The following is a 72,089-nucleotide window of genomic DNA, read 5'->3' as shown; positions in this document are numbered from 1 at the left end:
AACTTAATTAAAAAAAGTCATTTAAGCCTTTTCACAGTGAGATCTATGCGATATGGCCGAGAAATGTAATTTTGATGTTAACTCCCAAACCGCTGCGCAGAAGTCAACCAAACTTCACCCAATAGTGTATATTTTCACAATCTAGTAGTTACATTTGGAAATTTAGTTCTAGGACATTTGGTTTGAGCGCAATCATCAAACTTAGGTCAAAAAAGCCATTTAAGCCTTTTCACAGTGAGATCTATGCGATATGGCCGAGAAATGTAATTTTGATGTTAACTCCCAAACCGCTGCGCAGAAGTCAACCAAACTTCACCCAATAGTGTATTGTATCACAATCTAGTAGTTACATGTGAAAATTTGGTTCTAGGACATTTGATTTGAGCGCAATTCTCAAATTTAGGTCAAAAAAGCCATTTAAGCCTTTTCACAGTGAGATCTATGCGATATGGCCGAGAAATGTAATTTTGATGTTAACTCCCAAACCGCTGCGCAGAAGTCAACCAAACTTCACCCAATAGTGTATTTTATCACAATCTAGTAGTTACATTTGGAAATTTAGTTTTAGGACATTTGGTTTGAGCGCAATTTTCAAACTTAATTAAAAAAAGTCATTTAAGCCTTTTCACAGTGAGATCTATGCGATATGGCCGAGAAATGTAATTTTGATGTTCACTCCCAAACCGCTGCGCAGAAGTCAACCAAACTTCACCCATTAGTGTATTGTATCACAATCTAGTAGTTACATGTGGAAATTTGGTTCTAGGACATTTGATTTGAGCGCAATCCTCAAACTTAGGTCAAAAAAGCCATTTAAGCCTTTTCACAGTGAGATCTATGCGATATGGCCGAGAAATGTAATTTTGATGTTAACTCCCAAACCGCTGCGCAGAAGTCAACCAAACTTCACCCAATAGTGTATTTTATCACAATCTAGTAGTTACATTTGGAAATTTAGTTCTAGGACATTTGGTTTGAGCGCAATCATCAAACTTAGGTCAAAAAAGCCATTTAAGCCTTTTCACAGTGAGATCTATGCGATATGGCCGAGAAATGTAATTTTGATGTTAACTCCCAAACCGCTGCGCAGAAGTCAACCAAACTTCACCCAATAGTGTATTGTATCACAATTTAGTAGTTACATGTGGAAATTTGGTTCTAGGACATTTGATTTGAGCGCAATTCTCAAACTTAGGTCAAAAAAGCCATTTAAGCCTTTTCACAGTGAGATCTATGCGATATGGCCGAGAAATGTAATTTTGATGTTAACTCCCAAACCGCTGCGCAGAAGTCAACCAAACTTCACCCAATAGTGTATTTTATCACAATCTAGTAGTTACATTTGGAAATTTAGTTTTAGGACATTTGGTTTGAGCGCAATTTTCAAACTTAATTAAAAAAAGTCATTTAAGCCTTTTCACAGTGAGATCTATGCGATATGGCCGAGAAATGTAATTTTGATGTTCACTCCCAAACCGCTGCGCAGAAGTCAACCAAACTTCACCCATTAGTGTATTGTATCACAATCTAGTAGTTACATGTGGAAATTTGGTTTTAGGACATTTGATTTGAGCGCAATCCTCAAACTTAGGTCAAAAAAGCCATTTAAGCCTTTTCACAGTGAGATCTATGCGATATGGCCGAGAAATGTAATTTTGATGTTAACTCCCAAACCGCTGCGCAGAAGTCAACCAAACTTCACCCAATAGTGTATTTTATCACAATCTAGTAGTTACATTTGGTAATTTAGTTTTAGGGCATTTGGTTTGAGCGCATTCTTCAAACTTAATTAAAAAAAGTCATTTAAGCCTTTTCACAGTGAGATCTATGCGATATGGCCGAGAAATGTAATTTTGATGTTCACTCCCAAACCGCTGCGGAGAAGTCAACCAAACTTCACCCATTAGTGTATTGTATCACAATCTAGTAGTTACATGTGGAAATTTGGTTTTAGGACATTTGATTTGAGCGCAATCCTCAAACTTAGGTCAAAAAAGCCATTTAAGCCTTTTCACAGTGAGATCTATGCGATATGGCCGAGAAATGTAATTTTGATGTTAACTCCCAAACCGCTGCGCAGAAGTCAACCAAACTTCACCCAGTAGTGTATTTTATCACAATCTAGTAGTTACATTTGGTAATTTAGTTTTAGGACATTTGGTTTGAGCGCATTCTTCAAACTTAATTAAAAAAAGTCATTTAAGCCTTTTCACAGTGAGATCTATGCGATATGGCCGAGAAATGTAATTTTGATGTTCACTCCCAAACCGCTGCGGAGAAGTCAACCAAACTTCACCCATTAGTGTATTGTATCACAATCTAGTAGTTACATGTGGAAATTTGGGTCTAGGACATTTGATTTGAGCGCAATCCTCAAACTTAGGTCAAAAAAGCCATTTAAGCATTTTCACAGTGAGATCTATGCTATATGGCCGAGAAATGTAATTTTGATTTTAACTCCCAAACCGCTGCGCAAAAGTCAACCAAACTTCACCCAATAGTGTATTTTATCATAATCTAGTAGTTACATTTGGAAATTTAGTTCTAGGACATTTGGTTTGAGCGCAATCTTCAAACTTAATTAAAAAAAGTCATTTAAGCCTTTTCACAGTGAGATCTATGCGATATGGCCGAGAAATGTAATTTTGATGTTAACTCCCAAACCGCTGCGCAGAAGTCAACCAAACTTCACCCATTAGTGTATTGTATCACAATCTAGTAGTTACATGTGGAAATTTGGTTCTAGGACATTTGATTTGAGCGCAATTCTCAAACTTAGGTCAAAAAAGCCATTTAAGCCTTTTCACAGTGAGATCTATGCGATATGGCCGAGAAATGTAATTTTGATGTTAACTCCCAAACCGCTGCGCAGAAGTAAACCAAACTTCACCCAATAGTGTATTGTATCACAATCTAGTAGTTACATGTGGAAATTTGGTTCTAGGACATTTGATTTGAGCGCAATCCTCAAACTTAGGTCAAAAAAGCCATTTAAGCCTTTTCACAGTGAGATCTATGCGATATGGCCGAGAAATGTAATTTTGATGTTAACTCCCAAACCGCTGCGCAGAAGTCAACCAAACTTCACCCAATAGTGTATTGTATCACAATCTAGTAGTTACATGTGGAAATTTGGTTCTAGGACATTTGATTTGAGCGCAATCCTCAAACTTAGGTCAAAAAAGCCATTTAAGCCTTTTCACAGTGAGATCTATGCGATATGGCCGAGAAATGTAATTTTGATGTTAACTCCCAAACCGCTGCGCAGAAGTCAACCAAACTTCACCCAATAGTGTATTTTATCACAATCTAGTAGTTACATTTGGAAATTTAGTTTTAGGACATTTGGTTTGAGCGCATTCTTCAAACTTAATTAAAAAAAGTCATTTAAGCCTTTTCACAGTGAGATCTATGCGATATGGCCGAGAAATGTAATTTTGATGTTAACTCCCAAACCGCTGCGCAGAAGTCAACCAAACTTCAACCATTAGTGTATTGTATCACAATCTTGTAGTTACATGTGGAAATTTGGTTCTAGGACATTTGATTTGAGCGCAATCCTCAAACTTAGGTCAGAAAAGCCATTTAAGCCTTTTCACAGTGAGATCTATGCGATATGGCCGAGAAATGTAATTTTGATGTTAACTCCCAAACCGCTGCGCAGAAGTCAACCAAACTTCACCCAATAGTGTATTTTATCACAATCTAGTAGTTACATTTGGAAATTTAGTTCTAGGACATTTGGTTTGAGCGCAATTTTCAAACTTAATTAAAAAAAGTCATTTAAGCCTTTTCACAGTGAGATCTATGCGATATGGCCGAGAAATGTAATTTTGATGTTAACTCCCAAACCGCTGCGCAGAAGTCAACCAAACTTCACCCAATAGTGTATTTTTTCACAATCTAGTAGTTACATTTGGAAATTTAGTTCTAGGACATTTGGTTTGAGCGCAATCATCAAACTTAGGTCAAAAAAGCCATTTAAGCCTTTTCACAGTGAGATCTATGCGATATGGCCGAGAAATGTAATTTTGATGTTAACTCCCAAACCGCTGCGCAGAAGTCAACCAAACTTCACCCAATAGTGTATTGTATCACAATCTAGTAGTTACATGTGAAAATTTGGTTCTAGGACATTTGATTTGAGCGCAATTCTCAAATTTAGGTCAAAAAAGCCATTTAAGCCTTTTCACAGTGAGATCTATGCGATATGGCCGAGAAATGTAATTTTGATGTTAACTCCCAAACCGCTGCGCAGAAGTCAACCAAACTTCACCCAGTAGTGTATTTTATCACAATCTAGTAGTTACATTTGGTAATTTAGTTTTAGGACATTTGGTTTGAGCGCATTCTTCAAACTTAATTAAAAAAAGTCATTTAAGCCTTTTCACAGTGAGATCTATGCGATATGGCCGAGAAATGTAATTTTGATGTTCACTCCCAAACCGCTGCGGAGAAGTCAACCAAACTTCACCCATTAGTGTATTGTATCACAATCTAGTAGTTACATGTGGAAATTTGGGTCTAGGACATTTGATTTGAGCGCAATCCTCAAACTTAGGTCAAAAAAGCCATTTAAGCATTTTCACAGTGAGATCTATGCTATATGGCCGAGAAATGTAATTTTGATTTTAACTCCCAAACCGCTGCGCAAAAGTCAACCAAACTTCACCCAATAGTGTATTTTATCATAATCTAGTAGTTACATTTGGAAATTTAGTTCTAGGACATTTGGTTTGAGCGCAATCTTCAAACTTAATTAAAAAAAGTCATTTAAGCCTTTTCACAGTGAGATCTATGCGATATGGCCGAGAAATGTAATTTTGATGTTAACTCCCAAACCGCTGCGCAGAAGTCAACCAAACTTCACCCATTAGTGTATTGTATCACAATCTAGTAGTTACATGTGGAAATTTGGTTCTAGGACATTTGATTTGAGCGCAATTCTCAAACTTAGGTCAAAAAAGCCATTTAAGCCTTTTCACAGTGAGATCTATGCGATATGGCCGAGAAATGTAATTTTGATGTTAACTCCCAAACCGCTGCGCAGAAGTAAACCAAACTTCACCCAATAGTGTATTGTATCACAATCTAGTAGTTACATGTGGAAATTTGGTTCTAGGACATTTGATTTGAGCGCAATCCTCAAACTTAGGTCAAAAAAGCCATTTAAGCCTTTTCACAGTGAGATCTATGCGATATGGCCGAGAAATGTAATTTTGATGTTAACTCCCAAACCGCTGCGCAGAAGTAAACCAAACTTCACCCAATAGTGTATTGTATCACAATCTAGTAGTTACATGTGGAAATTTGGTTCTAGGACATTTGATTTGAGCGCAATCCTCAAACTTAGGTCAAAAAAGCCATTTAAGCCTTTTCACAGTGAGATCTATGCGATATGGCCGAGAAATGTAATTTTGATGTTAACTCCCAAACCGCTGCGCAGAAGTCAACCAAACTTCACCCAATAGTGTATTTTATCACAATCTAGTAGTTACATTTGGAAATTTAGTTTTAGGACATTTGGTTTGAGCGCATTCTTCAAACTTAATTAAAAAAAGTCATTTAAGCCTTTTCACAGTGAGATCTATGCGATATGGCCGAGAAATGTAATTTTGATGTTAACTCCCAAACCGCTGCGCAGAAGTCAACCAAACTTCACCCAATAGTGTATTTTATCACAATCTAGTAGTTACATTTGGAAATTTAGTTCTAGGACATTTGGTTTGAGCGCAATCATCAAACTTAGGTCAAAAAAGCCATTTAAGCCTTTTCACAGTGAGATCTATGCGATATGGCCGAGAAATGTAATTTTGATGTTAACTCCCAAACCGCTGCGCAGAAGTCAACCAAACTTCACCCAATAGTGTATTTTATCACAATCTAGTAGTTACATTTGGAAATTTAGTTCTAGGACATTTGGTTTGAGCGCAATCATCAAACTTAATTAAAAAAAGTCATTTAAGCCTTTTCACAGTGAGATCTATGCGATATGGCCGAGAAATGTAATTTTGATGTTAACTCCCAAACCGCTGCGCAGAAGTCAACCAAACTTCACCCAATAGTGTATTGTATCACAATCTAGTAGTTACATGTGGAAATTTGGTTCTAGGACATTTGATTTGAGCGCAATTCTCAAACTTAGGTCAAAAAAGCCATTTAAGCCTTTTCACAGTGAGATCTATGCGATATGGCTGAGAAATGTAATTTTGATGTTAACTCCCAAACCGCTGCGCAGAAGTCAACCAAACTTCACCCAATAGTGTATTTTATCACAATCTAGTAGTTACATTTGGAAATTTAGTTTTAGGACATTTGGTTTGAGCGCAATTTTCAAACTTAATTAAAAAAAGTCATTTAAGCCTTTTCACAGTGAGATCTATGCGATATGGCCGAGAAATGTAATTTTGATGTTCACTCCCAAACCGCTGCGCAGAAGTCAACCAAACTTCACCCATTAGTGTATTGTATCACAATCTAGTAGTTACATGTGGAAATTTGGTTTTAGGACATTTGATTTGAGCGCAATCCTCAAACTTAGGTCAAAAAAGCCATTTAAGCCTTTTCACAGTGAGATCTATGCGATATGGCCGAGAAATGTAATTTTGATGTTAACTCCCAAACCGCTGCGCAGAAGTCAACCAAACTTCACCCAATAGTGTATTTTATCACAATCTAGTAGTTACATTTGGTAATTTAGTTTTAGGACATTTGGTTTGAGCGCATTCTTCAAACTTAATTAAAAAAAGTCATTTAAGCCTTTTCACAGTGAGATCTATGCGATATGGCCGAGAAATGTAATTTTGATGTTCACTCCCAAACCGCTACGGAGAAGTCAACCAAACTTCACCCAATAGTGTATTGTATCACAATCTAGTAGTTACATGTGGAAATTTGGGTCTAGGACATTTGATTTGAGCGCAATCCTCAAACTTAGGTCAAAAAAGCCATTTAAGCCTTTTCACAGTGAGATCTATGCTATATGGCCGAGAAATGTAATTTTGATTTTAACTCCCAAACCGCTGCGCAAAAGTCAACCAAACTTCACCCAATAGTGTATTTTATCATAATCTAGTAGTTACATTTGGAAATTTAGTTCTAGGACATTTGGTTTGAGCGCAATCTTCAAACTTAATTAAAAAAAGTCATTTAAGCCTTTTCACAGTGAGATCTATGCGATATGGCCGAGAAATGTAATTTTGATGTTAACTCCCAAACCGCTGCGCAGAAGTCAACCAAACTTCACCCATTAGTGTATTGTATCACAATCTAGTAGTTACATGTGGAAATTTTGTTCTAGGACATTTGATTTGAGCGCAATTCTCAAACTTAGGTCAAAAAAGCCATTTAAGCCTTTTCACAGTGAGATCTATGCGATATGGCCGAGAAATGTAATTTTGATGTTAACTCCCAAACCGCTGCGCAGAGGTCAACCAAACTTCACCGAATAGTGTATTTTATCACAATCTAGTAGTTACATTTGGAAATTTAGTTCTAGGACATTTGGTTTGAGCGCAATCATCAAACTTAGGTCAAAAAAGCCATTTAAGCCTTTTCACAGTGAGATCTATGCGATATGGCCGAGAAATGTAATTTTGATGTTAACTCCCAAACCGCTGCGCAGAAGTAAACCAAACTTCACCCAATAGTGTATTGTATCACAATCTAGTAGTTACATGTGGAAATTTGGTTCTAGGACATTTGATTTGAGCGCAATCCTCAAACTTAGGTCAAAAAAGCCATTTAAGCCTTTTCACAGTGAGATCTATGCGATATGGCCGAGAAATGTAATTTTGATGTTAACTCCCAAACCGCTGCGCAGAAGTCAACCAAACTTCACCCAATAGTGTATTTTATCACAATCTAGTAGTTACATTTGGAAATTTAGTTTTAGGACATTTGGTTTGAGCGCAATTTTCAAACTTAATTAAAAAAAGTCATTTAAGCCTTTTCACAGTGAGATCTATGCGATATGGCCGAGAAATGTAATTTTGATGTTAACTCCCAAACCGCTGCGCAGAAGTCAACCAAACTTCACCCAATAGTGTATTTTATCACAATCTAGTAGTTACATTTGGAAATTTAGTTCTAGGACATTTGGTTTGAGCGCAATCATCAAACTTAGGTCAGAAAAGCCATTTAAGCCTTTTCACAGTGAGATCTATGCGATATGGCCGAGAAATGTAATTTTGATGTTAACTCCCAAACCGCTGCGCAGAAGTCAACCAAACTTCACCCAATAGTGTATTTTATCACAATCTAGTAGTTACATTTGGAAATTTAGTTCTAGGACATTTGGTTTGAGCGCAATTTTCAAACTTAATTAAAAAAAGTCATTTAAGCCTTTTCACAGTGAGATCTATGCGATATGGCCGAGAAATGTAATTTTGATGTTAACTCCCAAACCGCTGCGCAGAAGTCAACCAAACTTCACCCAATAGTGTATTTTTTCACAATCTAGTAGTTACATTTGGAAATTTAGTTCTAGGACATTTGGTTTGAGCGCAATCATCAAACTTAGGTCAAAAAAGCCATTTAAGCCTTTTCACAGTGAGATCTATGCGATATGGCCAAGAAATGTAATTTTGATGTTAACTCCCAAACCGCTGCGCAGAAGTCAACCAAACTTCACCCAATAGTGTATTGTATCACAATCTAGTAGTTACATGTGAAAATTTGGTTCTAGGACATTTGATTTGAGCGCAATTCTCAAATTTAGGTCAAAAAAGCCATTTAAGCCTTTTCACAGTGAGATCTATGCGATATGGCCGAGAAATGTAATTTTGATGTTAACTCCCAAACCGCTGCGCAGAAGTCAACCAAACTTCACCCAATAGTGTATTTTATCACAATCTAGTAGTTACATTTGGAAATTTAGTTTTAGGACATTTGGTTTGAGCGCATTCTTCAAACTTAATTAAAAAAAGTCATTTAAGCCTTTTCACAGTGAGATCTATGCGATATGGCCGAGAAATGTAATTTTGATGTTAACTCCCAAACCGCTGCGCAGAAGTCAACCAAACTTCAACCATTAGTGTATTGTATCACAATCTTGTAGTTACATGTGGAAATTTGGTTCTAGGACATTTGATTTGAGCGCAATCCTCAAACTTAGGTCAGAAAAGCCATTTAAGCCTTTTCACAGTGAGATCTATGCGATATGGCCGAGAAATGTAATTTTGATGTTAACTCCCAAACCGCTGCGCAGAAGTCAACCAAACTTCACCCAATAGTGTATTTTATCACAATCTAGTAGTTACATTTGGAAATTTAGTTCTAGGACATTTGGTTTGAGCGCAATTTTCAAACTTAATTAAAAAAAGTCATTTAAGCCTTTTCACAGTGAGATCTATGCGATATGGCCGAGAAATGTAATTTTGATGTTAACTCCCAAACCGCTGCGCAGAAGTCAACCAAACTTCACCCAATAGTGTATTTTTTCACAATCTAGTAGTTACATTTGGAAATTTAGTTCTAGGACATTTGGTTTGAGCGCAATCATCAAACTTAGGTCAAAAAAGCCATTTAAGCCTTTTCACAGTGAGATCTATGCGATATGGCCGAGAAATGTAATTTTGATGTTAACTCCCAAACCGCTGCGCAGAAGTCAACCAAACTTCACCCAATAGTGTATTGTATCACAATCTAGTAGTTACATGTGAAAATTTGGTTCTAGGACATTTGATTTGAGCGCAATTCTCAAATTTAGGTCAAAAAAGCCATTTAAGCCTTTTCACAGTGAGATCTATGCGATATGGCCGAGAAATGTAATTTTGATGTTAACTCCCAAACCGCTGCGCAGAAGTCAACCAAACTTCACCCAATAGTGTATTTTATCACAATCTAGTAGTTACATTTGGAAATTTAGTTTTAGGACATTTGGTTTGAGCGCAATTTTCAAACTTAATTAAAAAAAGTCATTTAAGCCTTTTCACAGTGAGATCTATGCGATATGGCCGAGAAATGTAATTTTGATGTTCACTCCCAAACCGCTGCGCAGAAGTCAACCAAACTTCACCCATTAGTGTATTGTATCACAATCTAGTAGTTACATGTGGAAATTTGGTTCTAGGACATTTGATTTGAGCGCAATCCTCAAACTTAGGTCAAAAAAGCCATTTAAGCCTTTTCACAGTGAGATCTATGCGATATGGCCGAGAAATGTAATTTTGATGTTAACTCCCAAACCGCTGCGCAGAAGTCAACCAAACTTCACCCAATAGTGTTTTTTATCACAATCTAGTAGTTACATTTGGAAATTTAGTTCTAGGACATTTGGTTTGAGCGCAATCATCAAACTTAGGTCAAAAAAGCCATTTAAGCCTTTTCACAGTGAGATCTATGCGATATGGCCGAGAAATGTAATTTTGATGTTAACTCCCAAACCGCTGCGCAGAAGTCAACCAAACTTCACCCAATAGTGTATTGTATCACAATTTAGTAGTTACATGTGGAAATTTGGTTCTAGGACATTTGATTTGAGCGCAATTCTCAAACTTAGGTCAAAAAAGCCATTTAAGCCTTTTCACAGTGAGATCTATGCGATATGGCCGAGAAATGTAATTTTGATGTTAACTCCCAAACCGCTGCGCAGAAGTCAACCAAACTTCACCCAATAGTGTATTTTATCACAATCTAGTAGTTACATTTGGAAATTTAGTTTTAGGACATTTGGTTTGAGCGCAATTTTCAAACTTAATTAAAAAAAGTCATTTAAGCCTTTTCACAGTGAGATCTATGCGATATGGCCGAGAAATGTAATTTTGATGTTCACTCCCAAACCGCTGCGCAGAAGTCAACCAAACTTCACCCATTAGTGTATTGTATCACAATCTAGTAGTTACATGTGGAAATTTGGTTTTAGGACATTTGATTTGAGCGCAATCCTCAAACTTAGGTCAAAAAAGCCATTTAAGCCTTTTCACAGTGAGATCTATGCGATATGGCCGAGAAATGTAATTTTGATGTTAACTCCCAAACCGCTGCGCAGAAGTCAACCAAACTTCACCCATTAGTGTATTGTATCACAATCTAGTAGTTACATGTGGAAATTTGGTTCTAGGACATTTGATTTGAGCGCAATTCTCAAACTTAGGTCAAAAAAGCCATTTAAGCCTTTTCACAGTGAGATCTATGCGATATGGCCGAGAAATGTAATTTTGATGTTAACTCCCAAACCGCTGCGCAGAGGTCAACCAAACTTCACCGAATAGTGTATTTTATCACAATCTAGTAGTTACATTTGGAAATTTAGTTCTAGGACATTTGGTTTGAGCGCAATCATCAAACTTAGGTCAAAAAAGCCATTTAAGCCTTTTCACAGTGAGATCTATGCGATATGGCCGAGAAATGTAATTTTGATGTTAACTCCCAAACCGCTGCGCAGAAGTAAACCAAACTTCACCCAATAGTGTATTGTATCACAATCTAGTTGTTACATGTGGAAATTTGGTTCTAGGACATTTGATTTGAGCGCAATCCTCAAACTTAGGTCAAAAAAGCCATTTAAGCCTTTTCACAGTGAGATCTATGCGATATGGCCGAGAAATGTAATTTTGATGTTAACTCCCAAACCGCTGCGCAGAAGTCAACCAAACTTCACCCAATAGTGTATTTTATCACAATCTAGTAGTTACATTTGGAAATTTAGTTTTAGGACATTTGGTTTGAGCGCAATTTTCAAACTTAATTAAAAAAAGTCATTTAAGCCTTTTCACAGTGAGATCTATGCGATATGGCCGAGAAATGTAATTTTGATGTTAACTCCCAAACCGCTGCGCAGGAGTCAACCAAACTTCACCCAATAGTGTATTTTATCACAATCTAGTAGTTACATTTGGAAATTTAGTTCTAGGACATTTGGTTTGAGCGCAATCATCAAACTTAGGTCAGAAAAGCCATTTAAGCCTTTTCACAGTGAGATCTATGCGATATGGCCGAGAAATGTAATTTTGATGTTAACTCCCAAACCGCTGCGCAGAAGTCAACCAAACTTCACCCAATAGTGTTTTTTATCACAATCTAGTAGTTACATTTGGAAATTTAGTTCTAGGACATTTGGTTTGAGCGCAATCATCAAACTTAGGTCAAAAAAGCCATTTAAGCCTTTTCACAGTGAGATCTATGCGATATGGCCGAGAAATGTAATTTTGATGTTAACTCCCAAACCGCTGCGCAGAAGTCAACCAAACTTCACCCAATAGTGTATTGTATCACAATTTAGTAGTTACATGTGGAAATTTGGTTCTAGGACATTTGATTTGAGCGCAATTCTCAAACTTAGGTCAAAAAAGCCATTTAAGCCTTTTCACAGTGAGATCTATGCGATATGGCCGAGAAATGTAATTTTGATGTTAACTCCCAAACCGCTGCGCAGAAGTCAACCAAACTTCACCCAATAGTGTATTTTATCACAATCTAGTAGTTACATTTGGAAATTTAGTTTTAGGACATTTGGTTTGAGCGCAATTTTCAAACTTAATTAAAAAAAGTCATTTAAGCCTTTTCACAGTGAGATCTATGCGATATGGCCGAGAAATGTAATTTTGATGTTCACTCCCAAACCGCTGCGCAGAAGTCAACCAAACTTCACCCATTAGTGTATTGTATCACAATCTAGTAGTTACATGTGGAAATTTGGTTTTAGGACATTTGATTTGAGCGCAATCCTCAAACTTAGGTCAAAAAAGCCATTTAAGCCTTTTCACAGTGAGATCTATGCGATATGGCCGAGAAATGTAATTTTGATGTTAACTCCCAAACCGCTGCGCAGAAGTCAACCAAACTTCACCCAATAGTGTATTTTATCACAATCTAGTAGTTACATTTGGTAATTTAGTTTTAGGACATTTGGTTTGAGCGCATTCTTCAAACTTAATTAAAAAAAGTCATTTAAGCCTTTTCACAGTGAGATCTATGCGATATGGCCGAGAAATGTAATTTTGATGTTCACTCCCAAACCGCTGCGGAGAAGTCAACCAAACTTCACCCATTAGTGTATTGTATCACAATCTAGTAGTTACATGTGGAAATTTGGGTCTAGGACATTTGATTTGAGCGCAATCCTCAAACTTAGGTCAAAAAAGCCATTTAAGCCTTTTCACAGTGAGATCTATGCTATATGGCCGAGAAATGTAATTTTGATTTTAACTCCCAAACCGCTGCGCAAAAGTCAACCAAACTTCACCCAATAGTGTATTTTATGATAATCTAGTAGTTACATTTGGAAATTTAGTTCTAGGACATTTGGTTTGAGCGCAATCTTCAAACTTAATTAAAAAAAGTCATTTAAGCCTTTTCACAGTGAGATCTATGCGATATGGCCGAGAAATGTAATTTTGATGTTAACTCCCAAACCGCTGCGCAGAAGTCAACCAAACTTCACCCATTAGTGTATTGTATCACAATCTAGTAGTTACATGTGGAAATTTGGTTCTAGGACATTTGATTTGAGCGCAATTCTCAAACTTAGGTCAAAAAAGCCATTTAAGCCTTTTCACAGTGAGATCTATGCGATATGGCCGAGAAATGTAATTTTGATGTTAACTCCCAAACCGCTGCGCAGAGGTCAACCAAACTTCACCGAATAGTGTATTTTATCACAATCTAGTAGTTACATTTGGAAATTTAGTTCTAGGACATTTGGTTTGAGCGCAATCATCAAACTTAGGTCAAAAAAGCCATTTAAGCCTTTTCACAGTGAGATCTATGCGATATGGCCGAGAAATGTAATTTTGATGTTAACTCCCAAACCGCTGCGCAGAAGTAAACCAAACTTCACCCAATAGTGTATTGTATCACAATCTAGTTGTTACATGTGGAAATTTGGTTCTAGGACATTTGATTTGAGCGCAATCCTCAAACTTAGGTCAAAAAAGCCATTTAAGCCTTTTCACAGTGAGATCTATGCGATATGGCCGAGAAATGTAATTTTGATGTTAACTCCCAAACCGCTGCGCAGAAGTCAACCAAACTTCACCCAATAGTGTATTTTATCACAATCTAGTAGTTACATTTGGAAATTTAGTTTTAGGACATTTGGTTTGAGCGCAATTTTCAAACTTAATTAAAAAAAGTCATTTAAGCCTTTTCACAGTGAGATCTATGCGATATGGCCGAGAAATGTAATTTTGATGTTAACTCCCAAACCGCTGCGCAGGAGTCAACCAAACTTCACCCAATAGTGTATTTTATCACAATCTAGTAGTTACATTTGGAAATTTAGTTCTAGGACATTTGGTTTGAGCGCAATCATCAAACTTAGGTCAAAAAAGCCATTTAAGCCTTTTCACAGTGAGATCTATGCGATATGGCCGAGAAATGTAATTTTGATGTTAACTCCCAAACCGCTGCGCAGAAGTCAACCAAACTTCACCCAATAGTGTATTGTATCACAATCTAGTAGTTACATGTGAAAATTTGGTTCTAGGACATTTGATTTGAGCGCAATTCTCAAATTTAGGTCAAAAAAGCCATTTAAGCCTTTTCACAGTGAGATCTATGCGATATGGCCGAGAAATGTAATTTTGATGTTAACTCCCAAACCGCTGCGCAGAAGTCAACCAAACTTCACCCAATAGTGTATTTTATCACAATCTAGTAGTTACATTTGGAAATTTAGTTTTAGGACATTTGGTTTGAGCGCAATTTTCAAACTTAATTAAAAAAAGTCATTTAAGCCTTTTCACAGTGAGATCTATGCGATATGGCCGAGAAATGTAATTTTGATGTTCACTCCCAAACCGCTGCGCAGAAGTCAACCAAACTTCACCCATTAGTGTATTGTATCACAATCTAGTAGTTACATGTGGAAATTTGGTTCTAGGACATTTGATTTGAGCGCAATTCTCAAACTTAGGTCAAAAAAGCCATTTAAGCCTTTTCACAGTGAGATCTATGCGATATGGCCGAGAAATGTAATTTTGATGTTAACTCCCAAACCGCTGCGCAGAAGTAAACCAAACTTCACCCAATAGTGTATTGTATCACAATCTAGTAGTTACATGTGGAAATTTGGTTCTAGGACATTTGATTTGAGCGCAATCCTCAAACTTAGGTCAAAAAAGCCATTTAAGCCTTTTCACAGTGAGATCTATGCGATATGGCCGAGAAATGTAATTTTGATGTTAACTCCCAAACCGCTGCGCAGAAGTCAACCAAACTTCACCCAATAGTGTATTGTATCACAATCTAGTAGTTACATGTGGAAATTTGGTTCTAGGACATTTGATTTGAGCGCAATCCTCAAACTTAGGTCAAAAAAGCCATTTAAGCCTTTTCACAGTGAGATCTATGCGATATGGCCGAGAAATGTAATTTTGATGTTAACTCCCAAACCGCTGCGCAGAAGTCAACCAAACTTCACCCAATAGTGTATTTTATCACAATCTAGTAGTTACATTTGGAAATTTAGTTTTAGGACATTTGGTTTGAGCGCATTCTTCAAACTTAATTAAAAAAAGTCATTTAAGCCTTTTCACAGTGAGATCTATGCGATATGGCCGAGAAATGTAATTTTGATGTTAACTCCCAAACCGCTGCGCAGAAGTCAACCAAACTTCACCCAATAGTGTATTTTATCATAATCTAGTAGTTACATTTGGAAATTTAGTTCTAGGACATTTGGTTTGAGCGCAATCTTCAAACTTAATTAAAAAAAGTCATTTAAGCCTTTTCACAGTGAGATCTATGCGATATGGCCGAGAAATGTAATTTTGATGTTAACTCCCAAACCGCTGCGCAGAAGTCAACCAAACTTCACCCAATAGTGTATTTTATCACAATCTAGTAGTTACATGTGGAAATTTGGTTTTAGGACATTTGATTTGAGCGCAATCCTCAAACTTAGGTCAAAAAAGCCATTTAAGCCTTTTCACAGTGAGATCTATGCGATATGGCCGAGAAATGTAATTTTGATGTTAACTCCCAAACCGCTGCGCAGAAGTCAACCAAACTTCACCCAGTAGTGTATTTTATCACAATCTAGTAGTTACATTTGGTAATTTAGTTTTAGGACATTTGGTTTGAGCGCATTCTTCAAACTTAATTAAAAAAAGTCATTTAAGCCTTTTCACAGTGAGATCTATGCGATATGGCCGAGAAATGTAATTTTGATGTTCACTCCCAAACCGCTGCGGAGAAGTCAACCAAACTTCACCCATTAGTGTATTGTATCACAATCTAGTAGTTACATGTGGAAATTTGGGTCTAGGACATTTGATTTGAGCGCAATCCTCAAACTTAGGTCAAAAAAGCCATTTAAGCATTTTCACAGTGAGATCTATGCTATATGGCCGAGAAATGTAATTTTGATTTTAACTCCCAAACCGCTGCGCAAAAGTCAACCAAACTTCACCCAATAGTGTATTGTATCACAATCTAGTAGTTACATGTGGAAATTTGGTTCTAGGACATTTGATTTGAGCGCAATCCTCAAACTTAGGTCAAAAAAGCCATTTAAGCCTTTTCACAGTGAGATCTATGCGATATGGCCGAGAAATGTAATTTTGATGTTAACTCCCAAACCGCTGCGCAGAAGTCAACCAAACTTCACCCAATAGTGTATTTTATCACAATCTAGTAGTTACATTTGGTAATTTAGTTTTAGGACATTTGGTTTGAGCGCATTCTTCAAACTTAATTAAAAAAAGTCATTTAAGCCTTTTCACAGTGAGATCTATGCGATATGGCCGAGAAATGTAATTTTGATGTTCACTCCCAAACCGCTGCGGAGAAGTCAAACAAACTTCACCCATTAGTGTATTGTATCACAATCTAGTAGTTACATGTTGAAATTTGGTTTTAGGACATTTGATTTGAGCGCAATCCTCAAACTTAGGTCAAAAAAGCCATTTAAGCCTTTTCACAGTGAGATCTATGCGATATGGCCGAGAAATGTAATTTTGATGTTAACTCCCAAACCGCTGCGCAGAAGTCAACCAAACTTCACCCAGTAGTGTATTTTATCACAATCTAGTAGTTACATTTGGTAATTTAGTTTTAGGACATTTGGTTTGAGCGCATTCTTCAAACTTAATTAAAAAAAGTCATTTAAGCCTTTTCACAGTGAGATCTATGCGATATGGCCGAGAAATGTAATTTTGATGTTCACTCCCAAACCGCTGCGGAGAAGTCAACCAAACTTCACCCATTAGTGTATTGTATCACAATCTAGTAGTTACATGTGGAAATTTGGGTCTAGGACATTTGATTTGAGCGCAATCCTCAAACTTAGGTCAAAAAAGCCATTTAAGCATTTTCACAGTGAGATCTATGCTATATGGCCGAGAAATGTAATTTTGATTTTAACTCCCAAACCGCTGCGCAAAAGTCAACCAAACTTCACCCAATAGTGTATTTTATGATAATCTAGTAGTTACATTTGGAAATTTAGTTCTAGGACATTTGGTTTGAGCGCAATCTTCAAACTTAATTAAAAAAAGTCATTTAAGCCTTTTCACAGTGAGATCTATGCGATATGGCCGAGAAATGTAATTTTGATGTTAACTCCCAAACCGCTGCGCAGAAGTCAACCAAACTTCACCCATTAGTGTATTGTATCACAATCTAGTAGTTACATGTGGAAATTTGGTTCTAGGACATTTGATTTGAGCGCAATTCTCAAACTTAGGTCAAAAAAGCCATTTAAGCCTTTTCACAGTGAGATCTATGCGATATGGCCGAGAAATGTAATTTTGATGTTAACTCCCAAACCGCTGCGCAGAAGTAAACCAAACTTCACCCAATAGTGTATTGTATCACAATCTAGTAGTTACATGTGGAAATTTGGTTCTAGGACATTTGATTTGAGCGCAATCCTCAAACTTAGGTCAAAAAAGCCATTTAAGCCTTTTCACAGTGAGATCTATGCGATATGGCCGAGAAATGTAATTTTGATGTTAACTCCCAAACCGCTGCGCAGAAGTCAACCAAACTTCACCCAATAGTGTATTGTATCACAATCTAGTAGTTACATGTGGAAATTTGGTTCTAGGACATTTGATTTGAGCGCAATCCTCAAACTTAGGTCAAAAAAGCCATTTAAGCCTTTTCACAGTGAGATCTATGCGATATGGCCGAGAAATGTAATTTTGATGTTAACTCCCAAACCGCTGCGCAGAAGTCAACCAAACTTCACCCAATAGTGTATTTTATCACAATCTAGTAGTTACATTTGGAAATTTAGTTTTAGGACATTTGGTTTGAGCGCATTCTTCAAACTTAATTAAAAAAAGTCATTTAAGCCTTTTCACAGTGAGATCTATGCGATATGGCCGAGAAATGTAATTTTGATGTTAACTCCCAAACCGCTGCGCAGAAGTCAACCAAACTTCACCCAATAGTGTATTTTATCATAATCTAGTAGTTACATTTGGAAATTTAGTTCTAGGACATTTGGTTTGAGCGCAATCTTCAAACTTAATTAAAAAAAGTCATTTAAGCCTTTTCACAGTGAGATCTATGCGATATGGCCGAGAAATGTAATTTTGATGTTAACTCCCAAACCGCTGCGCAGAAGTCAACCAAACTTCACCCAATAGTGTATTTTATCACAATCTAGTAGTTACATGTGGAAATTTGGTTTTAGGACATTTGATTTGAGCGCAATCCTCAAACTTAGGTCAAAAAAGCCATTTAAGCCTTTTCACAGTGAGATCTATGCGATATGGCCGAGAAATGTAATTTTGATGTTAACTCCCAAACCGCTGCGCAGAAGTCAACCAAACTTCACCCAGTAGTGTATTTTATCACAATCTAGTAGTTACATTTGGTAATTTAGTTTTAGGACATTTGGTTTGAGCGCATTCTTCAAACTTAATTAAAAAAAGTCATTTAAGCCTTTTCACAGTGAGATCTATGCGATATGGCCGAGAAATGTAATTTTGATGTTCACTCCCAAACCGCTGCGGAGAAGTCAACCAAACTTCACCCATTAGTGTATTGTATCACAATCTAGTAGTTACATGTGGAAATTTGGGTCTAGGACATTTGATTTGAGCGCAATCCTCAAACTTAGGTCAAAAAAGCCATTTAAGCATTTTCACAGTGAGATCTATGCTATATGGCCGAGAAATGTAATTTTGATTTTAACTCCCAAACCGCTGCGCAAAAGTCAACCAAACTTCACCCAATAGTGTATTTTATCATAATCTAGTAGTTACATTTGGAAATTTAGTTCTAGGACATTTGGTTTGAGCGCAATCTTCAAACTTAATTAAAAAAAGTCATTTAAGCCTTTTCACAGTGAGATCTATGCGATATGGCCGAGAAATGTAATTTTGATGTTAACTCCCAAACCGCTGCGCAGAAGTCAACCAAACTTCACCCATTAGTGTATTGTATCACAATCTAGTAGTTACATGTGGAAATTTGGTTCTAGGACATTTGATTTGAGCGCAATTCTCAAACTTAGGTCAAAAAAGCCATTTAAGCCTTTTCACAGTGAGATCTATGCGATATGGCCGAGAAATGTAATTTTGATGTTAACTCCCAAACCGCTGCGCAGAAGTAAACCAAACTTCACCCAATAGTGTATTGTATCACAATCTAGTAGTTACATGTGGAAATTTGGTTCTAGGACATTTGATTTGAGCGCAATCCTCAAACTTAGGTCAAAAAAGCCATTTAAGCCTTTTCACAGTGAGATCTATGCGATATGGCCGAGAAATGTAATTTTGATGTTAACTCCCAAACCGCTGCGCAGAAGTCAACCAAACTTCACCCAATAGTGTATTGTATCACAATCTAGTAGTTACATGTGGAAATTTGGTTCTAGGACATTTGATTTGAGCGCAATCCTCAAACTTAGGTCAAAAAAGCCATTTAAGCCTTTTCACAGTGAGATCTATGCGATATGGCCGAGAAATGTAATTTTGATGTTAACTCCCAAACCGCTGCGCAGAAGTCAACCAAACTTCACCCAATAGTGTATTTTATCACAATCTAGTAGTTACATTTGGAAATTTAGTTTTAGGACATTTGGTTTGAGCGCATTCTTCAAACTTAATTAAAAAAAGTCATTTAAGCCTTTTCACAGTGAGATCTATGCGATATGGCCGAGAAATGTAATTTTGATGTTAACTCCCAAACCGCTGCGCAGAAGTCAACCAAACTTCAACCATTAGTGTATTGTATCACAATCTTGTAGTTACATGTGGAAATTTGGTTCTAGGACATTTGATTTGAGCGCAATCCTCAAACTTAGGTCAGAAAAGCCATTTAAGCCTTTTCACAGTGAGATCTATGCGATATGGCCGAGAAATGTAATTTTGATGTTAACTCCCAAACCGCTGCGCAGAAGTCAACCAAACTTCACCCAATAGTGTATTTTATCACAATCTAGTAGTTACATTTGGAAATTTAGTTCTAGGACATTTGGTTTGAGCGCAATTTTCAAACTTAATTAAAAAAAGTCATTTAAGCCTTTTCACAGTGAGATCTATGCGATATGGCCGAGAAATGTAATTTTGATGTTAACTCCCAAACCGCTGCGCAGAAGTCAACCAAACTTCACCCAATAGTGTATTTTTTCACAATCTAGTAGTTACATTTGGAAATTTAGTTCTAGGACATTTGGTTTGAGCGCAATCATCAAACTTAGGTCAAAAAAGCCATTTAAGCCTTTTCACAGTGAGATCTATGCGATATGGCCGAGAAATGTAATTTTGATGTTAACTCCCAAACCGCTGCGCAGAAGTCAACCAAACTTCACCCAATAGTGTATTGTATCACAATCTAGTAGTTACATGTGAAAATTTGGTTCTAGGACATTTGATTTGAGCGCAATTCTCAAATTTAGGTCAAAAAAGCCATTTAAGCCTTTTCACAGTGAGATCTATGCGATATGGCCGAGAAATGTAATTTTGATGTTAACTCCCAAACCGCTGCGCAGAAGTCAACCAAACTTCACCCAATAGTGTATTTTATCACAATCTAGTAGTTACATTTGGAAATTTAGTTTTAGGACATTTGGTTTGAGCGCAATTTTCAAACTTAATTAAAAAAAGTCATTTAAGCCTTTTCACAGTGAGATCTATGCGATATGGCCGAGAAATGTAATTTTGATGTTCACTCCCAAACCGCTGCGCAGAAGTCAACCAAACTTCACCCATTAGTGTATTGTATCACAATCTAGTAGTTACATGTGGAAATTTGGTTCTAGGACATTTGATTTGAGCGCAATCCTCAAACTTAGGTCAAAAAAGCCATTTAAGCCTTTTCACAGTGAGATCTATGCGATATGGCCGAGAAATGTAATTTTGATGTTAACTCCCAAACCGCTGCGCAGAAGTCAACCAAACTTCACCCAATAGTGTATTTTATCACAATCTAGTAGTTACATTTGGAAATTTAGTTCTAGGACATTTGGTTTGAGCGCAATCATCAAACTTAGGTCAAAAAAGCCATTTAAGCCTTTTCACAGTGAGATCTATGCGATATGGCCGAGAAATGTAATTTTGATGTTAACTCCCAAACCGCTGCGCAGAAGTCAACCAAACTTCACCCAATAGTGTATTGTATCACAATTTAGTAGTTACATGTGGAAATTTGGTTCTAGGACATTTGATTTGAGCGCAATTCTCAAACTTAGGTCAAAAAAGCCATTTAAGCCTTTTCACAGTGAGATCTATGCGATATGGCCGAGAAATGTAATTTTGATGTTAACTCCCAAACCGCTGCGCAGAAGTCAACCAAACTTCACCCAATAGTGTATTTTATCACAATCTAGTAGTTACATTTGGAAATTTAGTTTTAGGACATTTGGTTTGAGCGCAATTTTCAAACTTATTTAAAAAAAGTCATTTAAGCCTTTTCACAGTGAGATCTATGCGATATGGCCGAGAAATGTAATTTTGATGTTCACTCCCAAACCGCTGCGCAGAAGTCAACCAAACTTCACCCATTAGTGTATTGTATCACAATCTAGTAGTTACATGTGGAAATTTGGTTTTAGGACATTTGATTTGAGCGCAATCCTCAAACTTAGGTCAAAAAAGCCATTTAAGCCTTTTCACAGTGAGATCTATGCGATATGGCCGAGAAATGTAATTTTGATGTTAACTCCCAAACCGCTGCGCAGAAGTCAACCAAACTTCACCCAATAGTGTATTTTATCACAATCTAGTAGTTACATTTGGTAATTTAGTTTTAGGACATTTGGTTTGAGCGCATTCTTCAAACTTAATTAAAAAAAGTCATTTAAGCCTTTTCACAGTGAGATCTATGCGATATGGCCGAGAAATGTAATTTTGATGTTCACTCCCAAACCGCTGCGGAGAAGTCAACCAAACTTCACCCATTAGTGTATTGTATCACAATCTAGTAGTTACATGTGGAAATTTGGTTTTAGGACATTTGATTTGAGCGCAATCCTCAAACTTAGGTCAAAAAAGCCATTTAAGCCTTTTCACAGTGAGATCTATGCGATATGGCCGAGAAATGTAATTTTGATGTTAACTCCCAAACCGCTGCGCAGAAGTCAACCAAACTTCACCCAGTAGTGTATTTTATCACAATCTAGTAGTTACATTTGGTAATTTAGTTTTAGGACATTTGGTTTGAGCGCATTCTTCAAACTTAATTAAAAAAAGTCATTTAAGCCTTTTCACAGTGAGATCTATGCGATATGGCCGAGAAATGTAATTTTGATGTTCACTCCCAAACCGCTGCGGAGAAGTCAACCAAACTTCACCCATTAGTGTATTGTATCACAATCTAGTAGTTACATGTGGAAATTTGGGTCTAGGACATTTGATTTGAGCGCAATCCTCAAACTTAGGTCAAAAAAGCCATTTAAGCATTTTCACAGTGAGATCTATGCTATATGGCCGAGAAATGTAATTTTGATTTTAACTCCCAAACCGCTGCGCAAAAGTCAACCAAACTTCACCCAATAGTGTATTTTATGATAATCTAGTAGTTACTTTTGGAAATTTAGTTCTAGGACATTTGGTTTGAGCGCAATCTTCAAACTTAATTAAAAAAAGTCATTTAAGCCTTTTCACAGTGAGATCTATGCGATATGGCCGAGAAATGTAATTTTGATGTTAACTCCCAAACCGCTGCGCAGAAGTCAACCAAACTTCACCCATTAGTGTATTGTATCACAATCTAGTAGTTACATGTGGAAATTTGGTTCTAGGACATTTGATTTGAGCGCAATTCTCAAACTTAGGTCAAAAAAGCCATTTAAGCCTTTTCACAGTGAGATCTATGCGATATGGCCGAGAAATGTAATTTTGATGTTAACTCCCAAACCGCTGCGCAGAAGTAAACCAAACTTCACCCAATAGTGTATTGTATCACAATCTAGTAGTTACATGTGGAAATTTGGTTCTAGGACATTTGATTTGAGCGCAATCCTCAAACTTAGGTCAAAAAAGCCATTTAAGCCTTTTCACAGTGAGATCTATGCGATATGGCCGAGAAATGTAATTTTGATGTTAACTCCCAAACCGCTGCGCAGAAGTCAACCAAACTTCACCCAATAGTGTATTGTATCACAATCTAGTAGTTACATGTGGAAATTTGGTTCTAGGACATTTGATTTGAGCGCAATCCTCAAACTTAGGTCAAAAAAGCCATTTAAGCCTTTTCACAGTGAGATCTATGCGATATGGCCGAGAAATGTAATTTTGATGTTAACTCCCAAACCGCTGCGCAGAAGTCAACCAAACTTCACCCAATAGTGTATTTTATCACAATCTAGTAGTTACATTTGGAAATTTAGTTTTAGGACATTTGGTTTGAGCGCATTCTTCAAACTTAATTAAAAAAAGTCATTTAAGCCTTTTCACAGTGAGATCTATGCGATATGGCCGAGAAATGTAATTTTGATGTTAACTCCCAAACCGCTGCGCAGAAGTCAACCAAACTTCACCCAATAGTGTATTTTATCATAATCTAGTAGTTACATTTGGAAATTTAGTTCTAGGACATTTGGTTTGAGCGCAATCTTCAAACTTAATTAAAAAAAGTCATTTAAGCCTTTTCACAGTGAGATCTATGCGATATGGCCGAGAAATGTAATTTTGATGTTAACTCCCAAACCGCTGCGCAGAAGTCAACCAAACTTCACCCAATAGTGTATTTTATCACAATCTAGTAGTTACATTTGGAAATTTAGTTCTAGGACATTTGGTTTGAGCGCAATCATCAAACTTAGGTCAAAAAAGCCATTTAAGCCTTTTCACAGTGAGATCTATGCGATATGGCCGAGAAATGTAATTTTGATGTTAACTCCCAAACCGCTGCGCAGAAGTCAACCAAACTTCACCCAATAGTGTATTGTATCACAATCTAGTAGTTACATGTGAAAATTTGGTTCTAGGAAATTTGATTTGAGCGCAATTCTCAAATTTAGGTCAAAAAAGCCATTTAAGCCTTTTCACAGTGAGATCTATGCGATATGGCCGAGAAATGTAATTTTGATGTTAACTCCCAAACCGCTGCGCAGAAGTCAACCAAACTTCACCCAATAGTGTATTTTATCACAATCTAGTAGTTACATTTGGAAATTTAGTTCTAGGACATTTGGTTTGAGCGCAATCATCAAACTTAGGTCAAAAAAGCCATTTAAGCCTTTTCACAGTGAGATCTATGCGATATGGCCGAGTAATGTAATTTTGATGTTAACTCCCAAACCGCTGCGCAGAAGTCAACCAAACTTCACCCAATAGTGTATTGTATCACAATTTAGTAGTTACATGTGGAAATTTGGTTCTAGGACATTTGATTTGAGCGCAATTCTCAAACTTAGGTCAAAAAAGCCATTTAAGCCTTTTCACAGTGAGATCTATGCGATATGGCCGAGAAATGTAATTTTGATGTTAACTCCCAAACCGCTGCGCAGAAGTCAACCAAACTTCACCCAATAGTGTATTTTATCACAATCTAGTAGTTACATTTGGAAATTTAGTTTTAGGACATTTGGTTTGAGCGCAATTTTCAAACTTAATTAAAAAAAGTCATTTAAGCCTTTTCACAGTGAGATCTATGCGATATGGCCGAGAAATGTAATTTTGATGTTCACTCCCAAACCGCTGCGGAGAAGTCAACCAAACTTCACCCATTAGTGTATTGTATCACAATCTAGTAGTTACATGTGGAAATTTGGGTCTAGGACATTTGATTTGAGCGCAATCCTCAAACTTAGGTCAAAAAAGCCATTTAAGCCTTTTCACAGTGAGATCTATGCTATATGGCCGAGAAATGTAATTTTGATTTTAACTCCCAAACCGCTGCGCAAAAGTCAACCAAACTTCACCCAATAGTGTATTTTATCATAATCTAGTAGTTACATTTGGAAATTAAGTTCTAGGACATTTGGTTTGAGCGCAATCTTCAAACTTAATTAAAAAAAGTCATTTAAGCCTTTTCACAGTGAGATCTATGCGATATGGCCGAGAAATGTAATTTTGATGTTAACTCCCAAACCGCTGCGCAGAAGTCAACCAAACTTCACCCAATAGTGTATTGTATCACAATCTAGTAGTTACATGTGGAAATTTGGTTCTAGGACATTTGATTTGAGCGCAATTCTCAAACTTAGGTCAAAAAAGCCATTTAAGCCTTTTCACAGTGAGATCTATGCGATATGGCCGAGAAATGTAATTTTGATGTTAACTCCCAAACCGCTGCGCAGAGGTCAACCAAACTTCACCGAATAGTGTATTTTATCACAATCTAGTAGTTACATTTGGAAATTTAGTTCTAGGACATTTGGTTTGAGCGCAATCATCAAACTTAGGTCAAAAAAGCCATTTAAGCCTTTTCACAGTGAGATCTATGCGATATGGCCGAGAAATGTAATTTTGATGTTAACTCCCAAACCGCTGCGCAGAAGTCAACCAAACTTCACCCAATAGTGTATTGTATCACAATCTAGTAGTTACATGTGGAAATTTGGTTCTAGGACATTTGATTTGAGCGCAATCCTCAAACTTAGGTCAAAAAAGCCATTTAAGCCTTTTCACAGTGAGATCTATGCGATATGGCCGAGAAATGTAATTTTGATGTTAACTCCCAAACCGCTGCGCAGAAGTCAACCAAACTTCACCCAATAGTGTATTTTATCACAATCTAGTAGTTACATTTGGAAATTTAGTTTTAGGACATTTGGTTTGAGCGCATTCTTCAAACTTAATTAAAAAAAGTCATTTAAGCCTTTTCACAGTGAGATCTATGCGATATGGCCGAGAAATGTAATTTTGATGTTCACTCCCAAACCGCTGCGGAGAAGTCAACCAAACTTCACCCATTAGTGTATTGTATCACAATCTAGTAGTTACATGTGGAAATTTGGGTCTAGGACATTTGATTTGAGCGCAATCCTCAAACTTAGGTCAAAAAAGCCATTTAAGCCTTTTCACAGTGAGATCTATGCGATATGGCCGAGAAATGTAATTTTGATGTTAACTCCCAAACCGCTGCGCAGAAGTCAACCAAACTTCACCCAATAGTGTATTTTATCACAATCTAGTAGTTACATTTGGAAATTTAGTTTTAGGACATTTGGTTTGAGCGCATTCTTCAAACTTAATTAAAAAAAGTCATTTAAGCCTTTTCACAGTGAGATCTATGCGATATGGCCGAGAAATGTAATTTTGATGTTAACTCCCAAACCGCTGCGCAGAAGTCAACCAAACTTCAACCATTAGTGTATTGTATCACAATCTTGTAGTTACATGTGGAAATTTGGTTCTAGGACATTTGATTTGAGCGCAATCCTCAAACTTAGGTCAGAAAAGCCATTTAAGCCTTTTCACAGTGAGATCTATGCGATATGGCCGAGAAATGTAATTTTGATGTTAACTCCCAAACCGCTGCGCAGAAGTCAACCAAACTTCACCCAATAGTGTATTTTATCACAATCTAGTAGTTACATTTGGAAATTTAGTTCTAGGACATTTGGTTTGAGCGCAATTTTCAAACTTAATTAAAAAAAGTCATTTAAGCCTTTTCACAGTGAGATCTATGCGATATGGCCGAGAAATGTAATTTTGATGTTAACTCCCAAACCGCTGCGCAGAAGTCAACCAAACTTCACCCAATAGTGTATTTTTTCACAATCTAGTAGTTACATTTGGAAATTTAGTTCTAGGACATTTGGTTTGAGCGCAATCATCAAACTTAGGTCAAAAAAGCCATTTAAGCCTTTTCACAGTGAGATCTATGCGATATGGCCGAGAAATGTAATTTTGATGTTAACTCCCAAACCGCTGCGCAGAAGTCAACCAAACTTCACCCAATAGTGTATTGTATCACAATCTAGTAGTTACATGTGAAAATTTGGTTCTAGGACATTTGATTTGAGCGCAATTCTCAAATTTAGGTCAAAAAAGCCATTTAAGCCTTTTCACAGTGAGATCTATGCGATATGGCCGAGAAATGTAATTTTGATGTTAACTCCCAAACCGCTGCGCAGAAGTCAACCAAACTTCACCCAATAGTGTATTTTATCACAATCTAGTAGTTACATTTGGAAATTTAGTTTTAGGACATTTGGTTTGAGCGCAATTTTCAAACTTAATTAAAAAAAGTCATTTAAGCCTTTTCACAGTGAGATCTATGCGATATGGCCGAGAAATGTAATTTTGATGTTCACTCCCAAACCGCTGCGCAGAAGTCAACCAACCTTCACCCATTAGTGTATTGTATCACAATCTAGTAGTTACATGTGGAAATTTGGTTCTAGGACATTTGATTTGAGCGCAATCCTCAAACTTAGGTCAAAAAAGCCATTTAAGCCTTTTCACAGTGAGATCTATGCGATATGGCCGAGAAATGTAATTTTGATGTTAACTCCCAAACCGCTGCGCAGAAGTCAACCAAACTTCACCCAATAGTGTATTTTATCACAATCTAGTAGTTACATTTGGAAATTTAGTTCTAGGACATTTGGTTTGAGCGCAATCATCAAACTTAGGTCAAAAAAGCCATTTAAGCCTTTTCACAGTGAGATCTATGCGATATGGCCGAGAAATGTAATTTTGATGTTAACTCCCAAACCGCTGCGCAGAAGTCAACCAAACTTCACCCAATAGTGTATTGTATCACAATTTAGTAGTTACATGTGGAAATTTGGTTCTAGGACATTTGATTTGAGCGCAATTCTCAAACTTAGGTCAAAAAAGCCATTTAAGCCTTTTCACAGTGAGATCTATGCGATATGGCCGAGAAATGTAATTTTGATGTTAACTCCCAAACCGCTGCGCAGAAGTCAACCAAACTTCACCCAATAGTGTATTTTATCACAATCTAGTAGTTACATTTGGAAATTTAGTTTTAGGACATTTGGTTTGAGCGCAATTTTCAAACTTAATTAAAAAAAGTCATTTAAGCCTTTTCACAGTGAGATCTATGCGATATGGCCGAGAAATGTAATTTTGATGTTCACTCCCAAACCGCTGCGCAGAAGTCAACCAAACTTCACCCATTAGTGTATTGTATCACAATCTAGTAGTTACATGTGGAAATTTGGTTTTAGGACATTTGATTTGAGCGCAATCCTCAAACTTAGGTCAAAAAAGCCATTTAAGCCTTTTCACAGTGAGATCTATGCGATATGGCCGAGAAATGTAATTTTGATGTTAACTCCCAAACCGCTGCGCAGAAGTCAACCAAACTTCACCCAATAGTGTATTTTATCACAATCTAGTAGTTACATTTGGTAATTTAGTTTTAGGACATTTGGTTTGAGCGCATTCTTCAAACTTAATTAAAAAAAGTCATTTAAGCCTTTTCACAGTGAGATCTATGCGATATGGCCGAGAAATGTAATTTTGATGTTCACTCCCAAACCGCTGCGGAGAAGTCAACCAAACTTCACCCATTAGTGTATTGTATCACAATCTAGTAGTTACATGTGGAAATTTGGTTTTAGGACATTTGATTTGAGCGCAATCCTCAAACTTAGGTCAAAAAAGCCATTTAAGCCTTTTCACAGTGAGATCTATGCGATATGGCCGAGAAATGTAATTTTGATGTTAACTCCCAAACCGCTGCGCAGAAGTCAACCAAACTTCACCCAGTAGTGTATTTTATCACAATCTAGTAGTTACATTTGGTAATTTAGTTTTAGGACATTTGGTTTGAGCGCATTCTTCAAACTTAATTAAAAAAAGTCATTTAAGCCTTTTCACAGTGAGATCTATGCGATATGGCCGAGAAATGTAATTTTGATGTTCACTCCCAAACCGCTGCGGAGAAGTCAACCAAACTTCACCCATTAGTGTATTGTATCACAATCTAGTAGTTACATGTGGAAATTTGGGTCTAGGACATTTGATTTGAGCGCAATCCTCAAACTTAGGTCAAAAAAGCCATTTAAGCATTTTCACAGTGAGATCTATGCTATATGGCCGAGAAATGTAATTTTGATTTTAACTCCCAAACCGCTGCGCAAAAGTCAACCAAACTTCACCCAATAGTGTATTTTATGATAATCTAGTAGTTACATTTGGAAATTTAGTTCTAGGACATTTGGTTTGAGCGCAATCTTCAAACTTAATTAAAAAAAGTCATTTAAGCCTTTTCACAGTGAGATCTATGCGATATGGCCGAGAAATGTAATTTTGATGTTAACTCCCAAACCGCTGCGCAGAAGTCAACCAAACTTCACCCATTAGTGTATTGTATCACAATCTAGTAGTTACATGTGGAAATTTGGTTCTAGGACATTTGATTTGAGCGCAATTCTCAAACTTAGGTCAAAAAAGCCATTTAAGCCTTTTCACAGTGAGATCTATGCGATATGGCCGAGAAATGTAATTTTGATGTTAACTCCCAAACCGCTGCGCAGAAGTAAACCAAACTTCACCCAATAGTGTATTGTATCACAATCTAGTAGTTACATGTGGAAATTTGGTTCTAGAACATTTGATTTGAGCGCAATCCTCAAACTTAGGTCAAAAAAGCCATTTAAGCCTTTTCACAGTGAGATCTATGCGATATGGCCGAGAAATGTAATTTTGATGTTAACTCCCAAACCGCTGCGCAGAAGTCAACCAAACTTCACCCAATAGTGTATTGTATCACAATCTAGTAGTTACATGTGGAAATTTGGTTCTAGGACATTTGATTTGAGCGCAATCCTCAAACTTAGGTCAAAAAAGCCATTTAAGCCTTTTCACAGTGAGATCTATGCGATATGGCCGAGAAATGTAATTTTGATGTTAACTCCCAAACCGCTGCGCAGAAGTCAACCAAACTTCACCCAATAGTGTATTTTATCACAATCTAGTAGTTACATTTGGAAATTTAGTTTTAGGACATTTGGTTTGAGCGCATTCTTCAAACTTAATTAAAAAAAGTCATTTAAGCCTTTTCACAGTGAGATCTATGCGATATGGCCGAGAAATGTAATTTTGATGTTAACTCCCAAACCGCTGCGCAGAAGTCAACCAAACTTCACCCAATAGTGTATTGTATCACAATCTAGTAGTTACATGTGGAAATTTGGTTTTAGGACATTTGATTTGAGCGCAATCCTCAAACTTAGGTCAAAAAAGCCATTTAAGCCTTTTCACAGTGAGATCTATGCGATATGGCCGAGAAATGTAATTTTGATGTTAACTCCCAAACCGCTGCGCAGAAGTCAACCAAACTTCACCCAATAGTGTATTTTATCACAATCTAGTAGTTACATTTGGTAATTTAGTTTTAGGACATTTGGTTTGAGCGCATTCTTCAAACTTAATTAAAAAAAGTCATTTAAGCCTTTTCACAGTGAGATCTATGCGATATGGCCGAGAAATGTAATTTTGATGTTCACTCCCAAACCGCTGCGGAGAAGTCAACCAAACTTCACCCATTAGTGTATTGTATCACAATCTAGTAGTTACATGTGGAAATTTGGTTTTAGGACATTTGATTTGAGCGCAATCCTCAAACTTAGGTCAAAAAAGCCATTTAAGCCTTTTCACAGTGAGATCTATGCGATATGGCCGAGAAATGTAATTTTGATGTTAACTCCCAAACCGCTGCGCAGAAGTCAACCAAACTTCACCCAGTAGTGTATTTTATCACAATCTAGTAGTTACATTTGGTAATTTAGTTTTAGGACATTTGGTTTGAGCGCATTCTTCAAACTTAATTAAAAAAAGTCATTTAAGCCTTTTCACAGTGAGATCTATGCGATATGGCCGAGAAATGTAATTTTGATGTTCACTCCCAAACCGCTGCGGAGAAGTCAACCAAACTTCACCCATTAGTGTATTGTATCACAATCTAGTAGTTACATGTGGAAATTTGGGTCTAGGACATTTGATTTGAGCGCAATCCTCAAACTTAGGTCAAAAAAGCCATTTAAGCATTTTCACAGTGAGATCTATGCTATATGGCCGAGAAATGTAATTTTGATTTTAACTCCCAAACCGCTGCGCAAAAGTCAACCAAACTTCACCCAATAGTGTATTTTATGATAATCTAGTAGTTACATTTGGAAATTTAGTTCTAGGACATTTGGTTTGAGCGCAATCTTCAAACTTAATTAAAAAAAGTCATTTAAGCCTTTTCACAGTGAGATCTATGCGATATGGCCGAGAAATGTAATTTTGATGTTAACTCCCAAACCGCTGCGCAGAAGTCAACCAAACTTCACCCATTAGTGTATTGTATCACAATCTAGTAGTTACATGTGGAAATTTGGTTCTAGGACATTTGATTTGAGCGCAATTCTCAAACTTAGGTCAAAAAAGCCATTTAAGCCTTTTCACAGTGAGATCTATGCGATATGGCCGAGAAATGTAATTTTGATGTTAACTCCCAAACCGCTGCGCAGAAGTAAACCAAACTTCACCCAATAGTGTATTGTATCACAATCTAGTAGTTACATGTGGAAATTTGGTTCTAGGACATTTGATTTGAGCGCAATCCTCAAACTTAGGTCAAAAAAGCCATTTAAGCCTTTTCACAGTGAGATCTATGCGATATGGCCGAGAAATGTAATTTTGATGTTAACTCCCAAACCGCTGCGCAGAAGTCAACCAAACTTCACCCAATAGTGTATTGTATCACAATCTAGTAGTTACATGTGGAAATTTGGTTCTAGGACATTTGATTTGAGCGCAATCCTCAAACTTAGGTCAAAAAAGCCATTTAAGCCTTTTCACAGTGAGATCTATGCGATATGGCCGAGAAATGTAATTTTGATGTTAACTCCCAAACCGCTGCGCAGAAGTCAACCAAACTTCACCCAATAGTGTATTTTATCACAATCTAGTAGTTACATTTGGAAATTTAGTTTTAGGACATTTGGTTTGAGCGCATTCTTCAAACTTAATTAAAAAAAGTCATTTAAGCCTTTTCACAGTGAGATCTATGCGATATGGCCGAGAAATGTAATTTTGATGTTAACTCCCAAACCGCTGCGCAGAAGTCAACCAAACTTCACCCAATAGTGTATTTTATCATAATCTAGTAGTTACATTTGGAAATTTAGTTCTAGGACATTTGGTTTGAGCGCAATCTTCAAACTTAATTAAAAAAAGTCATTTAAGCCTTTTCACAGTGAGATCTATGCAATATGGCCGAGAAATGTAATTTTGATGTTAACTCCCAAACCGCTGCGCAGAAGTCAACCAAACTTCACCCAATAGTGTATTTTATCACAATCTAGTAGTTACATTTGGAAATTTAGTTCTAGGACATTTGGTTTGAGCGCAATCATCAAACTTAGGTCAAAAAAGCCATTTAAGCCTTTTCACAGTGAGATCTATGCGATATGGCCGAGAAATGTAATTTTGATGTTAACTCCCAAACCGCTGCGCAGAAGTCAACCAAACTTCACCCAATAGTGTATTGTATCACAATCTAGTAGTTACATGTGAAAATTTGGTTCTAGGAAATTTGATTTGAGCGCAATTCTCAAATTTAGGTCAAAAAAGCCATTTAAGCCTTTTCACAGTGAGATCTATGCGATATGGCCGAGAAATGTAATTTTGATGTTAACTCCCAAACCGCTGCGCAGAAGTCAACCAAACTTCACCCAATAGTGTATTTTATCACAATCTAGTAGTTACATTTGGAAATTTAGTTCTAGGACATTTGGTTTGAGCGCAATTTTCAAACTTAATTAAAAAAAAGTCATTTAAGCCTTTTCACAGTGAGATCTATGCGATATGGCCGAGAAATGTAATTTTGATGTTCACTCCCAAACCGCTGCGCAGAAGTCAACCAAACTTCACCCATTAGTGTATTGTATCACAATCTAGTAGTTACATGTGGAAATTTGGTTTTAGGACATTTGATTTGAGCGCAATCCTCAAACTTAGGTCAAAAAAGCCATTTAAGCCTTTTCACAGTGAGATCTATGCGATATGGCCGAGAAATGTAATTTTGATGTTAACTCCCAAACCGCTGCGCAGAAGTCAACCAAACTTCACCCAATAGTGTATTTTATCACAATCTAGTAGTTACATTTGGTAATTTAGTTTTAGGACATTTGGTTTGAGCGCATTCTTCAAACTTAATTAAAAAAAGTCATTTAAGCCTTTTCACAGTGAGATCTATGCGATATGGCCGAGAAATGTAATTTTGATGTTCACTCCCAAACCGCTGCGGAGAAGTCAACCAAACTTCACCCATTAGTGTATTGTATCACAATCTAGTAGTTACATGTGGAAATTTGGGTCTAGGACATTTGATTTGAGCGCAATCCTCAAACTTAGGTCAAAAAAGCCATTTAAGCCTTTTCACAGTGAGATCTATGCTATATGGCCGAGAAATGTAATTTTGATTTTAACTCCCAAACCGCTGCGCAAAAGTCAACCAAACTTCACCCAATAGTGTATTTTATCATAATCTAGTAGTTACATTTGGAAATTAAGTTCTAGGACATTTGGTTTGAGCGCAATCTTCAAACTTAATTAAAAAAAGTCATTTAAGCCTTTTCACAGTGAGATCTATGCGATATGGCCGAGAAATGTAATTTTGATGTTAACTCCCAAACCGCTGCGCAGAAGTCAACCAAACTTCACCCATTAGTGTATTGTATCACAATCTAGTAGTTACATGTGGAAATTTGGTTCTAGGACATTTGATTTGAGCGCAATTCTCAAACTTAGGTCAAAAAAGCCATTTAAGCCTTTTCACAGTGAGATCTATGCGATATGGCCGAGAAATGTAATTTTGATGTTAACTCCCAAACCGCTGCGCAGAGGTCAACCAAACTTCACCGAATAGTGTATTTTATCACAATCTAGTAGTTACATGTGGAAATTTGGTTCTAGGACATTTGATTTGAGCGCAATCCTCAAACTTAGGTCAAAAAAGCCATTTAAGCCTTTTCACAGTGAGATCTATGCGATATGGCCGAGAAATGTAATTTTGATGTTAACTCCCAAACCGCTGCGCAGAAGTCAACCAAACTTCACCCAATAGTGTATTTTATCACAATCTAGTAGTTACATTTGGAAATTTAGTTTTAGGACATTTGGTTTGAGCGCATTCTTCAAACTTAATTAAAAAAAGTCATTTAAGCCTTTTCACAGTGAGATCTATGCGATATGGCCGAGAAATGTAATTTTGATGTTCACTCCCAAACCGCTGCGGAGAAGTCAACCAAACTTCACCCATTAGTGTATTGTATCACAATCTAGTAGTTACATGTGGAAATTTGGGTCTAGGACATTTGATTTGAGCGCAATCCTCAAACTTAGGTCAAAAAAGCCATTTAAGCCTTTTCACTGTGAGATCTATGCGATATGGCCGAGAAATGTAATTTTGATGTTAACTCCCAAACCGCTGCGCAGAAGTCAACCAAACTTCACCCAATAGTGTATTTTATCACAATCTAGTAGTTACATTTGGAAATTTAGTTTTAGGACATTTGGTTTGAGCGCATTCTTCAAACTTAATTAAAAAAAGTCATTTAAGCCTTTTCACAGTGAGATCTATGCGATATGGCCGAGAAATGTAATTTTGATGTTAACTCCCAAACCGCTGCGCAGAAGTCAACCAAACTTCAACCATTAGTGTATTGTATCACAATCTTGTAGTTACATGTGGAAATTTGGTTCTAGGACATTTGATTTGAGCGCAATCCTCAAACTTAGGTCAGAAAAGCCATTTAAGCCTTTTCACAGTGAGATCTATGCGATATGGCCGAGAAATGTAATTTTGATGTTAACTCCCAAACCGCTGCGCAGAAGTCAACCAAACTTCACCCAATAGTGTATTTTATCACAATCTAGTAGTTACATTTAGAAATTTAGTTCTAGGACATTTGGTTTGAGCGCAATTTTCAAACTTAATTAAAAAAAGTCATTTAAGCCTTTTCACAGTGAGATCTATGCGATATGGCCGAGAAATGTAATTTTGATGTTAACTCCCAAACCGCTGCGCAGAAGTCAACCAAACTTCACCCAATAGTGTATTTTTTCACAATCTAGTAGTTACATTTGGAAATTTAGTTCTAGGACATTTGGTTTGAGCGCAATCATCAAACTTAGGTCAAAAAAGCCATTTAAGCCTTTTCACAGTGAGATCTATGCGATATGGCCGAGAAATGTAATTTTGATATTAACTCCCAAACCGCTGCGCAGAAGTCAACCAAACTTCACCCAATAGTGTATTGTATCACAATCTAGTAGTTACATGTGAAAATTTGGTTCTAGGACATTTGATTTGAGCGCAATTCTCAAATTTAGGTCAAAAAAGCCATTTAAGCCTTTTCACAGTGAGATCTATGCGATATGGCCGAGAAATGTAATTTTGATGTTAACTCCCAAACCGCTGCGCAGAAGTCAACCAAACTTCACCCAATAGTGTATTTTATCACAATCTAGTAGTTACATTTGGAAATTTAGTTTTAGGACATTTGGTTTGAGCGCAATTTTCAAACTTAATTAAAAAAAGTCATTTAAGCCTTTTCACAGTGAGATCTATGCGATATGGCCGAGAAATGTAATTTTGATGTTCACTCCCAAACCGCTGCGCAGAAGTCAACCAAACTTCACCCATTAGTGTATTGTATCACAATCTAGTAGTTACATGTGGAAATTTGGTTCTAGGACATTTGATTTGAGCGCAATCCTCAAACTTAGGTCAAAAAAGCCATTTAAGCCTTTTCACAGTGAGATCTATGCGATATGGCCGAGAAATGTAATTTTGATGTTAACTCCCAAACCGCTGCGCAGAAGTCAACCAAACTTCACCCAATAGTGTATTTTATCACAATCTAGTAGTTACATTTGGAAATTTAGTTCTAGGACATTTGGTTTGAGCGCAATCATCAAACTTAGGTCAAAAAAGCCATTTAAGCCTTTTCACAGTGAGATCTATGCGATATGGCCGAGAAATGTAATTTTGATGTTAACTCCCAAACCGCTGCGCAGAAGTCAACCAAACTTCACCCAATAGTGTATTGTATCACAATTTAGTAGTTACATGTGGAAATTTGGTTCTAGGACATTTGATTTGAGCGCAATTCTCAAACTTAGGTCAAAAAAGCCATTTAAGCCTTTTCACAGTGAGATCTATGCGATATGGCCGAGAAATGTAATTTTGATGTTAACTCCCAAACCGCTGCGCAGAAGTCAACCAAACTTCACCCAATAGTGTATTTTATCACAATCTAGTAGTTACATTTGGAAATTTAGTTTTAGGACATTTGGTTTGAGCGCAATTTTCAAACTTAATTAAAAAAAGTCATTTAAGCCTTTTCACAGTGAGATCTATGCGATATGGCCGAGAAATGTAATTTTGATGTTCACTCCCAAACCGCTGCGCAGAAGTCAACCAAACTTCACCCATTAGTGTATTGTATCACAATCTAGTAGTTACATGTGGAAATTTGGTTTTAGGACATTTGATTTGAGCGCAATCCTCAAACTTAGGTCAAAAAAGCCATTTAAGCCTTTTCACAGTGAGATCTATGCGATATGGCCGAGAAATGTAATTTTGATGTTAACTCCCAAACCGCTGCGCAGAAGTCAACCAAACTTCACCCAATAGTGTATTTTATCACAATCTAGTAGTTACATTTGGTAATTTAGTTTTAGGACATTTGGTTTGAGCACATTCTTCAAACTTAATTAAAAAAAGTCATTTAAGCCTTTTCACAGTGAGATCTATGCGATATGGCCGAGAAATGTAATTTTGATGTTCACTCCCAAACCGCTGCGGAGAAGTCAACCAAACTTCACCCATTAGTGTATTGTATCACAATCTAGTAGTTACATGTGGAAATTTGGTTTTAGGACATTTGATTTGAGCGCAATCCTCAAACTTAGGTCAAAAAAGCCATTTAAGCCTTTTCACAGTGAGATCTATGCGATATGGCCGAGAAATGTAATTTTGATGTTAACTCCCAAACCGCTGCGCAGAAGTCAACCAAACTTCACCCAGTAGTGTATTTTATCACAATCTAGTAGTTACATTTGGTAATTTAGTTTTAGGACATTTGGTTTGAGCGCATTCTTCAAACTTAATTAAAAAAAGTCATTTAAGCCTTTTCACAGTGAGATCTATGCGATATGGCCGAGAAATGTAATTTTGATGTTCACTCCCAAACCGCTGCGGAGAAGTCAACCAAACTTCACCCATTAGTGTATTGTATCACAATCTAGTAGTTACATGTGGAAATTTGGGTCTAGGACATTTGATTTGAGCGCAATCCTCAAACTTAGGTCTAAAAAGCCATTTAAGCATTTTCACAGTGAGATCTATGCTATATGGCCGAGAAATGTAATTTTGATTTTAACTCCCAAACCGCTGCGCAAAAGTCAACCAAACTTCACCCAATAGTGTATTTTATGATAATCTAGTAGTTACATTTGGAAATTTAGTTCTAGGACATTTGGTTTGAGCGCAATCTTCAAACTTAATTAAAAAAAGTCATTTAAGCCTTTTCACAGTGAGATCTATGCGATATGGCCGAGAAATGTAATTTTGATGTTAACTCCCAAACCGCTGCGCAGAAGTCAACCAAACTTCACCCATTAGTGTATTGTATCACAATCTAGTAGTTACATGTGGAAATTTGGTTTTAGGACATTTGATTTGAGCGCAATTCTCAAACTTAGGTCAAAAAAGCCATTTAAGCCTTTTCACAGTGAGATCTATGCGATATGGCCGAGAAATGTAATTTTGATGTTAACTCCCAAACCGCTGCGCAGAAGTAAACCAAACTTCACCCAATAGTGTATTGTATCACAATCTAGTAGTTACATGTGGAAATTTGGTTCTAGGACATTTGATTTGAGCGCAATCCTCAAACTTAGGTCAAAAAAGCCATTTAAGCCTTTTCACAGTGAGATCTATGCGATATGGCCGAGAAATGTAATTTTGATGTTAACTCCCAAACCGCTGCGCAGAAGTCAACCAAACTTCACCCAATAGTGTATTGTATCACAATCTAGTAGTTACATGTGGAAATTTGGTTCTAGGACATTTGATTTGAGCGCAATCCTCAAACTTAGGTCAAAAAAGCCATTTAAGCCTTTTCACAGTGAGATCTATGCGATATGGCCGAGAAATGTAATTTTGATGTTAACTCCCAAACCGCTGCGCAGAAGTCAACCAAACTTCACCCAATAGTGTATTTTATCACAATCTAGTAGTTACATTTGGAAATTTAGTTTTAGGACATTTGGTTTGAGCGCATTCTTCAAACTTAATTAAAAAAAGTCATTTAAGCCTTTTCACAGTGAGATCTATGCGATATGGCCGAGAAATGTAATTTTGATGTTAACTCCCAAACCGCTGCGCAGAAGTCAACCAAACTTCACCCAATAGTGTATTTTATCATAATCTAGTAGTTACATTTGGAAATTTAGTTCTAGGACATTTGGTTTGAGCGCAATCTTCAAACTTAATTAAAAAAAGTCATTTAAGCCTTTTCACAGTGAGATCTATGCGATATGGCCGAGAAATGTAATTTTGATGTTAACTCCCAAACCGCTGCGCAGAAGTCAACCAAACTTCACCCAATAGTGTATTTTATCACAATCTAGTAGTTACATTTGGAAATTTAGTTCTAGGACATTTGGTTTGAGCGCAATCATCAAACTTAGGTCAAAAAAGCCATTTAAGCCTTTTCACAGTGAGATCTATGCGATATGGCCGAGAAATGTAATTTTGATGTTAACTCCCAAACCGCTGCGCAGAAGTCAACCAAACTTCACCCAATAGTGTATTTTTTCACAATCTAGTAGTTACATTTGGAAATTTAGTTCTAGGACATTTGGTTTGAGCGCAATCATCAAACTTAGGTCAAAAAAGCCATTTAAGCCTTTTCACAGTGAGATCTATGCGATATGGCCGAGAAATGTAATTTTGATGTTAACTCCCAAACCGCTGCGCAGAAGTCAACCAAACTTCACCCAATAGTGTATTGTATCACAATCTAGTAGTTACATGTGAAAATTTGGTTCTAGGACATTTGATTTGAGCGCAATTCTCAAATTTAGGTCAAAAAAGCCATTTAAGCCTTTTCACAGTGAGATCTATGCGATATGGCCGAGAAATGTAATTTTGATGTTAACTCCCAAACCGCTGCGCAGAAGTCAACCAAACTTCACCCAATAGTGTATTTTATCACAATCTAGTAGTTACATTTGGAAATTTAGTTTTAGGACATTTGGTTTGAGCGCAATTTTCAAACTTAATTAAAAAAAGTCATTTAAGCCTTTTCACAGTGAGATCTATGCGATATGGCCGAGAAATGTAATTTTGATGTTCACTCCCAAACCGCTGCGCAGAAGTCAACCAAACTTCACCCATTAGTGTATTGTATCACAATCTAGTAGTTACATGTGGAAATTTGGTTTTAGGACATTTGATTTGAGCGCAATCCTCAAACTTAGGTCAAAAAAGCCATTTAAGCCTTTTCACAGTGAGATCTATGCGATATGGCCGAGAAATGTAATTTTGATGTTAACTCCCAAACCGCTGCGCAGAAGTCAACCAAACTTCACCCAATAGTGTATTTTATCACAATCTAGTAGTTACATTTGGTAATTTAGTTTTAGGACATTTGGTTTGAGCGCATTCTTCAAACTTAATTAAAAAAAGTCATTTAAGCCTTTTCACAGTGAGATCTATGCGATATGGCCGAGAAATGTAATTTTGATGTTCACTCCCAAACCGCTGCGGAGAAGTCAACCAAACTTCACCCATTAGTGTATTGTATCACAATCTAGTAGTTACATGTGGAAATTTGGTTTTAGGACATTTGATTTGAGCGCAATCCTCAAACTTAGGTCAAAAAAGCCATTTAAGCCTTTTCACAGTGAGATCTATGCGATATGGCCGAGAAATGTAATTTTGATGTTAACTCCCAAACCGCTGCGCAGAAGTCAACCAAACTTCACCCAGTAGTGTATTTTATCACAATCTAGTAGTTACATTTGGTAATTTAGTTTTAGGACATTTGGTTTGAGCGCATTCTTCAAACTTAATTAAAAAAAGTCATTTAAGCCTTTTCACAGTGAGATCTATGCGATATGGCCGAGAAATGTAATTTTGATGTTCACTCCCAAACCGCTGCGGAGAAGTCAACCAAACTTCACCCATTAGTGTATTGTATCACAATCTAGTAGTTACATGTGGAAATTTGGGTCTAGGACATTTGATTTGAGCGCAATCCTCAAACTTAGGTCAAAAAAGCCATTTAAGCATTTTCACAGTGAGATCTATGCTATATGGCCGAGAAATGTAATTTTGATTTTAACTCCCAAACCGCTGCGCAAAAGTCAACCAAACTTCACCCAATAGTGTATTTTATGATAATCTAGTAGTTACATTTGGAAATTTAGTTCTAGGACATTTGGTTTGAGCGCAATCTTCAAACTTAATTAAAAAAAGTCATTTAAGCCTTTTCACAGTGAGATCTATGCGATATGGCCGAGAAATGTAATTTTGATGTTAACTCCCAAACCGCTGCGCAGAAGTCAACCAAACTTCACCCATTAGTGTATTGTATCACAATCTAGTAGTTACATGTGGAAATTTGGTTCTAGGACATTTGATTTGAGCGCAATTCTCAAACTTAGGTCAAAAAAGCCATTTAAGCCTTTTCACAGTGAGATCTATGCGATATGGCCGAGAAATGTAATTTTGATGTTAACTCCCAAACCGCTGCGCAGAAGTAAACCAAACTTCACCCAATAGTGTATTGTATCACAATCTAGTAGTTACATGTGGAAATTTGGTTCTAGGACATTTGATTTGAGCGCAATCCTCAAACTTAGGTCAAAAAAGCCATTTAAGCCTTTTCACAGTGAGATCTATGCGATATGGCCGAGAAATGTAATTTTGATGTTAACTCCCAAACCGCTGCGCAGAAGTCAACCAAACTTCACCCAATAGTGTATTGTATCACAATCTAGTAGTTACATGTGGAAATTTGGTTCTAGGACATTTGATTTGAGCGCAATCCTCAAACTTAGGTCAAAAAAGCCATTTTAGCCTTTTCACAGTGAGATCTATGCGATATGGCCGAGAAATGTAATTTTGATGTTAACTCCCAAACCGCTGCGCAGAAGTCAACCAAACTTCACCCAATAGTGTATTTTATCACAATCTAGTAGTTACATTTGGAAATTTAGTTTTAGGACATTTGGTTTGAGCGCATTCTTCAAACTTAATTAAAAAAAGTCATTTAAGCCTTTTCACAGTGAGATCTATGCGATATGGCCGAGAAATGTAATTTTGATGTTAACTCCCAAACCGCTGCGCAGAAGTCAACCAAACTTCACCCAATAGTGTATTTTATCATAATCTAGTAGTTACATTTGGAAATTTAGTTCTAGGACATTTGGTTTGAGCGCAATCTTCAAACTTAATTAAAAAAAGTCATTTAAGCCTTTTCACAGTGAGATCTATGCGATATGGCCGAGAAATGTAATTTTGATGTTAACTCCCAAACCGCTGCGCAGAAGTCAACCAAACTTCACCCAATAGTGTATTTTATCACAATCTAGTAGTTACATTTGGAAATTTAGTTCTAGGACATTTGGTTTGAGCGCAATCATCAAACTTAGGTCAAAAAAGCCATTTAAGCCTTTTCACAGTGAGATCTATGCGATATGGCCGAGAAATGTAATTTTGATGTTAACTCCCAAACCGCTGCGCAGAAGTCAACCAAACTTCACCCAATAGTGTATTGTATCACAATCTAGTAGTTACATGTGAAAATTTGGTTCTAGGAAATTTGATTTGAGCGCAATTCTCAAATTTAGGTCAAAAAAGCCATTTAAGCCTTTTCACAGTGAGATCTATGCGATATGGCCGAGAAATGTAATTTTGATGTTAACTCCCAAACCGCTGCGCAGAAGTCAACCAAACTTCATCCAATAGTGTATTTTATCACAATCTAGTAGTTACATTTGGAAATTTAGTTCTAGGACATTTGGTTTGAGCGCAATCATCAAACTTAGGTCAAAAAAGCCATTTAAGCCTTTTCACAGTGAGATCTATGCGATATGGCCGAGTAATGTAATTTTGATGTTAACTCCCAAACCGCTGCGCAGAAGTCAACCAAACTTCACCCAATAGTGTATTGTATCACAATTTAGTAGTTACATGTGGAAATTTGGTTCTAGGACATTTGATTTGAGCGCAATTCTCAAACTTAGGTCAAAAAAGCCATTTAAGCCTTTTCGCAGTGAGATCTATGCGATATGGCCGAGAAATGTAATTTTGATGTTAACTCCCAAACCGCTGCGCAGAAGTCAACCAAACTTCACCCAATAGTGTATTTTATCACAATCTAGTAGTTACATTTGGAAATTTAGTTTTAGGACATTTGGTTTGAGCGCAATTTTCAAACTTAATTAAAAAAAGTCATTTAAGCCTTTTCACAGTGAGATCTATGCGATATGGCCGAGAAATGTAATTTTGATGTTCACTCCCAAACCGCTGCGCAGAAGTCAACCAAACTTCACCCATTAGTGTATTGTATCACAATCTAGTAGTTACATGTGGAAATTTGGTTTTAGGACATTTGATTTGAGCGCAATCCTCAAACTTAGGTCAAAAAAGCCATTTAAGCCTTTTCACAGTGAGATCTATGCGATATGGCCGAGAAATGTAATTTTGATGTTAACTCCCAAACCGCTGCGCAGAAGTCAACCAAACTTCACCCAATAGTGTATTTTATCACAATCTAGTAGTTACATTTGGTAATTTAGTTTTAGGACATTTGGTTTGAGCGCATTCTTCAAACTTAATTAAAAAAAGTCATTTAAGCCTTTTCACAGTGAGATCTATGCGATATGGCCGAGAAATGTAATTTTGATGTTCACTCCCAAACCGCTGCGGAGAAGTCAACCAAACTTCACCCATTAGTGTATTGTATCACAATCTAGTAGTTACATGTGGAAATTTGGGTCTAGGACATTTGATTTGAGCGCAATCCTCAAACTTAGGTCAAAAAAGCCATTTAAGCCTTTTCACAGTGAGATCTATGCTATATGGCCGAGAAATGTAATTTTGATTTTAACTCCCAAACCGCTGCGCAGAAGTCAACCAAACTTCACCGAATAGTGTATTTTATCACAATCTAATAGTTACATTTGGAAATTTAGTTTTAGGACATTTGGTTTGAGCGCATTCTTCAAACTTAATTAAAAAAAGTCATTTAAGCCTTTTCACAGTGAGATCTATGCGATATGGCCGAGAAATGTAATTTTGATGTTAACTCCCAAACCGCTGCGCAGAAGTCAACCAAACTTCACCCAATAGTGTATTTTATCATAATCTAGTAGTTACATTTGGAAATTTAGTTCTAGGACATTTGGTTTGAGCGCAATCTTCAAACTTAATTAAAAAAAGTCATTTAAGCCTTTTCACAGTGAGATCTATGCGATATGGCCGAGAAATGTAATTTTGATGTTAACTCCCAAACCGCTGCGCAGAAGTCAACCAAACTTCACCCAATAGTGTATTTTATCACAATCTAGTAGTTACATTTGGAAATTTAGTTCTAGGACATTTGGTTTGAGCGCAATCATCAAACTTAGGTCAAAAAAGCCATTTAAGCCTTTTCACAGTGAGATCTATGCGATATGGCCGAGAAATGTAATTTTGATGTTAACTCCCAAACCGCTGCGCAGAAGTCAACCAAACTTCACCCAATAGTGTATTGTATCACAATCTAGTAGTTACATGTGAAAATTTGGTTCTAGGAAATTTGATTTGAGCGCAATTCTCAAATTTAGGTCAAAAAAGCCATTTAAGCCTTTTCACAGTGAGATCTATGCGATATGGCCGAGAAATGTAATTTTGATGTTAACTCCCAAACCGCTGCGCAGAAGTCAACCAAACTTCATCCAATAGTGTATTTTATCACAATCTAGTAGTTACATTTGGAAATTTAGTTCTAGGACATTTGGTTTGAGCGCAATCATCAAACTTAGGTCAAAAAAGCCATTTAAGCCTTTTCACAGTGAGATCTATGCGATATGGCCGAGTAATGTAATTTTGATGTTAACTCCCAAACCGCTGCGCAGAAGTCAACCAAACTTCACCCAATAGTGTATTGTATCACAATTTAGTAGTTACATGTGGAAATTTGGTTCTAGGACATTTGATTTGAGCGCAATCCTCAAACTTAGGTCAAAAAAGCCATTTAAGCCTTTTCACAGTGAGATCTATGCGATATGGCCGAGAAATGTAATTTTGATGTTAACTCCCAAACCGCTGCGCAGAAGTCAACCAAACTTCACCCAATAGTGTATTGTATCACAATCTAGTAGTTACATGTGGAAATTTGGTTCTAGGACATTTGATTTGAGCGCAATCCTCAAACTTAGGTCAAAAAAGCCATTTTAGCCTTTTCACAGTGAGATCTATGCGATATGGCCGAGAAATGTAATTTTGATGTTAACTCCCAAACCGCTGCGCAGAAGTCAACCAAACTTCACCCAATAGTGTATTTTATCACAATCTAGTAGTTACATTTGGAAATTTAGTTTTAGGACATTTGGTTTGAGCGCATTCTTCAAACTTAATTAAAAAAAGTCATTTAAGCCTTTTCACAGTGAGATCTATGCGATATGGCCGAGAAATGTAATTTTGATGTTAACTCCCAAACCGCTGCGCAGAAGTCAACCAAACTTCACCCAATAGTGTATTTTATCATAATCTAGTAGTTACATTTGGAAATTTAGTTCTAGGACATTTGGTTTGAGCGCAATCTTCAAACTTAATTAAAAAAAGTCATTTAAGCCTTTTCACAGTGAGATCTATGCGATATGGCCGAGAAATGTAATTTTGATGTTAACTCCCAAACCGCTGCGCAGAAGTCAACCAAACTTCACCCAATAGTGTATTTTATCACAATCTAGTAGTTACATTTGGAAATTTAGTTCTAGGACATTTGGTTTGAGCGCAATCATCAAACTTAGGTCAAAAAAGCCATTTAAGCCTTTTCACAGTGAGATCTATGCGATATGGCCGAGAAATGTAATTTTGATGTTAACTCCCAAACCGCTGCGCAGAAGTCAACCAAACTTCACCCAATAGTGTATTGTATCACAATCTAGTAGTTACATGTGAAAATTTGGTTCTAGGAAATTTGATTTGAGCGCAATTCTCAAATTTAGGTCAAAAAAGCCATTTAAGCCTTTTCACAGTGAGATCTATGCGATATGGCCGAGAAATGTAATTTTGATGTTAACTCCCAAACCGCTGCGCAGAAGTCAACCAAACTTCATCCAATAGTGTATTTTATCACAATCTAGTAGTTACATTTGGAAATTTAGTTCTAGGACATTTGGTTTGAGCGCAATCATCAAACTTAGGTCAAAAAAGCCATTTAAGCCTTTTCACAGTGAGATCTATGCGATATGGCCGAGTAATGTAATTTTGATGTTAACTCCCAAACCGCTGCGCAGAAGTCAACCAAACTTCACCCAATAGTGTATTGTATCACAATTTAGTAGTTACATGTGGAAATTTGGTTCTAGGACATTTGATTTGAGCGCAATTCTCAAACTTAGGTCAAAAAAGCCATTTAAGCCTTTTCGCAGTGAGATCTATGCGATATGGCCGAGAAATGTAATTTTGATGTTAACTCCCAAACCGCTGCGCAGAAGTCAACCAAACTTCACCCAATAGTGTATTTTATCACAATCTAGTAGTTACATTTGGAAATTTAGTTTTAGGACATTTGGTTTGAGCGCAATTTTCAAACTTAATTAAAAAAAGTCATTTAAGCCTTTTCACAGTGAGATCTATGCGATATGGCCGAGAAATGTAATTTTGATGTTCACTCCCAAACCGCTGCGCAGAAGTCAACCAAACTTCACCCATTAGTGTATTGTATCACAATCTAGTAGTTACATGTGGAAATTTGGTTTTAGGACATTTGATTTGAGCGCAATCCTCAAACTTAGGTCAAAAAAGCCATTTAAGCCTTTTCACAGTGAGATCTATGCGATATGGCCGAGAAATGTAATTTTGATGTTAACTCCCAAACCGCTGCGCAGAAGTCAACCAAACTTCACCCAATAGTGTATTTTATCACAATCTAGTAGTTACATTTGGTAATTTAGTTTTAGGACATTTGGTTTGAGCGCATTCTTCAAACTTAATTAAAAAAAGTCATTTAAGCCTTTTCACAGTGAGATCTATGCGATATGGCCGAGAAATGTAATTTTGATGTTCACTCCCAAACCGCTGCGGAGAAGTCAACCAAACTTCACCCATTAGTGTATTGTATCACAATCTAGTAGTTACATGTGGAAATTTGGGTCTAGGACATTTGATTTGAGCGCAATCCTCAAACTTAGGTCAAAAAAGCCATTTAAGCCTTTTCACAGTGAGATCTATGCTATATGGCCGAGAAATGTAATTTTGATTTTAACTCCCAAACCGCTGCGCAGAAGTCAACCAAACTTCACCGAATAGTGTATTTTATCACAATCTAATAGTTACATTTGGAAATTTAGTTTTAGGACATTTGGTTTGAGCGCATTCTTCAAACTTAATTAAAAAAAGTCATTTAAGCCTTTTCACAGTGAGATCTATGCGATATGGCCGAGAAATGTAATTTTGATGTTAACTCCCAAACCGCTGCGCAGAAGTCAACCAAACTTCACCCAATAGTGTATTTTATCATAATCTAGTAGTTACATTTGGAAATTTAGTTCTAGGACATTTGGTTTGAGCGCAATCTTCAAACTTAATTAAAAAAAGTCATTTAAGCCTTTTCACAGTGAGATCTATGCGATATGGCCGAGAAATGTAATTTTGATGTTAACTCCCAAACCGCTGCGCAGAAGTCAACCAAACTTCACCCAATAGTGTATTTTATCACAATCTAGTAGTTACATTTGGAAATTTAGTTCTAGGACATTTGGTTTGAGCGCAATCATCAAACTTAGGTCAAAAAAGCCATTTAAGCCTTTTCACAGTGAGATCTATGCGATATGGCCGAGAAATGTAATTTTGATGTTAACTCCCAAACCGCTGCGCAGAAGTCAACCAAACTTCACCCAATAGTGTATTGTATCACAATCTAGTAGTTACATGTGAAAATTTGGTTCTAGGAAATTTGATTTGAGCGCAATTCTCAAATTTAGGTCAAAAAAGCCATTTAAGCCTTTTCACAGTGAGATCTATGCGATATGGCCGAGAAATGTAATTTTGATGTTAACTCCCAAACCGCTGCGCAGAAGTCAACCAAACTTCATCCAATAGTGTATTTTATCACAATCTAGTAGTTACATTTGGAAATTTAGTTCTAGGACATTTGGTTTGAGCGCAATCATCAAACTTAGGTCAAAAAAGCCATTTAAGCCTTTTCACAGTGAGATCTATGCGATATGGCCGAGTAATGTAATTTTGATGTTAACTCCCAAACCGCTGCGCAGAAGTCAACCAAACTTCACCCAATAGTGTATTGTATCACAATTTAGTAGTTACATGTGGAAATTTGGTTCTAGGACATTTGATTTGAGCGCAATTCTCAAACTTAGGTCAAAAAAGCCATTTAAGCCTTTTCGCAGTGAGATCTATGCGATATGGCCGAGAAATGTAATTTTGATGTTAACTCCCAAACCGCTGCGCAGAAGTCAACCAAACTTCACCCAATAGTGTATTTTATCACAATCTAGTAGTTACATTTGGAAATTTAGTTTTAGGACATTTGGTTTGAGCGCAATTTTCAAACTTAATTAAAAAAAGTCATTTAAGCCTTTTCACAGTGAGATCTATGCGATATGGCCGAGAAATGTAATTTTGATGTTCACTCCCAAACCGCTGCGCAGAAGTCAACCAAACTTCACCCATTAGTGTATTGTATCACAATCTAGTAGTTACATGTGGAAATTTGGTTTTAGGACATTTGATTTGAGCGCAATCCTCAAACTTAGGTCAAAAAAGCCATTTAAGCCTTTTCACAGTGAGATCTATGCGATATGGCCGAGAAATGTAATTTTGATGTTAACTCCCAAACCGCTGCGCAGAAGTCAACCAAACTTCACCCAATAGTGTATTTTATCACAATCTAGTAGTTACATTTGGTAATTTAGTTTTAGGACATTTGGTTTGAGCGCATTCTTCAAACTTAATTAAAAAAAGTCATTTAAGCCTTTTCACAGTGAGATCTATGCGATATGGCCGAGAAATGTAATTTTGATGTTCACTCCCAAACCGCTGCGGAGAAGTCAACCAAACTTCACCCATTAGTGTATTGTATCACAATCTAGTAGTTACATGTGGAAATTTGGGTCTAGGACATTTGATTTGAGCGCAATCCTCAAACTTAGGTCAAAAAAGCCATTTAAGCCTTTTCACAGTGAGATCTATGCTATATGGCCGAGAAATGTAATTTTGATTTTAACTCCCAAACCGCTGCGCAAAAGTCAACCAAACTTCACCCAATAGTGTATTTTATCATAATCTAGTAGTTACATTTGGAAATTAAGTTCTAGGACATTTGGTTTGAGCGCAATCTTCAAACTTAATTAAAAAAAGTCATTTAAGCCTTTTCACAGTGAGATCTATGCGATATGGCCGAGAAATGTAATTTTGATGTTAACTCCCAAACCGCTGCGCAGAAGTCAACCAAACTTCACCCATTAGTGTATTGTATCACAATCTAGTAGTTACATGTGGAAATTTGGTTCTAGGACATTTGATTTGAGCGCAATTCTCAAACTTAGGTCAAAAAAGCCATTTAAGCCTTTTCACAGTGAGATCTATGCGATATGGCCGAGAAATGTAATTTTGATGTTAACTCCCAAACCGCTGCGCAGAGGTCAACCAAACTTCACCGAATAGTGTATTTTATCACAATCTAATAGTTACATTTGGAAATTTAGTTCTAGGACATTTGGTTTGAGCGCAATCATCAAACTTAGGTCAAAAAAGCCATTTAAGCCTTTTCACAGTGAGATCTATGCGATATGGCCGAGAAATGTAATTTTGATGTTAACTCCCAAACCGCTGCGCAGAAGTCAACCAAACTTCACCCAATAGTGTATTGTATCACAATCTAGTAGTTACATGTGGAAATTTGGTTCTAGGACATTTGATTTGAGCGCAATCCTCAAACTTAGGTCAAAAAAGCCATTTAAGCCTTTTCACAGTGAGATCTATGCGATATGGCCGAGAAATGTAATTTTGATGTTAACTCCCAAACCGCTGCGCAGAAGTCAACCAAACTTCACCCAATAGTGTATTTTATCACAATCTAGTAGTTACATTTGGAAATTTAGTTTTAGGACATTTGGTTTGAGCGCATTCTTCAAACTTAATTAAAAAAAGTCATTTAAGCCTTTTCACAGTGAGATCTATGCGATATGGCCGAGAAATGTAATTTTGATGTTCACTCCCAAACCGCTGCGGAGAAGTCAACCAAACTTCACCCATTAGTGTATTGTATCACAATCTAGTAGTTACATGTGGAAATTTGGGTCTAGGACATTTGATTTGAGCGAAATCCTCAAACTTAGGTCAAAAAAGCCATTTAAGCCTTTTCACAGTGAGATCTATGCGATATGGCCGAGAAATGTAATTTTGATTTTAACTCCCAAACCGCTGCGCAGAAGTCAACCAAACTTCACCCAATAGTGTATTTTATCATAATCTAGTAGTTACATTTGGAAATTTAGTTCTAGGACATTTGGTTTGAGCGCAATCTTCAAACTTAATTAAAAAAAGTCATTTAAGCCTTTTCACAGTGAGATCTATGCGATATGGCCGAGAAATGTAATTTTGATGTTAACTCCCAAACCGCTGCGCAGAAGTCAACCAAACTTCACCCAATAGTGTATTTTATCACAATCTAGTAGTTACATTTGGAAATTTAGTTCTAGGACATTTGGTTTGAGCGCAATCATCAAACTTAGGTCAAAAAAGCCATTTAAGCCTTTTCACAGTGAGATCTATGCGATATGGCCGAGAAATGTAATTTTGATGTTAACTCCCAAACCGCTGCGCAGAAGTCAACCAAACTTCACCCAATAGTGTATTGTATCACAATCTAGTAGTTACATGTGAAAATTTGGTTCTAGGACATTTGATTTGAGCGCAATTCTCAAATTTAGGTCAAAAAATCCATTTAAGCCTTTTCACAGTGAGATCTATGCGATATGGCCGAGAAATGTAATTTTGATGTTAACTCCCAAACCGCTGCGCAGAAGTCAACCAAACTTCACCCAATAGTGTATTTTATCACAATCTAGTAGTTACATTTGGAAATTTAGTTTTAGGACATTTGGTTTGAGCGCAATTTTCAAACTTAATTAAAAAAAGTCATTTAAGCCTTTTCACAGTGAGATCTATGCGATATGGCCGAGAAATGTAATTTTGATATTCACTCCCAAACCGCTGCGCAGAAGTCAACCAAACTTCACCCATTAGTGTATTGTATCACAATCTAGTAGTTACATGTGGAAATTTGGTTCTAGGACATTTGATTTGAGCGCAATCCTCAAACTTAGGTTAAAAAAGCCATTTAAGCCTTTTCACAGTGAGATCTATGCGATATGGCCGAGAAATGTAATTTTGATGTTAACTCCCAAACCGCTGCGCAGATGTCAACCAAACTTCACCCAATAGTGTATTTTATCACAATCTAGTAGTTACATTTGGAAATTTAGTTCTAGGACATTTGGTTTGAGCGCAATCATCAAACTTAGGTCAAAAAAGCCATTTAAGCCTTTTCACAGTGAGATCTATGCGATATGGCCGAGAAATGTAATTTTGATGTTAACTCCCAAACCGCTGCGCAGAAGTCAACCAAACTTCACCCAATAGTGTATTTTATCACAATCTAGTAGTTACATTTGGAAATTTAGTTTTAGGACATTTGGTTTGAGCGCAATTTTCAAACTTAATTAAAAAAAGTCATTTAAGCCTTTTCACAGTGAGATCTATGCGATATGGCCGAGAAATGTAATTTTGATGTTAACTCCCAAACCGCTGCGCAGAAGTCAACCAAACTTCACCCAATAGTGTATTTTATCACAATCTAGTAGTTACATTTGGAAATTTAGTTCTAGGACATTTGGTTTGAGCGCAATCATCAAACTTAGGTCAAAAAAGCCATTTAAGCCTTTTCACAGTGAGATCTATGCGATATGGCCGAGAAATGTAATTTTGATGTTAACTCCCAAACCGCTGCGCAGAAGTCAACCAAACTTCACCCAATAGTGTATTTTATCACAATCTAGTAGTTACATTTGGAAATTTAGTTCTAGGACATTTGGTTTGAGCGCAATCATCAAACTTAATTAAAAAAAGTCATTTAAGCCTTTTCACAGTGAGATCTATGCGATATGGCCGAGAAATGTAATTTTGATGTTAACTCCCAAACCGCTGCGCAGAAGTCAACCAAACTTCACCCAATAGTGTATTGTATCACAATCTAGTAGTTACATGTGGAAATTTGGTTCTAGGACATTTGATTTGAGCGCAATTCTCAAACTTAGGTCAAAAAAGCCATTTAAGCCTTTTCACAGTGAGATCTATGCGATATGGCTGAGAAATGTAATTTTGATGTTAACTCCCAAACCGCTGCGCAGAAGTCAACCAAACTTCACCCAATAGTGTATTTTATCACAATCTAGTAGTTACATTTGGAAATTTAGTTTTAGGACATTTGGTTTGAGCGCAATTTTCAAACTTAATTAAAAAAAAGTCATTTAAGCCTTTTCACAGTGAGATCTATGCGATATGGCCGAGAAATGTAATTTTGATGTTCACTCCCAAACCGCTGCGCAGAAGTCAACCAAACTTCACCCATTAGTGTATTGTATCACAATCTAGTAGTTACATGTGGAAATTTGGTTTTAGGACATTTGATTTGAGCGCAATCCTCAAACTTAGGTCAAAAAAGCCATTTAAGCCTTTTCACAGTGAGATCTATGCGATATGGCCGAGAAATGTAATTTTGATGTTAACTCCCAAACCGCTGCGCAGAAGTCAACCAAACTTCACCCAATAGTGTATTTTATCACAATCTAGTAGTTACATTTGGTAATTTAGTTTTAGGACATTTGGTTTGAGCGCATTCTTCAAACTTAATTAAAAAAAGTCATTTAAGCCTTTTCACAGTGAGATCTATGCGATATGGCCGAGAAATGTAATTTTGATGTTCACTCCCAAACCGCTGCGGAGAAGTCAACCAAACTTCACCCATTAGTGTATTGTATCACAATCTAGTAGTTACATGTGGAAATTTGGGTCTAGGACATTTGATTTGAGCGCAATCCTCAAACTTAGGTCAAAAAAGCCATTTAAGCCTTTTCACAGTGAGATCTATGCTATATGGCCGAGAAATGTAATTTTGATTTTAACTCCCAAACCGCTGCGCAAAAGTCAACCAAACTTCACCCAATAGTGTATTTTATCATAATCTAGTAGTTACATTTGGAAATTTAGTTCTAGGACATTTGGTTTGAGCGCAATCTTCAAACTTAATTAAAAAAAGTCATTTAAGCCTTTTCACAGTGAGATCTATGCGATATGGCCGAGAAATGTAATTTTGATGTTAACTCCCAAACCGCTGCGCAGAAGTCAACCAAACTTCACCCATTAGTGTATTGTATCACAATCTAGTAGTTACATGTGGAAATTTGGTTCTAGGACATTTGATTTGAGCGCAATTCTCAAACTTAGGTCAAAAAAGCCATTTAAGCCTTTTCACAGTGAGATCTATGCGATATGGCCGAGAAATGTAATTTTGATGTTAACTCCCAAACCGCTGCGCAGAGGTCAACCAAACTTCACCGAATAGTGTATTTTATCACAATCTAGTAGTTACATTTGGAAATTTAGTTCTAGGACATTTGGTTTGAGCGCAATCATCAAACTTAGGTCAAAAAAGCCATTTAAGCCTTTTCACAGTGAGATCTATGCGATATGGCCGAGAAATGTAATTTTGATGTTAACTCCCAAACCGCTGCGCAGAAGTAAACCAAACTTCACCCAATAGTGTATTGTATCACAATCTAGTAGTTACATGTGGAAATTTGGTTCTAGGACATTTGATTTGAGCGCAATCCTCAAACTTAGGTCAAAAAAGCCATTTAAGCCTTTTCACAGTGAGATCTACGCGATATGGCCGAGAAATGTAATTTTGATGTTAACTCCCAAACCGCTGCGCAGAAGTCAACCAAACTTCACCCAATAGTGTATTTTATCACAATCTAGTAGTTACATTTGGAAATTTAGTTTTAGGACATTTGGTTTGAGCGCAATTTTCAAACTTAATTAAAAAAAGTCATTTAAGCCTTTTCACAGTGAGATCTATGCGATATGGCCGAGAAATGTAATTTTGATGTTAACTCCCAAACCGCTGCGCAGAAGTCAACCAAACTTCACCCAATAGTGTATTTTATCACAATCTAGTAGTTACATTTGGAAATTTAGTTCTAGGACATTTGGTTTGAGCGCAATCATCAAACTTAGGTCAGAAAAGCCATTTAAGCCTTTTCACAGTGAGATCTATGCGATATGGCCGAGAAATGTAATTTTGATGTTAACTCCCAAACCGCTGCGCAGAAGTCAACCAAACTTCACCCAATAGTGTATTTTATCACAATCTAGTAGTTACATTTGGAAATTTAGTTCTAGGACATTTGGTTTGAGCGCAATCATCAAACTTAATTAAAAAAAGTCATTTAAGCCTTTTCACAGTGAGATCTATGCGATATGGCCGAGAAATGTAATTTTGATGTTAACTCCCAAACCGCTGCGCAGAAGTCAACCAAACTTCACCCAATAGTGTATTGTATCACAATCTAGTAGTTACATGTGGAAATTTGGTTCTAGGACATTTGATTTGAGCGCAATTCTCAAACTTAGGTCAAAAAAGCCATTTAAGCCTTTTCACAGTGAGATCTATGCGATATGGCTGAGAAATGTAATTTTGATGTTAACTCCCAAACCGCTGCGCAGAAGTCAACCAAACTTCACCCAATAGTGTATTTTATCACAATCTAGTAGTTACATTTGGAAATTTAGTTTTAGGACATTTGGTTTGAGCGCAATTTTCAAACTTAATTAAAAAAAAGTCATTTAAGCCTTTTCACAGTGAGATCTATGCGATATGGCCGAGAAATGTAATTTTGATGTTCACTCCCAAACCGCTGCGCAGAAGTCAACCAAACTTCACCCATTAGTGTATTGTATCACAATCTAGTAGTTACATGTGGAAATTTGGTTTTAGGACATTTGATTTGAGCGCAATCCTCAAACTTAGGTCAAAAAAGCCATTTAAGCCTTTTCACAGTGAGATCTATGCGATATGGCCGAGAAATGTAATTTTGATGTTAACTCCCAAACCGCTGCGCAGAAGTCAACCAAACTTCACCCAATAGTGTATTTTATCACAATCTAGTAGTTACATTTGGTAATTTAGTTTTAGGACATTTGGTTTGAGCGCATTCTTCAAACTTAATTAAAAAAAGTCATTTAAGCCTTTTCACAGTGAGATCTATGCGATATGGCCGAGAAATGTAATTTTGATGTTCACTCCCAAACCGCTGCGGAGAAGTCAACCAAACTTCACCCATTAGTGTATTGTATCACAATCTAGTAGTTACATGTGGAAATTTGGGTCTAGGACATTTGATTTGAGCGCAATCCTCAAACTTAGGTCAAAAAAGCCATTTAAGCCTTTTCACAGTGAGATCTATGCTATATGGCCGAGAAATGTAATTTTGATTTTAACTCCCAAACCGCTGCGCAAAAGTCAACCAAACTTCACCCAATAGTGTATTTTATCATAATCTAGTAGTTACATTTGGAAATTTAGTTCTAGGACATTTGGTTTGAGCGCAATCTTCAAACTTAATTAAAAAAAGTCATTTAAGCCTTTTCACAGTGAGATCTATGCGATATGGCCGAGAAATGTAATTTTGATGTTAACTCCCAAACCGCTGCGCAGAAGTCAACCAAACTTCACCCATTAGTGTATTGTATCACAATCTAGTAGTTACATGTGGAAATTTGGTTCTAGGACATTTGATTTGAGCGCAATTCTCAAACTTAGGTCAAAAAAGCCATTTAAGCCTTTTCACAGTGAGATCTATGCGATATGGCCGAGAAATGTAATTTTGATGTTAACTCCCAATCCGCTGCGCAGAGGTCAACCAAACTTCACCGAATAGTGTATTTTATCACAATCTAGTAGTTACATTTGGAAATTTAGTTCTAGGACATTTGGTTTGAGCGCAATCATCAAACTTAGGTCAAAAAAGCCATTTAAGCCTTTTCACAGTGAGATCTATGCGATATGGCCGAGAAATGTAATTTTGATGTTAACTCCCAAACCGCTGCGCAGAAGTAAACCAAACTTCACCCAATAGTGTATTGTATCACAATCTAGTAGTTACATGTGGAAATTTGGTTCTAGGACATTTGATTTGAGCGCAATCCTCAAACTTAGGTCAAAAAAGCCATTTAAGCCTTTTCACAGTGAGATCTACGCGATATGGCCGAGAAATGTAATTTTGATGTTAACTCCCAAACCGCTGCGCAGAAGTCAACCAAACTTCACCCAATAGTGTATTTTATCACAATCTAGTAGTTACATTTGGAAATTTAGTTTTAGGACATTTGGTTTGAGCGCAATTTTCAAACTTAATTAAAAAAAGTCATTTAAGCCTTTTCACAGTGAGATCTATGCGATATGGCCGAGAAATGTAATTTTGATGTTAACTCCCAAACCGCTGCGCAGAAGTCAACCAAACTTCACCCAATAGTGTATTTTATCACAATCTAGTAGTTACATTTGGAAATTTAGTTCTAGGACATTTGGTTTGAGCGCAATCATCAAACTTAGGTCAGAAAAGCCATTTAAGCCTTTTCACAGTGAGATCTATGCGATATGGCCGAGAAATGTAATTTTGATGTTAACTCCCAAACCGCTGCGCAGAAGTCAACCAAACTTCACCCAATAGTGTATTTTATCATAATCTAGTAGTTACATTTAAAAATTTGGTTCTAGGACATTTGATTTGAGCGCAATCTTCAAACTTAATTAAAAAAAGCCATTTAAGCCTTTTCACAGTGAGATCTATGCGATATGGCCGAGAAATGTAATTTTGATGTTAACTCCCAAACCGCTGCGCAGAAGTCAACCAAACTTCACCCAATAGTGTATTTTATCACAATCTAGTAGTTACATGTGGAAATTTGGTTCTAGGACATTTGATTTGAGCGCAATTCTCAAACTTAGGTCAAAAAAGCCATTTAAGCCTTTTCACAGTGAGATCTATGCGATATGGCCGAGAAATGTAATTTTGATGTTAACTCCCAAACCGCTGCGCAGAAGTCAACCAAACTTCACCCAATAGTGTATTTTATCACAATCTAGTAGTTACATTTGGAAATTTAGTTTTAGGACATTTGGTTTGAGCGCAATTTTCAAACTTAATTAAAAAAAAGTCATTTAAGCCTTTTCACAGTGAGATCTATGCGATATGGCCGAGAAATGTAATTTTGATGTTCACTCCCAAACCGCTGCGCAGAAGTCAACCAAACTTCACCCATTAGTGTATTGTATCACAATCTAGTAGTTACATGTGGAAATTTGGTTTTAGGACATTTGATTTGAGCGCAATCCTCAAACTTAGGTCAAAAAAGCCATTTAAGCCTTTTCACAGTGAGATCTATGCGATATGGCCGAGAAATGTAATTTTGATGTTAACTCCCAAACCGCTGCGCAGAAGTCAACCAAACTTCACCCAATAGTGTATTTTATCACAATCTAGTAGTTACATTTGGTAATTTAGTTTTAGGACATTTGGTTTGAGCGCATTCTTCAAACTTAATTAAAAAAAGTCATTTAAGCCTTTTCACAGTGAGATCTATGCGATATGGCCGAGAAATGTAATTTTGATGTTCACTCCCAAACCGCTGCGGAGAAGTCAACCAAACTTCACCCATTAGTGTATTGTATCACAATCTAGTAGTTACATGTGGAAATTTGGGTCTAGGACATTTGATTTGAGCGCAATCCTCAAACTTAGGTCAAAAAAGCCATTTAAGCCTTTTCACAGTGAGATCTATGCTATATGGCCGAGAAATGTAATTTTGATTTTAACTCCCAAACCGCTGCGCAAAAGTCAACCAAACTTCACCCAATAGTGTATTTTATCATAATCTAGTAGTTACATTTGGAAATTTAGTTCTAGGACATTTGGTTTGAGCGCAATCTTCAAACTTAATTAAAAAAAGTCATTTAAGCCTTTTCACAGTGAGATCTATGCGATATGGCCGAGAAATGTAATTTTGATGTTAACTCCCAAACCGCTGCGCAGAAGTCAACCAAACTTCACCCATTAGTGTATTGTATCACAATCTAGTAGTTACATGTGGAAATTTGGTTCTAGGACATTTGATTTGAGCGCAATTCTCAAACTTAGGTCAAAAAAGCCATTTAAGCCTTTTCACAGTGAGATCTATGCGATATGGCCGAGAAATGTAATTTTGATGTTAACTCCCAATCCGCTGCGCAGAGGTCAACCAAACTTCACCGAATAGTGTATTTTATCACAATCTAGTAGTTACATTTGGAAATTTAGTTCTAGGACATTTGGTTTGAGCGCAATCATCAAACTTAGGTCAAAAAAGCCATTTAAGCCTTTTCACAGTGAGATCTATGCGATATGGCCGAGAAATGTAATTTTGATGTTAACTCCCAAACCGCTGCGCAGAAGTAAACCAAACTTCACCCAATAGTGTATTGTATCACAATCTAGTAGTTACATGTGGAAATTTGGTTCTAGGACATTTGATTTGAGCGCAATCCTCAAACTTAGGTCAAAAAAGCCATTTAAGCCTTTTCACAGTGAGATCTATGCGATATGGCCGAGAAATGTAATTTTGATGTTAACTCCCAAACCGCTGCGCAGAAGTCAACCAAACTTCACCCAATAGTGTATTTTATCACAATCTAGTAGTTACATTTGGAAATTTAGTTTTAGGACATTTGGTTTGAGCGCAATTTTCAAACTTAATTAAAAAAAGTCATTTAAGCCTTTTCACAGTGAGATCTATGCGATATGGCCGAGAAATGTAATTTTGATGTTAACTCCCAAACCGCTGCGCAGAAGTCAACCAAACTTCACCCAATAGTGTATTTTATCACAATCTAGTAGTTACATTTGGAAATTTAGTTCTAGGAAATTTGGTTTGAGCGCAATCATCAAACTTAGGTCAGAAAAGCCATTTAAGCCTTTTCACAGTGAGATCTATGCGATATGGCCGAGAAATGTAATTTTGATGTTAACTCCCAAACCGCTGCGCAGAAGTCAACCAAACTTCACCCAATAGTGTATTTTATCATAATCTAGTAGTTACATTTAAAAATTTGGTTCTAGGACATTTGATTTGAGCGCAATCTTCAAACTTAATTAAAAAAAGCCATTTAAGCCTTTTCACAGTGAGATCTATGCGATATGGCCGAGAAATGTAATTTTGATGTTAACTCCCAAACCGCTGCGCAGAAGTCAACCAAACTTCACCCAATAGTGTATTTTATCACAATCTAGTAGTTACATTTGGAAATTTAGTTCTAGGACATTTGGTTTGAGCGCAATCATCAAACTTAGGTCAAAAAAGCCATTTAAGCCTTTTCACAGTGAGATCTATGCGATATGGCCGAGAAATGTAATTTTGATGTTAACTCCCAAACCGCTGCGCAGAAGTCAACCAAACTTCACCCAATAGTGTATTTTATCACAATCTAGTAGTTCCATTTGGAAATTTAGTTCTAGGACATTTGGTTTGAGCGCAATCATCAAACTTAATTAAAAAAAGTCATTTAAGCCTTTTCACAGTGAGATCTATGCGATATGGCCAAGAAATGTAATTTTGATGTTAACTCCCAAACCGCTGCGCAGAAGTCAACCAAACTTCACCCAATAGTGTATTGTATCACAATCTAGTAGTTACATGTGGAAATTTGGTTCTAGGACATTTGATTTGAGCGCAATTCTCAAACTTAGGTCAAAAAAGCCATTTAAGCCTTTTCACAGTGAGATCTATGCGATATGGCTGAGAAATGTAATTTTGATGTTAACTCCCAAACCGCTGCGCAGAAGTCAACCAAACTTCACCCAATAGTGTATTTTATCACAATCTAGTAGTTACATTTGGAAATTTAGTTTTAGGACATTTGGTTTGAGCGCAATTTTCAAACTTAATTAAAAAAAAGTCATTTAAGCCTTTTCACAGTGAGATCTATGCGATATGGCCGAGAAATGTAATTTTGATGTTCACTCCCAAACCGCTGCGCAGAAGTCAACCAAACTTCACCCATTAGTGTATTGTATCACAATCTAGTAGTTACATGTGGAAATTTGGTTTTAGGACATTTGATTTGAGCGCAATCCTCAAACTTAGGTCAAAAAAGCCATTTAAGCCTTTTCACAGTGAGATCTATGCGATATGGCCGAGAAATGTAATTTTGATGTTAACTCCCAAACCGCTGCGCAGAAGTCAACCAAACTTCACCCAATAGTGTATTTTATCACAATCTAGTAGTTACATTTGGTAATTTAGTTTTAGGACATTTGGTTTGAGCGCATTCTTCAAACTTAATTAAAAAAAGTCATTTAAGCCTTTTCACAGTGAGATCTATGCGATATGGCCGAGAAATGTAATTTTGATGTTCACTCCCAAACCGCTGCGGAGAAGTCAACCAAACTTCACCCATTAGTGTATTGTATCACAATCTAGTAGTTACATGTGGAAATTTGGGTCTAGGACATTTGATTTGAGCGCAATCCTCAAACTTAGGTCAAAAAAGCCATTTAAGCCTTTTCACAGTGAGATCTATGCTATATGGCCGAGAAATGTAATTTTGATTTTAACTCCCAAACCGCTGCGCAAAAGTCAACCAAACTTCACCCAATAGTGTATTTTATCATAATCTAGTAGTTACATTTGGAAATTTAGTTCTAGGACATTTGGTTTGAGCGCAATCTTCAAACTTAATTAAAAAAAGTCATTTAAGCCTTTTCACAGTGAGATCTATGCGATATGGCCGAGAAATGTAATTTTGATGTTAACTCCCAAACCGCTGCGCAGAAGTCAACCAAACTTCACCCATTAGTGTATTGTATCACAATCTAGTAGTTACATGTGGAAATTTGGTTCTAGGACATTTGATTTGAGCGCAATTCTCAAACTTAGGTCAAAAAAGCCATTTAAGCCTTTTCACAGTGAGATCTATGCGATATGGCCGAGAAATGTAATTTTGATGTTAACTCCCAAACCGCTGCGCAGAGGTCAACCAAACTTCACCGAATAGTGTATTTTATCACAATCTAGTAGTTACATTTGGAAATTTAGTTCTAGGACATTTGGTTTGAGCGCAATCATCAAACTTAGGTCAAAAAAGCCATTTAAGCCTTTTCACAGTGAGATCTATGCGATATGGCCGAGAAATGTAATTTTGATGTTAACTCCCAAACCGCTGCGCAGAAGTAAACCAAACTTCACCCAATAGTGTATTGTATCACAATCTAGTAGTTACATGTGGAAATTTGGTTCTAGGACATTTGATTTGAGCGCAATCCTCAAACTTAGGTCAAAAAAGCCATTTAAGCCTTTTCACAGTGAGATCTACGCGATATGGCCGAGAAATGTAATTTTGATGTTAACTCCCAAACCGCTGCGCAGAAGTCAACCAAACTTCACCCAATAGTGTATTTTATCACAATCTAGTAGTTACATTTGGAAATTTAGTTTTAGGACATTTGGTTTGAGCGCAATTTTCAAACTTAATTAAAAAAAGTCATTTAAGCCTTTTCACAGTGAGATCTATGCGATATGGCCGAGAAATGTAATTTTGATGTTAACTCCCAAACCGCTGCGCAGAAGTCAACCAAACTTCACCCAATAGTGTATTTTATCACAATCTAGTAGTTACATTTGGAAATTTAGTTCTAGGACATTTGGTTTGAGCGCAATCATCAAACTTAGGTCAGAAAAGCCATTTAAGCCTTTTCACAGTGAGATCTATGCGATATGGCCGAGAAATGTAATTTTGATGTTAACTCCCAAACCGCTGCGCAGAAGTCAACCAAACTTCACCCAATAGTGTATTTTATCACAATCTAGTAGTTACATTTGGAAATTTAGTTCTAGGACATTTGGTTTGAGCGCAATTTTCAAACTTAATTAAAAAAAGTCATTTAAGCCTTTTCACAGTGAGATCTATGCGATATGGCCGAGAAATGTAATTTTGATGTTCACTCCCAAACCGCTGCGCAGAAGTAAACCAAACTTCACCCATTAGTGTATTGTATCACAATCTAGTAGTTACATGTGGAAATTTGGGTCTAGGACATTTGATTTGAGCGCAATCCTCAAACTTAGGTCAAAAAAGCCATTTAAGCCTTTTCACAGTGAGATCTATGCGATATGGCCGAGAAATGTAATTTTGATTTTAACTCCCAAACCGCTGCGCAAAAGTCAACCAAACTTCACCCAATAGTGTATTTTATCATAATCTAGTAGTTACATTTGGAAATTTAGATCTAGGACATTTGGTTTGAGCGCAATCTTCAAACTTAATTAAAAAAAGTCATTTAAGCCTTTTCACAGTGAGATCTATGCGATATGGCCGAGAAATGTAATTTTGATGTTAACTCCCAAACCGCTGCGCAGAAGTCAACCAAACTTCACCCAATAGTGTATTGTATCACAATCTAGTAGTTACATGTGGAAATTTGGTTCTAGGACATTTGATTTGAGCGCAATTCTCAAACTTAGGTCAAAAAAGCCATTTAAGCCTTTTCACAGTGAGATCTATGCGATATGGCCGAGAAATGTAATTTTGATGTTAACTCCCAAACCGCTGCGCAGAGGTCAACCAAACTTCACCCAATAGTGTATTTTATCACAATCTAGTAGTTACATTTGGAAATTTAGTTCTAGGACATTTGGTTTGAGCGCAATCATCAAACTTAGGTCAAAAAAGCCATTTAAGCCTTTTCACAGTGAGATCTATGCGATATGGCCGAGAAATGTAATTTTGATGTTAACTCCCAAACCGCTGCGGAGAAGTCAACCAAACTTCACCCAATAGTGTATTGTATCACAATCTAGTAGTTACATGTGGAAATTTGGTTCTAGAACATTTGATTTGAGCGCAATCCTCAAACTTAGGTCAAAAAAGCCATTTAAGCCTTTTCACAGTGAGATCTATGCGATATGGCCGAGAAATGTAATTTTGATGTTAACTCCCAAACCGCTGCGCCGAAGTCAACCAAACTTCACCCAATAGTGTATTTTATCACAATCTAGTAGTTGCATTTGGAAATTTAGTTCTAGGACATTTGGTTTGAGCGCAATCATCAAACTTAGGTCAAAAAAGCCATTTAAGCCTTTTCACAGTGAGATCTATGCGATATGGCCGAGAAATGTAATTTTGATGTTAACTCCCAAACCGTTGCGCCGAATTCAACCAAACTTCACCCAATAGTGTATTTTATCACAATCTAGTAGTTACATTTGGAAATTTAGTTCTAGGACATTTGGTTTGAGCGCAATCATCAAACTTAGGTCAAAAAAGCCATTTAAGCCTTTTCACAGTGAGATCTATGCGATATGGCCGAGAAATGTAATTTTGATGTTAACTCCCAAACCGCTGCGCAGAAGTCAACCAAACTTCACCCAATAGTGTATTTTATCACAATCTAGTAGTTACATTTGGAAATTTAGTTCTAGGACATTTGGTTTGAGCGCAATCATCAAACTTAGGTCAGAAAAGCCATTTAAGCCTTTTCACAGTGAGATCTATGCGATATGGCCGAGAAATGTAATTTTGATGTTAACTCCCAAACCGCTGCGCAGAAGTCAACCAAACTTCACCCAATAGTGTATTTTATCACAATCTAGTAGTTACATTTGGAAATTTAGTTCTAGGACATTTGGTTTGAGCGCAATTTTCAAACTTAATTAAAAAAAGTCATTTAAGCCTTTTCACAGTGAGATCTATGCGATATGGCCGAGAAATGTAATTTTGATGTTCACTCCCAAACCGCTGCGCAGAAGTAAACCAAACTTCACCCATTAGTGTATTGTATCACAATCTAGTAGTTACATGTGGAAATTTGGGTCTAGGACATTTGATTTGAGCGCAATCCTCAAACTTAGGTCAAAAAAGCCATTTAAGCCTTTTCACAGTGAGATCTATGCGATATGGCCGAGAAATGTAATTTTGATTTTAACTCCCAAACCGCTGCGCAAAAGTCAACCAAACTTCACCCAATAGTGTATTTTATCATAATCTAGTAGTTACATTTGGAAATTTAGATCTAGGACATTTGGTTTGAGCGCAATCTTCAAACTTAATTTAAAAAAGTCATTTAAGCCTTTTCACAGTGAGATCTATGCGATATGGCCGAGAAATGTAATTTTGATGTTAACTCCCAAACCGCTGCGCAGAAGTCAACCAAACTTCACCCAATAGTGTATTGTATCACAATCTAGTAGTTACATGTGGAAATTTGGTTCTAGGACATTTGATTTGAGCGCAATTCTCAAACTTAGGTCAAAAAAGCCATTTAAGCCTTTTCACAGTGAGATCTATGCGATATGGCCGAGAAATGTAATTTTGATGTTAACTCCCAAACCGCTGCGCAGAGGTCAACCAAACTTCACCCAATAGTGTATTTTATCACAATCTAGTAGTTACATTTGGAAATTTAGTTCTAGGACATTTGGTTTGAGCGCAATCATCAAACTTAGGTCAAAAAAGCCATTTAAGCCTTTTCACAGTGAGATCTATGCGATATGGCCGAGAAATGTAATTTTGATGTTAACTCCCAAACCGCTGCGGAGAAGTCAACCAAACTTCACCCAATAGTGTATTGTATCACAATCTAGTAGTTACATGTGGAAATTTGGTTCTAGAACATTTGATTTGAGCGCAATCCTCAAACTTAGGTCAAAAAAGCCATTTAAGCCTTTTCACAGTGAGATCTATGCGATATGGCCGAGAAATGTAATTTTGATGTTAACTCCCAAACCGCTGCGCCGAAGTCAACCAAACTTCACCCAATAGTGTATTTTATCACAATCTAGTAGTTGCATTTGGAAATTTAGTTCTAGGACATTTGGTTTGAGCGCAATCATCAAACTTAGGTCAAAAAAGCCATTTAAGCCTTTTCACAGTGAGATCTATGCGATATGGCCGAGAAATGTAATTTTGATGTTAACTCCCAAACCGTTGCGCCGAATTCAACCAAACTTCACCCAATAGTGTATTTTATCACAATCTAGTAGTTACATTTGGAAATTTAGTTCTAGGACATTTGGTTTGAGCGCAATCATCAAACTTAGGTCAAAAAAGCCATTTAAGCCTTTTCACAGTGAGATCTATGCGATATGGCCGAGAAATGTAATTTTGATGTTAACTCCCAAACCGCTGCGCAGAAGTCAACCAAACTTCACCCAATAGTGTATTGTATCAAAATCTAGTAGTTACATTTGGAAATTTAGTTCTAGGACATTTGGTTTGAGCGCAATCTTCAAACTTAATTAAAAATAGCCATTTAAGCCTTTTCACAGTGAGATCTATGCGATATGGCCGAGAAATGTAATTTTGATGTTAACTCCCAAACCGCTGCGCAGAAGTAAACCAAACTTCACCCAATAGTGTATTGTATCACAATCTAGTAGTTACATGTGGAAATTTGGTTCTAGGACATTTGATTTGAGCGCAATCCTCAAACTTAGGTCAAAAAAGCCATTTAAGCCTTTTCACAGTGAGATCTGTGCGATATGGCCGAGAAATGTAATTTTGATGTTAACTCCCAAACCGCTGCGCAGAAGTCAACCAAACTTCACCCAATAGTGTATTTTATCACAATCTAGTAGTTACATTTGGAAATTTAGTTCTAGGACATTTGGTTTGAGCGCAATCATCAAACTTAGGTCAAAAAAGCCATTTAAGCCTTTTCACAGTGAGATCTATGCGATATGGCCGAGAAATGTAATTTTGATGTTAACTCCCAAACCGCTGCGCAGAAGTCAACCAAACTTCACCCAATAGTGTATTGTATCACAATCTAGTAGTTACATTTGGAAATTTAGTTTTAGGTCATTTGGTTTTAGCGCATTCTTCAAACTTAATTAAAAAAAGTCATTTAAGCCTTTTCACAGTGAGATCTATGCGATATGGCCGAGAAATGTAATTTTGATGTTCACTCCCAAACCGCTGCGGAGAAGTCAACCAAACTTCACCCATTAGTGTATTGTATCACAATCTAGTAGTTACATGTGGAAATTTGGGTCTAGGACATTTGATTTGAGCGCAATCCTCAAACTTAGGTCAAAAAAGCCATTTAAGCCTTTTCACAGTGAGATCTATGCTATATGGCCGAGAAATGTAATTTTGATTTTAACTCCCAAACCGCTGCGCAAAAGTCAACCAAACTTCACCCAATAGTGTATTTTATCATAATCTAGTAGTTACATTTGGAAATTAAGTTCTAGGACATTTGGTTTGAGCGCAATCTTCAAACTTAATTAAAAAAAGTCATTTAAGCCTTTTCACAGTGAGATCTATGCGATATGGCCGAGAAATGTAATTTTGATGTTAACTCCCAAACCGCTGCGCAGAAGTCAACCAAACTTCACCCATTAGTGTATTGTATCACAATCTAGTAGTTACATGTGGAAATTTGGTTCTAGGACATTTGATTTGAGCGCAATTCTCAAACTTAGGTCAAAAAAGCCATTTAAGCCTTTTCACAGTGAGATCTATGCGATATGGCCGAGAAATGTAATTTTGATGTTAACTCCCAAACCGCTGCGCAGAGGTCAACCAAACTTCACCGAATAGTGTATTTTATCACAATCTAGTAGTTACATTTGGAAATTTAGTTCTAGGACATTTGGTTTGAGCGCAATCATCAAACTTAGGTCAAAAAAGCCATTTAAGCCTTTTCACAGTGAGATCTATGCGATATGGCCGAGAAATGTAATTTTGATGTTAACTCCCAAACCGCTGCGCAGAAGTAAACCAAACTTCACCCAATAGTGTATTGTATCACAATCTAGTAGATACATGTGGAAATTTGGTTCTAGGACATTTGATTTGAGCGCAATCCTCAAACTTAGGTCAAAAAAGCCATTTAAGCCTTTTCACAGTGAGATCTATGCGATATGGCCGAGAAATGTAATTTTGATGTTAACTCCCAAACCGCTGCGCAGAAGTCAACCAAACTTCACCCAATAGTGTATTTTATCACAATCTAGTAGTTACATTTGGAAATTTAGTTTTAGGACATTTGGTTTGAGCGCATTCTTCAAACTTAATTAAAAAAAGTCATTTAAGCCTTTTCACAGTGAGATCTATGCGATATGGCCGAGAAATGTAATTTTGATGTTCACTCCCAAACCGCTGCGGAGAAGTCAACCAAACTTCACCCATTAGTGTATTGTATCACAATCTAGTAGTTACATGTGGAAATTTGGGTCTAGGACATTTGATTTGAGCGAAATCCTCAAACTTAGGTCAAAAAAGCCATTTAAGCCTTTTCACAGTGAGATCTATGCGATATGGCCGAGAAAGGTAATTTTGATTTTAACTCCCAAACCGCTGCGCAGAAGTCAACCAAACTTCACCCAATAGTGTATTTTATCATAATCTAGTAGTTACATTTGGAAATTTAGTTCTAGGACATTTGGTTTGAGCGCAATCTTCAAACTTAATTAAAAAAAGTCATTTAAGCCTTTTCACAGTGAGATCTATGCGATATGGCCGAGAAATGTAATTTTGATGTTAACTCCCAAACCGCTGCGCAGAAGTCAACCAAACTTCATCCAATAGTGTATTTTATCACAATCTAGTAGTTACATTTGGAAATTTAGTTCTAGGACATTTGGTTTGAGCGCAATCATCAAACTTAGGTCAAAAAAGCCATTTAAGCCTTTTCACAGTGAGATCTATGCGATATGGCCGAGAAATGTAATTTTGATGTTAACTCCCAAACCGCTGCGCAGAAGTCAACCAAACTTCACCCAATAGTGTATTGTATCACAATCTAGTAGTTACATGTGAAAATTTGGTTCTAGGACATTTGATTTGAGCGCAATTCTCAAATTTAGGTCAAAAAATCCATTTAAGCCTTTTCACAGTGAGATCTATGCGATATGGCCGAGAAATGTAATTTTGATGTTAACTCCCAAACCGCTGCGCAGAAGTCAACCAAACTTCACCCATTAGTGTATTGTATCACAATCTAGTAGTTACATGTGGAAATTTGGTTCTAGGACATTTGATTTGAGCGCAATCCTCAAACTTAGGTTAAAAAAGCCATTTAAGCCTTTTCACAGTGAGATCTATGCGATATGGCCGAGAAATGTAATTTTGATGTTAACTCCCAAACCGCTGCGCAGATGTCAACCAAACTTCACCCAATAGTGTATTTTATCACAATCTAGTAGTTACATTTGGAAATTTAGTTCTAGGACATTTGGTTTGAGCGCAATCATCAAACTTAGGTCAAAAAAGCCATTTAAGCCTTTTCACAGTGAGATCTATGCGATATGGCCGAGAAATGTAATTTTGATGTTAACTCCCAAACCGCTGCGCAGAAGTCAACCAAACTTCACCCAATAGTGTATTTTATCACAATCTAGTAGTTACATTTGGAAATTTAGTTTTAGGACATTTGGTTTGAGCGCAATTTTCAAACTTAATTAAAAAAAGTCATTTAAGCCTTTTCACAGTGAGATCTATGCGATATGGCCGAGAAATGTAATTTTGATGTTAACTCCCAAACCGCTGCGCAGAAGTCAACCAAACTTCACCCAATAGTGTATTTTATCACAATCTAGTAGTTACATTTGGAAATTTAGTTCTAGGACATTTGGTTTGAGCGCAATCATCAAACTTAGGTCAAAAAAGCCATTTAAGCCTTTTCACAGTGAGATCTATGCGATATGGCCGAGAAATGTAATTTTGATGTTAACTCCCAAACCGCTGCGCAGAAGTCAACCAAACTTCACCCAATAGTGTATTTTATCACAATCTAGTAGTTACATTTGGAAATTTAGTTCTAGGACATTTGGTTTGAGCGCAATCATCAAACTTAATTAAAAAAAGTCATTTAAGCCTTTTCACAGTGAGATCTATGCGATATGGCCGAGAAATGTAATTTTGATGTTAACTCCCAAACCGCTGCGCAGAAGTCAACCAAACTTCACCCAATAGTGTATTGTATCACAATCTAGTAGTTACATGTGGAAATTTGGTTCTAGGACATTTGATTTGAGCGCAATTCTCAAACTTAGGTCAAAAAAGCCATTTAAGCCTTTTCACAGTGAGATCTATGCGATATGGCTGAGAAATGTAATTTTGATGTTAACTCCCAAACCGCTGCGCAGAAGTCAACCAAACTTCACCCAATAGTGTATTTTATCACAATCTAGTAGTTACATTTGGAAATTTAGTTTTAGGACATTTGGTTTGAGCGCAATTTTCAAACTTAATTAAAAAAAAGTCATTTAAGCCTTTTCACAGTGAGATCTATGCGATATGGCCGAGAAATGTAATTTTGATGTTCACTCCCAAACCGCTGCGCAGAAGTCAACCAAACTTCACCCATTAGTGTATTGTATCACAATCTAGTAGTTACATGTGGAAATTTGGTTTTAGGACATTTGATTTGAGCGCAATCCTCAAACTTAGGTCAAAAAAGCCATTTAAGCCTTTTCACAGTGAGATCTATGCGATATGGCCGAGAAATGTAATTTTGATGTTAACTCCCAAACCGCTGCGCAGAAGTCAACCAAACTTCACCCAATAGTGTATTTTATCACAATCTAGTAGTTACATTTGGTAATTTAGTTTTAGGACATTTGGTTTGAGCGCATTCTTCAAACTTAATTAAAAAAAGTCATTTAAGCCTTTTCACAGTGAGATCTATGCGATATGGCCGAGAAATGTAATTTTGATGTTCACTCCCAAACCGCTGCGGAGAAGTCAACCAAACTTCACCCATTAGTGTATTGTATCACAATCTAGTAGTTACATGTGGAAATTTGGGTCTAGGACATTTGATTTGAGCGCAATCCTCAAACTTAGGTCAAAAAAGCCATTTAAGCCTTTTCACAGTGAGATCTATGCTATATGGCCGAGAAATGTAATTTTGATTTTAACTCCCAAACCGCTGCGCAAAAGTCAACCAAACTTCACCCAATAGTGTATTTTATCATAATCTAGTAGTTACATTTGGAAATTTAGTTCTAGGACATTTGGTTTGAGCGCAATCTTCAAACTTAATTAAAAAAAGTCATTTAAGCCTTTTCACAGTGAGATCTATGCGATATGGCCGAGAAATGTAATTTTGATGTTAACTCCCAAACCGCTGCGCAGAAGTCAACCAAACTTCACCCATTAGTGTATTGTATCACAATCTAGTAGTTACATGTGGAAATTTGGTTCTAGGACATTTGATTTGAGCGCAATTCTCAAACTTAGGTCAAAAAAGCCATTTAAGCCTTTTCACAGTGAGATCTATGCGATATGGCCGAGAAATGTAATTTTGATGTTAACTCCCAATCCGCTGCGCAGAGGTCAACCAAACTTCACCGAATAGTGTATTTTATCACAATCTAGTAGTTACATTTGGAAATTTAGTTCTAGGACATTTGGTTTGAGCGCAATCATCAAACTTAGGTCAAAAAAGCCATTTAAGCCTTTTCACAGTGAGATCTATGCGATATGGCCGAGAAATGTAATTTTGATGTTAACTCCCAAACCGCTGCGCAGAAGTAAACCAAACTTCACCCAATAGTGTATTGTATCACAATCTAGTAGTTACATGTGGAAATTTGGTTCTAGGACATTTGATTTGAGCGCAATCCTCAAACTTAGGTCAAAAAAGCCATTTAAGCCTTTTCACAGTGAGATCTATGCGATATGGCCGAGAAATGTAATTTTGATGTTAACTCCCAAACCGCTGCGCAGAAGTCAACCAAACTTCACCCAATAGTGTATTTTATCACAATCTAGTAGTTACATTTGGAAATTTAGTTTTAGGACATTTGGTTTGAGCGCAATTTTCAAACTTAATTAAAAAAAGTCATTTAAGCCTTTTCACAGTGAGATCTATGCGATATGGCCGAGAAATGTAATTTTGATGTTAACTCCCAAACCGCTGCGCAGAAGTCAACCAAACTTCACCCAATAGTGTATTTTATCACAATTTAGTAGTTACATTTGGAAATTTAGTTCTAGGACATTTGGTTTGAGCGCAATCATCAAACTTAGGTCAGAAAAGCCATTTAAGCCTTTTCACAGTGAGATCTATGCGATATGGCCGAGAAATGTAATTTTGATGTTAACTCCCAAACCGCTGCGCAGAAGTCAACCAAACTTCACCCAATAGTGTATTTTATCATAATCTAGTAGTTACATTTAAAAATTTGGTTCTAGGACATTTGATTTGAGCGCAATCTTCAAACTTAATTAAAAAAAGCCATTTAAGCCTTTTCACAGTGAGATCTATGCGATATGGCCGAGAAATGTAATTTTGATGTTAACTCCCAAACCGCTGCGCAGAAGTCAACCAAACTTCACCCAATAGTGTATTTTATCACAATCTAGTAGTTACATTTGGAAATTTAGTTCTAGGACATTTGGTTTGAGCGCAATCATCAAACTTAGGTCAAAAAAGCCATTTAAGCCTTTTCACAGTGAGATCTATGCGATATGGCCGAGAAATGTAATTTTGATGTTAACTCCCAAACCGCTGCGCAGAAGTCAACCAAACTTCACCCAATAGTGTATTTTATCACAATCTAGTAGTTCCATTTGGAAATTTAGTTCTAGGACATTTGGTTTGAGCGCAATCATCAAACTTAATTAAAAAAAGTCATTTAAGCCTTTTCACAGTGAGATCTATGCGATATGGCCAAGAAATGTAATTTTGATGTTAACTCCCAAACCGCTGCGCAGAAGTCAACCAAACTTCACCCAATAGTGTATTGTATCACAATCTAGTAGTTACATGTGGAAATTTGGTTCTAGGACATTTGATTTGAGCGCAATTCTCAAACTTAGGTCAAAAAAGCCATTTAAGCCTTTTCACAGTGAGATCTATGCGATATGGCTGAGAAATGTAATTTTGATGTTAACTCCCAAACCGCTGCGCAGAAGTCAACCAAACTTCACCCAATAGTGTATTTTATCACAATCTAGTAGTTACATTTGGAAATTTAGTTTTAGGACATTTGGTTTGAGCGCAATTTTCAAACTTAATTAAAAAAAAGTCATTTAAGCCTTTTCACAGTGAGATCTATGCGATATGGCCGAGAAATGTAATTTTGATGTTCACTCCCAAACCGCTGCGCAGAAGTCAACCAAACTTCACCCATTAGTGTATTGTATCACAATCTAGTAGTTACATGTGGAAATTTGGTTTTAGGACATTTGATTTGAGCGCAATCCTCAAACTTAGGTCAAAAAAGCCATTTAAGCCTTTTCACAGTGAGATCTATGCGATATGGCCGAGAAATGTAATTTTGATGTTAACTCCCAAACCGCTGCGCAGAAGTCAACCAAACTTCACCCAATAGTGTATTTTATCACAATCTAGTAGTTACATTTGGTAATTTAGTTTTAGGACATTTGGTTTGAGCGCATTCTTCAAACTTAATTA

The sequence above is a fragment of the Corythoichthys intestinalis genome, chromosome 1 (assembly GCF_030265065.1).
Source record: "Corythoichthys intestinalis isolate RoL2023-P3 chromosome 1, ASM3026506v1, whole genome shotgun sequence".
Classification (NCBI taxonomy): Eukaryota; Metazoa; Chordata; class Actinopteri; order Syngnathiformes; family Syngnathidae; genus Corythoichthys; species Corythoichthys intestinalis.
This window is presented reverse-complemented; position numbering follows the sequence as displayed.